Source organism: Phoxinus phoxinus (assembly GCF_949152265.1).
Source record: "Phoxinus phoxinus genome assembly, chromosome: 8".
Lineage (NCBI taxonomy): Eukaryota > Metazoa > Chordata > Actinopteri > Cypriniformes > Leuciscidae > Phoxinus > Phoxinus phoxinus.
This window is the reverse complement of record NC_136883.1, coordinates 5,112,694-5,184,782: the sequence shown is the minus strand read 5'-3', so window position 1 is coordinate 5,184,782 and position 72,089 is coordinate 5,112,694. Positions and strand designations below refer to the sequence as shown.

At 38.5% G+C, this 72,089-nt stretch overlaps 2 protein-coding genes and 1 long non-coding RNA gene across 18 annotated transcripts in view; 2 read left to right on the top strand and 1 right to left on the bottom strand.

The window, feature by feature from the left end:
* The window catches only part of LOC307002987, a 165,915-nt gene extending 157,562 nt beyond the window's left edge, over nt 1-8,353 (bottom strand). Inside the window, exons 1-4 of one of the 2 annotated variants that reach the window (XR_013798594.1) lie at nt 8,207-8,353; nt 6,595-6,758; nt 5,999-6,100; nt 5,664-5,800 (exon numbers count right to left, since the gene is read on the bottom strand). This is a non-coding gene — a long non-coding RNA (uncharacterized lncRNA). Of the gene's footprint in view, nt 1-5,663; nt 5,801-5,998; nt 6,101-6,594; nt 6,759-8,206 lie in introns of those variants that run through there. The other variant, XR_013798593.1, reaches the window with a different exon arrangement.
* Nucleotides 8,354-21,985: 13,632 nt separating this feature from the next.
* cngb1a (cyclic nucleotide gated channel subunit beta 1a) lies at nt 21,986-69,694 on the top strand. 2 transcript variants are annotated; one of them, XM_079620977.1, is made up of 38 exons: nt 21,986-22,104; nt 30,488-30,581; nt 30,671-30,701; nt 30,807-30,852; nt 31,172-31,268; nt 33,317-33,342; nt 33,521-33,535; nt 33,993-34,092; nt 34,844-34,876; nt 35,212-35,247; nt 37,057-37,081; nt 37,219-37,303; nt 37,392-37,528; nt 37,613-37,718; nt 39,662-39,728; nt 39,825-39,849; nt 44,061-44,328; nt 45,584-45,730; nt 45,978-46,019; nt 47,946-48,002; nt 50,334-50,493; nt 51,347-51,377; nt 54,109-54,316; nt 54,444-54,598; nt 54,687-54,914; nt 56,347-56,555; nt 57,657-57,707; nt 57,815-57,901; nt 57,990-58,054; nt 58,167-58,289; nt 58,379-58,520; nt 59,640-59,799; nt 59,880-59,977; nt 61,800-61,883; nt 62,104-62,222; nt 63,594-63,740; nt 64,208-64,376; nt 67,591-69,694. In XM_079620977.1, the coding sequence occupies exons 2-38, from the start codon at nt 30,489-30,491 to the stop codon at nt 67,837-67,839; spliced, it is 3,921 nt and encodes a 1,306-aa protein (XP_079477103.1). In that variant the 5' UTR covers nt 21,986-22,104; nt 30,488; the 3' UTR covers nt 67,840-69,694. The 2 variants fall into 2 exon arrangements, with proteins under 2 accessions (XP_079477103.1, XP_079477102.1); XM_079620976.1 differs by lacking the exon at nt 34,844-34,876 and adding an exon at nt 48,817-48,831 and having other exon boundaries at nt 37,392-37,718.
* Nucleotides 69,695-70,934: 1,240 nt separating this feature from the next.
* Nucleotides 70,935-72,089, top strand: part of kifc3 (kinesin family member C3) — a 51,345-nt gene continuing 50,190 nt past the window's right edge. For 7 of the 14 annotated variants that reach the window (XM_079621288.1, XM_079621295.1, XM_079621297.1 and 4 more), the window contains exon 1: nt 71,096-71,228. The gene's annotated coding sequence lies outside the window, so the exon portion shown is untranslated. Of the gene's footprint in view, nt 71,308-72,089 lie in introns of all 14 variants that reach the window. The other 7 variants (XM_079621292.1, XM_079621286.1, XM_079621283.1 and 4 more) reach the window with 3 other exon arrangements.

Genomic DNA, 72,089 nt, shown 5'->3' with positions numbered 1-72,089 from the left:
AGTATAAGAAAACATTTCATAAACAATATGACAATTTTAAATACTTCATATTTTATAGTTTGTCCTCCTTTGAGGTGTTAAATGAAGTTTTCAGGCTGATTTTCTTCTTTCACATTTCCTCTGTAAAATTAGTATTCACACTAGTATGTGTATGAATTAGCAGTATATGCTATAGATGTTTAATCTAAAATATTTTTTTACGAAATCTTCCACTAAACATGCATGAACTAAACTTTGCACACAAAAAAAATAAATTACTCACCCGTCCTCATGCCATTCCAAAGCAGTTTGCTCTTATTTTTATTTTTTGTCAAACACACAAAAAAAATTTTACCCAGCTCTTAGCACTTTATACAATAGATTTCTTTAAAGCAAGCAACTTTACAGTATTAAACATTGAAACAATGTCTCTTTCAGAAGAATTACAACTTCAATTTTTACTAAAGCAGCTCTTCAGTGTGTTCACGATTTTACTTGCATCTAACCTCGACGGACTAAACAGAAGAAATGAACCGGAGAAGATTTCCTCATCTAAGAAGGCGGAGCCCCAGAACCCATTACGTAATCGCCATGGGCCAATGGTAGTACGAAGATGTTTACCAGCTGGAATTAACTTTTCCAGAAAGTTCGCTATGACACGCTGTTTCAAACTCCCAACGAATTTAGTCATGAACAGATTATTTCGAATTTAGTGCAACAGATTACTTAAACAAAACAAAAAAGTAGGGTGGGACTTGGTTCTATGCATCAGTTCTTGATTGGATGTTGAGATGTGGGCGTGGCAATCAAAGGTAGAGGCATATGAATGCAAACTTGAAGGGGTGGGTTTATCAGATCAAATGAAAGTCCTGGAGAAGTCCTGCGTCACTAGAAAGGAGATGATTAAACATTACACGGTCAAACTTTAAAATTAAACATATGCACGGATGAATTTTTCACAATAAGATCCATAACGTAAATTTAGAAAATAGATAGGGTGAATTTTCCTTTCATGCTGACTTTAAACTGCACGTATGAACTCAAATGAAAATTTCCCTGCAAAGTGAATGCCTTCAACAGAGGATAAAAATGAATTGCTGGGTTTCAAGAGGTTAATGAAATATCGGTGAGCTGAAAGCCACTGCTTCAAACTATCACTTACCCTTTTCTTAATGGTTTCTTCTCCTTACACTCATCTTTTCCTCTCAATTCTCCGGTCTTTGATGTGCTCGTTTCCTTGCATCTCCTCCTCAATGTCAGATATGCCCAGGACATGCTGATTGATGTCAGACAGTTATAAAGGGTGCCTGCATTCGAACCAGTACATGTCAATCAATAAATCACCACAGAACATGAGATTTTGAGGCTGTGGCGAGAGACGCGCAGTCGCACACACACAGCATTGAAGTTCTTGGAATTTTTGGAAGGTGGATTGTGTCATTTCTGCACCACTAGTCACCAAAAAATGCTAAAATAATAGCGTATTCAATGCTCTCAATCCATTTTTCCATCTTTAAAATCAAATAAAAATTATAATCTTTTTTGCTTTCTTTATAAATGTCCCTATTGTACTCACTTCATATCACTGTTAAACCTGTATCACTGTATTAGCAATTTAATAATTTTTTTTAGCAATTTAATATGCGTGTTAGTCCAACAAATCAAAAGGAGAACTCAACTAATTTTCTTTCATTTTAATACATTTTAATTGTCAGTGTAACTCACTTAATTTTTTCAATTAGGTGTGAAGTTTATTTACCTCTTTTTTTTAAAGCGGCACTCGGTAACTCTAGCCACCGCTTTGCTGATTTTCTCAACGATCTCCCCCTACAGCTGCGGTGCGTATATTTTTCACATCACTGTCGTAAAGTCACTTGCGGCGCGCCGGCGCACTCCTCCCCCTTTCTACCGCTGCTCATGTGCTTTTGTTATGGTCGGAGCCGGTGTGGTGAACAAATGAGTCCCAGACGCACCAACTTTATCGTGTGGAGCATGTATACCGAGGTGGGTAATACATCATACACAGTATCATTTAACATTGACATGTACATTTTGTATTCCGTAAAGCAGTTTGTGTTTCTCGCTCGTTCTCGCTTCTCACGAGACTTCCTATTTTCAACTTACCGGGACGTTAGTCCCAATGTTGCAAGGCTGGTTTTCCGCCTGGAAAGTAACTATTCTCACCAGAACAGATTATTTAACCATTATTTATGATGGTTAAATGATAGATTATTTAACTAAATTTAACTAAATTCAGATTGTTTAACAGATTTATTTAACCAAATGATTTCTAAACGGATTTATTAAGTTGAAAAAGTTACCAAGTGCACCTTTAAGGCAATGAATTTCCTCACTTTTTTTCAAGTAAAGTCAACTAATCATATTTCACAGTACATAAACCAAGGATACCAGAGACCATAAGTTATAGAGATCTCACTTTGTGTGGAATGGTCCCTCTAATCTTTTAGCATCAACATGATTGATTAAATATTTCCAGATGTCCTTTTTAAGGTCAGTTGTCTCCTTTGGAATAGTACTTACAGTGTTTTTGTAACCTGTTGCATCAAACCTTAATTTACAGAATCAGTAGAGATTCAAGATTGTTAACTTTTCAGTAAAAACAATTTATATTTAGAAAGATGGCTATTCAATCACCAAATTGTCTACATGAACTATCAGAGCTTGGACCCTGATAACTGGCGATTTATTATTTGCTGTTGTTAAGGATAAAGGATGTTGGGGCATCTGGAAAAATGATGCAGATTTGCACTTAATAATTGCAGTTGGGATCCATGACCCTGTTGATATATGTTTAACTGCACAGCTAATAAACAGGGACCGCCGTGAGATTAGTGTTAATCTCACACTGCATGCGGTGATATCAGCGTTTATCTGGGAATTATTCTTTATCTATACGACCCAGCCCTCATCAGAGTCGGCTTTTCTCTTGAGTGTGCAACTGTGCATTAACCAGGATAATTAAATTCAATTCAATTAGCAGAAGCTCAGTAATGAACTGCTGGACAGGAGACAATGGGGTATTTCATTTTTGTAGTGTGTCTGTACTTAACAGCTCATATATTGGATTTTTTTTTATGTCAAAGGTGCACTCAGTAATTTTCTGTAGTGTGCTGTAGGGGTGATGTCTTTTTGTAGGCCAAAACAAAGAAATGAGCAAATCCAGTTCCATTGTCCCAAAGTCAATGGGTTTTTTGAAAATAAGGTAAGGTCTGTAAAATAAGCTCTGAGGTTAACACAAGCTCAAGATTTTTATTTTATTCCACAACATAAAATACATCAGTAATACAGCTTTTACTTTAAAGTGCGGCTGCTAACAAGTGTCTAAATGAGACTACAGACGTTGCCGGGTACATTAAACGTCTACTCATTTACTCACTGCTTTTACAGCATTATTATCTTTATAATTGGCTCTTGCAAACTATTCTAACTCAAACTTTCAGGAAATGTGTTTTTTGGTTAAGATTATTGTTATATGTTCATGTCTTGTTTGGTCTTTTTTATGTTACTTTAGCCCCTTTCACACAGCGCGTTGATCCCGGGAAATTGCCGTAAAATTGCTAGAGTGCCTTCTGTGTGAACGCAAACACGTCCCGGGATTGATGCCAGGATCGATGACGGGATGGGGACCTAGTAACAATGCCGGGATCAGTCCTGGAACGCGCCCTGTCTGAACAAAACCCAGGACCAATGCCGGATTAGGGGTATTTTGTTGCTCTTAGAAGAAAGTTTGTGTTTGTCATCAACAAATAAAGAATGAAAAAATGTCTGCAAACTAGAATGAAGCAGAGACCAGGAGCTCCTTCCTATCCGCGCTGAAGCTGAGAGCGTTCTCGCCAGCTTTGTGGAACGGTACGCGATGCGTTAGTACGGACTGAATCCGGAAAAAAATTATCGAGCATGGTTTCTCGAGATCGAAAGCACAGATCATTAGTAAACTTAAGACGCTGCGCAAAAAAATCCACCAAGTGCAGGACTACAGCGGAAAGAGCGGTAGCGGAAGATTGGACTGTCCTTTCTAACACATCCTGATGTCACATGTCTTTACGGGATGTGTGTGAACGAACTCACAGATTCCGGAAAATCACTGGCAGTGTGATTGAACCAAAATCAAACAATCCGTTCCGGGTTTTTTTTAGAACAAGCAAAACAACAAACGCAAGAACCAGGAACAAGGGGAGCAAAGACACGGACCAACTACACTAGGGGTCCTGGAGGACCACTGTCCTGCAGAGTTCTGCTTCAACCTCAATTAAACACACTTAAACCAGCCAATCAAGGTCTTCCTAGAAACAGTAACCCTCCAGAAACTCCCAGGCAGGTGTGTTGAGGGACGTAGCTAAACTCTGCAGGACAGTGGCCCTCCAGGACAGAGTTAGGACACCTCTGATCTTCAAAGAACAAGGGAAGCACAAGGGTTACACAGGAACCTAATTGGCTAACAAGACACATCTGCAAACAATGAGACTAATCAACGAGAAAACTACAAAGAACTACAAACATAGCATAAGACAGGAAGTAACATAAAAGTCCATTCAAGACATGGGGAACATTTAACATTTATCATGATGAACAAAATGTGTGAGAATAATAAACTTTTGTTAGTCACAGAGTTAATTTGCTGGCTGTTTTGTTGGATTCCTACTGACACCAGTGATGTGGATGTATTATCATTCATGTACTGCAACAGTCCGTCTAAAGTAGCATGACATTACTATCTGATTCCATCGATGTATACTGCCACAGACAGTGTGTGTTTGTAATGGGATATTTACACCTTGTCACTGGATATATTGTAATTGGCCTCTGTTAGGAGACCCTCCCTGTGATTTATGGGCACCACAGAGCCGTCCTCCGGAGGGTGCCAGCCACTCGCTGTGTAATGGATGGCGATTGATGGAGTTCATTATCACCACAAGAGAGAGTCTAACCTGCCACCATAATGGCCAAATAACTGCTCTGCGTTCCCTCCTCAAGTCCACACTTGTTTGTCAGTAGTTCGGGAGCAATATTACGTATTGACTTTGTGTTATGGTGACGAGGGAGGCAGTGTTTCCTCAAATAGGCTTTGATTTGTTGTGCTCCTCGTTTTTATTTGCTAAATCTCCTGACGATTAGAGTTGATAGTGTTTAGCATCTGGAAGATTTGAGAGCCAGCAATAATACTCCGCCTCTCCTCCGTCTCTCCATATGGGCATGAGATACACACACTCTCTCTCACTTTCTGTCTTCCTCTGCGTCTATATCCACCATCTCTCTGGAGGACTTTCTATCTTTCTTTAGCCTCAGGCTGTTCTGGCTCAAGGTTTCATGGTCATCCTGTTAGTTAGACCAGATCATCTCATTTTAAAACATAAGGATCTTTTTAAGATATATTACATAGATAGGCTATTCTTTGAAAATGTTTTTAATGCCTTATGTCACGGTTAATTAGACATATGCAAATTGTTTTCCAGGATCAATATCTTGTATGGATTCTGGAACAACATGAGTTTTGGAAAGTATTCTAATGAAAAGGCATTGCCATAATCAATGCGGTTCATGGAAGCTTGCTCAAGAGTTCTACCAGAAAGACTCGGGAGAATAATACTGAGCAATTAACCATTTATTAACAGCAATATTATGACATAAAGTTATTTGGCGTAGGTCCCGTCCATAGCTCGCAATCCTAGGGTCCGGACTCTGCATTCCCTGCCTGAAGACGAAGGCAGGGGCGCAGCCGACCCCCTGTGAGGTTTGGGAAGGGACCATCCTGGTGGTGGTGGGGAGGATGGAGGTGAGTGAAAGCGTCAGCATCTGCGAACTAAGACATGTGTAAGTACCGATCTTTTATACCACAAGTATTAGAACACGATTGGATAGATGAGAAGGTATTGAGTGACGTAACAATTGAGTCTTCCCGGCAGAACTTATGCTAAAGCTTTCATTTCCAGCATCTCTATGGTTTCATGTTAAAGGGATAATTCACTTTGAAATTAAAATTTGGTATGTTTTATCTTACCTCAAGGGCATCCAAGATGTAGGTGTCTTTGTTTCAGCAGTAGTTTCAATTTTGATATTTTTAGGTCAAACCGTTCTTGTCTGTCAGTCATATAATGCAGGTCTGGTCACCACCTCAAAGAGATACACAGAGAAGTCCAAATTAAACAATTCCCCATCGTAAGTACACATTGATGGCCTAAAACACGAAACGAGCGGTTTATGTGAGAAAACGAACAGTATTTATACTTCTTGTTCACAACCACGTCCAAGTGATCTGAGGGCGCGCGTGCTTCCTGGTGTGTGACATGTGCGCACGTTCTGGCTTAGTCTGCGGACTAATACATATATACATATGTATAAATACTGTTCGTTTTCTCACACAAACCGCTCGTTTCGTGTGGGGGAAAAAACAGGATCCAGACAAATTAAAACGAAGAAACGGAATTTGAAACGGATTTCATATGGCCTTATTAAAGTGAAGTCAGATCTGACAGTGGAGCTGATGTGGACTTCAGATGTGAAGGAAGGTTCAAATGTAACATCAAGGTTATGCAGCCAATAACACAATTAATAAAACACTCATGGGCTTGGTAACTTCAATGAATAGTATCCCACCATATTTCTGTACCATTCTCTTTCCTCGCTGTCATGCTGCTCTGATTAAACTCTGCTCTTATCCAAACAGTCCAGTCTCCCAGAAAGCTCCTCTCACACCCGCCATTGTTATTTCTTTAAACACACGTAGTCCCTGAAACCGACAGGTGAAGCACTAATTGAAACTGCAGAGAGATGGACAGAATGAGGAGAGAGAAAGAGAGCGAGAGAAATCAAAGAGAATTAGTGAGTCATTCATCAATGATAGTGTGATCGATGACTCCCTTTAATCTGATCTTTCTGTTGCTCTGGATGCTCAATTATGCATCTGACAAATGTTAAAATAGAAAACAATACAGTGAAACTGCACAGGAAGGCAGAAGTGAGAATCCTCCAAAGCCCTGAGCTAGACGGAAATACAGTAATCATCACGCACGACGCTCGCTGAGAAATGATTTATACCAAAATGATGAAAGCAATGTTACGGTTTCAGAACAGCTTGAGCTCCATCGACAGCATCAGTGACATATACTGTTGATTAGATTGGAAAATAATTTCACCTCAGTTTGTAAAAGCAAAAAAAAATTTTACATTAATGAACTAACAGTGCGGACGTCTATGAAGTAAGGCACTAGAAAGAGTTTAAAAGCACAAATGTGCAGCTTTTTTCTGGTAATGTACTTGCCAATATTAATTCTTCTGTGCCAGTTTTTTTTTTTTTTTTTTTTTTTTTAAGCTGTAATGTATAGTCTAAAGCAGGGTTATTATAGTTAACTTAATCTAAAACCATTAAATATATATATATGTATGTATTACAAATGAACAAATTGTAAATGACAGCACAAATAAATAGCCTACAATTGAATAAATAGACAAATGAAATTTAAGTTTTACAGGTGGGTCAAACAGTTGTAATTCAGGTAAGAAATGCTACAGAAATTAAAGTAATCAGATGTAAAACAACACTGGATATTTGTCATTGTAAAAATGAAATACAGATTAATGCTTACAATTAAAGTTGCAAAAGTTATTTAGTCAAGAGCAGAGAGTGATTTGTTTCTTTGTCTTTTGTTCTGTGAATAACATGACAGACAGCAGCAGGTTTATTAGGCTACTGTCACTTTAAGAGAGTTAATGCACAGATCCAGTGTACTGTTACACAACATGTGTTTTCTCTCAACTATTCACGTTCCAAAACTGACTGTATTTACCTGAATACTCACAAGACGGAAGTCATATGACAACTCGTGAGCTGTTTGAGAGGCGGCTTTATGAGAGCGCCACTTATGTAGATCAGCTTCTGGTCTGAGTGTGAAACCTGCGGGAATGACTCCCAGAGCCAATGAGACGAGTGAGTGACAGGTGGCGGGTTTGTGTCAATCTGTAAATTTGCCGTCGGAGAGAAGAGAGATTGAGAACGCAGAAAATTAGTATTGCAATCGTTTCAGATATTTCAGTATCGATACATATCGAAATATCAATATTTTTGACAACACCACAATTAATTTAATAGAAAAAAAGCTGCATGAAGATTCTTCAAAACATTAACTGGAGACAGGAAGAACATTAGCCAGACTAAATAATGATAGAATTTGTATTAAAACCAAAAGTCAATGACAAAGGATTAGCTCACCCGTCATTTTCTCAAAATGTTCCTTTCCTTTTTCCGTTCACTTGCCTCTTTTTCTAATGCTTATCTCTCGGTAGTGTATTGCCAGTTTGCTCTGTGCTGGGAAGGACTGTGTGAGTTAACGCAGCTCTGTGTTGACAGACAGGCAGTTTTTACATTGTTTGATGCTTTATCTCTCTCGTGACAGTGTTTGGCAGTGTTGACTGACGGTGAAACTGCAGAGGCGAGCGGTTTGGTCTGAGCTCCATTCCCTGGCCGCTGGTGCCCCCTGTGTACAGACTCTGCATTAAACACACACGCCGTCCGTCACACTCACTCATGCAGAAAGCTCTCGCCGCTGCTCGCCTGGATGAACCGCAACTTTTAATAATTCATCTGATTTGGTGAGGAGAGTGCAGAATGAGAGGAAGATTACGGTCTGGTGCCCGCAGGTGCTTTCTGTCAAAATAGCTGCAAAGTGGACTTTAGTGAGAACAGAATGGTTGTTTTTCTGGTTTTGTTTCAACACCACAAAATGCTGCCTTTATTAGTTTTTGTCCACAGTTACTTACAGACCCCAGGCACTACAAACGAAGAGTTCATGAAATCAAAATGTGGCTTTTAGTCCATGTTTGTTTGCTTTAAGTTCATCTAATAGACCAGTGGTCTTCTAAAAGTTGAGAAAAGGTCACTTTTAGCAGATACGCAATAAATATTGATAACTCATCCTCCTGCACAACACAGACTTTTGCAACCTCATTGGAAAACCGTGCTTCTTCCTACACTTTTCTCCACAACTCCAAAAACAAATTCTTCACTGGCGTTTCCGTCTGAAATGAACATAAGTGGCAGTATTTTATAGCCTGGCTCCGACCCTCCTACGTACTTCCGCTCAATTTTCATTTTCCTTCAGAACTACGTCTGGGGTTGTGGTATATTCATAGGTTTTCTACAGTCAATTTCTACAGAAATTGCGAACAGAGGGAGTGGATGAGAACGAAGACGTTGAGGTCGTACACTAGTTTGAGTCGTCATACGTCACGACCAAACATTAGCGATTGGTTATGGCAGATCCAGAGTGGCTCTGGGCAGATCCGATAGTTTTAAACTTCAACAGAGAATCCGCCTTCGAGGAAGTTAACGCTTGTCAATGGAAAGAGGTCAGACTCCCTGAACAAATGAAATGTACTGTACGAGAGTCTGGTCGAACCAGGCTAAGTATTTTATTCCTTTCTACAAAAATTATGATAACACTGGTAGATTATCTATTAATAAAGACTTATTTTCAAATGGTTCCTTGCACAATATTATGTTATGACATCAAAACACTTTTACCGTAGTGCATTATTTCTAAGGTAATACATTTTGATGTTTGCATCACATAACCAGCTCCATATTTTTGGCCTTTCTGACGGGCTTACGATGCTTTGGGGAAACACAGCCATGGTTGCTTCAACAAGTGCAAACGTATGCACATTTTCTTTTGTTAACACTATCAGGGTAGGGTTTAGTCTAGGTGCAAGACTCTATTACATTTGAATAATGTACTGTAGAATCTACACTAACCCGATCCTAAATCTAACCGATAGAGCATAGTGCCACTTACCAGACATTTCATTTCCGAATTGCATACGTAAAACAACAAACATAATACAACATTGCCAGATTCACATTTATCTATTTCAGATTACACTTAATGTGCTTTTAGCACCACTCACTGAACATTTAATTTAAAAGTGTAGCAAAACATGCAAGAAGTGTAATATAATCGAAATCGAATCGAATCGGAAGCTTGTGAATCGAAATCAAATTAAATTGGGAAATTTGTGTCAATACCCAGCCCTAATATATAGTATGGAAGTATGCAATTTTGGGGAAGACCTAGGACGTGCTGGAGAGACTATGTCTCCCGGCTGGCCTGGGAACGCCTCGGTGTCCCCCCGGAAGAGCTGGAGGAAGTGTCTAGGGAGAGGGAAGTCTGGGCATCTCTGCTTAGACTGCTGCCCCCGCGACCCGGCCCCGGATAAGCGGAAGAAGATGGATGGATGGATGGATGGAGTATGCAATTTTGGATGCAGGGACAAAACTAAAGCCTATTCCTAAGGAACATCTTTCCACATGCACCACCCGATCTTCCTGTTTCAATTGAAAATTGGTTAACACGGGAAAGGAAACGGCTTATCAAGCCGTTCTCTCTGTAGGAGTATGAATGAATTACCTTATTCAAATTTTTAAATTAAGAAAAATGTACCATGGTACAATTTTATCATATTCAGGGTTGTAAGAATTTAAAGGGGTGGTAAAATGCCCCTTTCTCAAGATGAAAAATACATTTTTGATTTAGTGTGTATGTAAAGGTTTAGCTCAAAATACCTCACAGATATTTTTATATAGCATGTTAAAGTTGTCACTTTTTGGGGGTGAGCAAAAACGCATAATTTTGTGCCTGGCCCTTTAAATGCAAATGAGCTGCTGCTCCAGACACAGAGGGCGGGGTTTCAAGAGCTTGTGTGTTAGCAGCGATTACCTCACACACACTAAAATGACAGAAACTGTTCTGCCTTTTATGTTTAAACGAAGTCAGACAAAGATGGAGAGACTCAAGAAGAAGTGACAACATGTAGAAGCAACAGGACGTCTCTGAAAGGTTGGTTGATGAATTTATGTTGCTGGAGTTAACTATCTTCAATTAGGATATTCTGTCATGGTAATCCATAAATCGCTCGTATAGGAACTGTTGTGAGATGCACACAGAGTGACTTTCTATTGCATGTGAAAAGATGGATGCTAAAGTTTGAGCCGACTCACAGATGTGCTTGCGGGGTTTATGTACATTTTAGGGTTAGTGATGTCACTAACCCGCGAGGAATCTCGTGTAGTCCATACCAGCTTTAAAAAAAATGGAGATGGTATAAAAAAATGTAAAAGGAAAAAATAACATACTTCTTGTCAAGGCTGTGTTTTGGTGTTAGAGAGATAGCGAGGATGAACAGTTGAAGCAACGTGACAGCATTCCCATGACAGGATAAATGCTGTGTTCAAGAGGAGTCAAAACGATTAAGACAGACAAAATAAAAATAAAAACATCTGAGCAGACCTGGAGCACGGCCTTTACCCGAGTACAGAACTTGTGTGAGTGTGTGTGCGACCGTGTGTGTGTGTGTGTGTGTGTGTGTGTGTGTGTGTGTGTGTGTGTGTGCGTGCGTGCGCGTGTGTGTGCCTTTGAAAAATAAAAACCCAAGTTAATCCACAGAAGTTGACTACAAAGAACTGGCATTTGCTTGTTGGATTAACACACAAGATCTGAGTTTCCACTGCATAAAAATACAAGGCTTTGAAAACCAAGATTCAGAGAGTAAATATTTTAAATGTTTTTCATTAGTGCTAAGAGCAGCACAGGGAGGAGAAGATGTCCACAAGGTAATGTCTAAAAGGGAAAGTCTAAAATTGTATCCTTTGTAAAACACAGGCCTTGATTTACGTTTCTTTCAGTGAATACCCAAATAATCGTCACATCTTTAACTTTTTGTCTTAACAATATAATACAAATTATTATAATAGCCTATAATATAGCAACCTGCATTGTTCTCAATCATATGCATTGTGTGTTTGCTTTGCGATGACACAAGTTGCACTGTCCTTAACCATAATCTGAATCCAGAGCAGCGTTGCAAGTGGTGCCAGGAGAAACTGCACTCGGATTCAGACCTCAACAAATGTGCAGTGTGAATTTTTTTTTTTTTTTAAGGCGGCATGATTAAGCAGCTTACCTGTAGGAACAGCTACGGCATCATGCTTCAGAATGCTGTCTACACCGGCCGCTCACTAGGTTTCTGGAACAAAGCCATAGTTGGCTATAGTGTCATCAGCACATAAATTGATGTGAGTTTATTAACATCATGTTTTCTAGTATTCGGCTTTTCCCATAGGTGCACATGCTCAGGAACAATTTCAATTTCAGTGTGAATGATGAAAAAACTAAAGTTTTGTAAATGCTAAGTCAATAACAGGGTCCAGAGAAGAATGGAATTACTATGTTTATATACTGTTATTAGAAGTGGAATTGAATCCCATACTAATCTCAACTAATCAAAAGAGATATATCTTAAATTTGAAAGCTCATTAAGATCAAACTCCCTCTATCACCAATACGCACACATGCACCTCCAGCACTTGGGCAATTGTGAACAAATTAATTTCTATGTTAATTGGATTATATAAAGCTCTCATTAAAATCCCACCCATGTAATAGGAAGATGTTTCCAGTTGATTCTGAACGTTTCTGCCATCTAATTTTAGTTCATTAACACTCAGAAAAAGCAGCATTAGTACCGCATGTTAATTAGAAATGTGCGAGTGTTTCACAGCCTTAGTCGCTCATTAGCATTACATACAGATCATGTGAAAACAGCCAAGACAGGCGTTTCTGATTTATAGACTGAGGCTACGTTCATAAACGGACATTTCACCCCTCTCCGTTTTCAAAAATAACATCGCGCTCACCTGTCAGTTTTCAGAAAAGTGTTTGTTTACACGAACCCGTGTATATGCCGTCAAGAGAATGCCAAACCTGTAGGTGGCAGTGTAACGAGAAGCTCAAGGCCACGTCAGCCAATCAGAATCCCGAAAATAGTCACATACTGTGACGTCGGCTGCCTAAAACTCAGTTTTTCTCAGTTTACAGGCAAACGTGCAAACAAAGTTTTCCAAAATCTCCACTCTGGCCGGAGTTTTCAGAAATAATCGTTTCAGAGGCGAATTCTCCGTTTGCGTGTAAACGAAGCGCACAAACGAAGGGAAATGTCTCCGTTTTTTTAAAATAACCATGTACAACGTAGACCTCAGGGTACATTTACATGACAACAAATGCTTAAAACGGATAATTTTTTCCTTTGAGTTTTCCGCGTTCAGACGACACCATTGTCAAAACAATCCCCATTCACACGGATAAAACCGCTGTATTCTGCTGCCAGGCCATTAGATGGCGATGAAATACTATAGACTGAACACGTAATTAACATGTGCATGACGTCATCATCCTCAGATTTTTGTTGTTTACACAGAGACCGTTTTCAAAAACAAAACAAAAAACCTGCGTGTTTACAACTAAAAACGTAAAACATTTTATGCATTTTTGTCGTTCCTTTACACGACAACTGCGTTTTGGGTGCCTGAAAACGTATTTTTATTCTGTGGCGGAAACAAGCTTTCATAGTTCTCAGAGGAATTAGCCAAAATTAATTTACTCTCACTCATGTTTTTCTAAAAACCTGTGACTTTTTTCTTTTTTGGAAAGCACAAGGAGTCGTTTGGCAGGATGTTCACACTGCTACATACTTAGCCTACATTCAACACAATGAAAGTTATACGAGTAATTCAGTGGTTCTCAAAATGTTGGGGATGTGAGAGATTCCTAGTTCTAATGGTGCATTCAAGTCATGTCAGAAAGATTTACGAGTTGAACGCACATGAATGCCACCACACAGTCGTAATTACAAGTGAGGAACTTGGATGTTATTTTAAGCCCAGAGTTTCAGAGTTGGAGTCGTGTCAGAGAGAAAATATGGCGGACGCAAGAGATACAGCGTCTGTTTTGATGGTAACTTTGTTGAAAAGGTTTTTTTTTTTTTTTTTTTATGTACCATGAAATTAGCTAAGTGACAATCCTCTCTTGTGTTTCACAAATGAAAAAGTCATAAAGCTTGGGGATATTGTAAAAGCCATATATACTGTGTCACATCTAATAAATGTAAATGATTAAAAAAAACATCATTATTCAATATTGATTATGGAATATCCCGAACCGAATAGCGTGAGGAACACCAGCAGGTTCATGCCACTCATAACGTTAAAAAGTACTGTTGAAGACTAGTAAGTGCTCCTGCCAAATTATTATTCTCCACACATTTCTATCTTCCTACCGCCTGAAGTGTCCTTGCAAAGGAAGAACGTAGCATATATAAAGTATTAATGTTTGAGGGAGCTCTAAAGGCATTCAAGTAAAGGTTATAAAACATAGTCATTTTGTAGCCATTACAAATCACATTCCAACTGCTGTAACAAGAGGTCATATATAGCATAACTTCACCTAACCATCTCTCATTACAGCCAAACCACAAGCCTAATGGCAACTTAACACACTGAATTCACCCTGAGATGGAGAATATGGGTGGAAACTGCACATGGAGAGTAGATTAATAAAAAAAAAATTGAGGTTGCACAAGGCTATTTACACTGTGAGCTACACAGGTAATGAGAAATACGACTGGAAAGCAGCAGCTGATGATCTGATTTAGAGTGAGTGTGAATGATGGAGAGATGAAGGAAAACAGGCTGCAGGAATTTATGGCATAGAACATTGATAAACTCACAGTAATAAATGTCATGATTCAAAACTACATGTTGTTTTTCATGTTTTTTAAAGGGACAGTATATAAGATTGACAGCTAGCGGTTTGAAATGGGTACTGCAGTTCAAATTCAAATATTGGAGAGGTTTGTACTCTGATTGGTCGGATGGCCCAGTCTGTTGTGATTGCGATTGGCCTACTTTGCTCTGATTGATTAGATGGCACAGTCTGTTGTGATTGGTCTACTCTGCTCTGATTGGTCGGATGGCCCAGTCTGTTGTGATTGGTCTACTCAACTCTGATTGGTCAGATGGCCCAGTCTGTTGTGATTGGTCTACTCTACCCTGATTGGTCGGATGACCAAGTCCTGTTGTGATTGGTCTACTCTGCTCTGATTGGTCGAATGGCCAAGTCTGTTGTGATTGGTCTACTCTACTCTGATTGGTCGGATGACCAAGTCCTGTTGTGATTGGTCTACTCTACCCTGATTGGTCGGATGACCAAGTCCTGTTGTGATTGGTCTACTCTGCTCTGATTGGTCAGATGGCCCAGTCTGTTGTGATTGGTCTACTCTACTCTGATTGGTCGGATGGCCAAGTATGTTATGATTGGTCTACTCTGCTCTTATTGGTCAGATGGCCCAATCTGTTGTGATTGGTCTACTCTACTCTGATTGGTCAAATGGCTAAGTCTGTTGTGATTGGTCTACTCTACTCTACTCTGATTGGTCAGATGGCCCAGTCTGTTGTGATTGGCCTACTCTACTCTGATTGGTCGGATGACCAAGTCCTGTTGTGATTGGTCTGCTCTGCTCTGATTGGTCGATTGGCCAAGTCTGTTGTGATTGGTCTACTCTGCTCTGATTGGTCAGATGGCCCAGTCTGTTGTGATTGGTCTACTCTACTCTGATTGGTCGGATGGCCAAGTATGTTATGATTGGTCTACTCTGCTCTTATTGGTCGCATGGCCAAGTCTATTGTGATTGGTCTACTCTACTCTGCTCTGATTGGTCAGATGGCCCAGTCTGTTGTGATTGGTCTACTCTACTCTGATTGGTCGGATGGCCAAGTCTGTTGTGATTGGTCTACTCTACTCTACTCTGATTGGTCAGATGGCCCAGTCTGTTGTGATTGGTGTACCTCTTACAACACACTCTTTACAAACCAAACACCTATTATTATATCGGAATTTAAGCTCCTGATCTTCCTCAGCGCTTGTATATACAGTACAAACAGTAACGATGGGGTCAGTTTTACCGTTTTTCTGTTTTACCGTACAGTTTTACAGAGTCCTCATCCTTTGGAAGTGAAGCTAAATGGATTTGCTTTCACTGCACAGAAAACAGCATCTTCTCAACATGTTGACAACACAAACCAAACTCTTGACTCTAGTCTCAGCTCCAACTGTTTAATGGCAGGACAAAGTAGACGATGTTCGTGGGCAGCCAATGAAGACCATAGGCTGGCATTATGCAAATTTGTTACAAACCTACGTAGGTTTGAGCTGGAAGTAAATCTGGAATTACTGACGACTCGTTTTAGGCAGTTAAGAATAGTTTCCTTCTTTTAGGAGACAGTAACTCCATTTGATCTCTGACCTTTTACATTCACAAACAGCTATATTCGCCTACACACAACATAAAAGGTAATATTCAGAAAAGCGTAATTGGGGCACTTTAAAGGATCATGTTTAATAAATATTTAAAAAACACAACATTGTAGACAAAAAGAAACAGCTGCACAATGGCAGTGTCTTCACGTTCCTTTGACAGATGCTGTCAGAAAGCTCACACCTTTAAATCTATGGTGATGTGATTTTCCTATTCAGGGATCCAGTGCAAAAAAAATAAAAAATTCTTCAAAGCTCTCTCAATTTTCATTTTGTCAAGACCTGAAACACTAATGATTACACTTCAGCTGCACCGTTTTGTATCACAGACTTGAATGACACCTTATAATTGTTGCTACATTTAATGGCTTGCTATGTGTTATCATAAAGATTATTAGCTTAAACTTGTGAAGTCAAAATAACAGCCTTCGTTTTGGGGCTGTCTAAACGTTTATCTCTATCACCCAATACCGTTGGCTGTGATTAAGAAGGGAAGTGTTGCTCAGTATCTCCCATTGCTGTGGTCTAGCTTGCTAAAAAGTAGACCTTCTGTTTCATTAATGGTGTGTTTTGGCCTTCGAAGAGAGTTCATCACTGATTTCCTTGAGGAATATGTATTAGTGCAGGATTACATGATCAGAGCCTCTTAATTCCAGGACTTCGAGTCATTGGGAGATTTGGTTTGTTTGTTAGTTTTAATTTCAGGAGGTGATTTTGAGGAATTTGAGGAAAGTCTATGGACACTATGTGTTTGGCTAACTGCGTTCAAATGGCATTGATGATACTTATGGCCCTCTAACAGGGAATAATCATGGCAGCTGTGTGTCAGAAACTTCAAAGGCCCTTCAAAATAAAGGTTTTCATATGGTTCAAATGGTTAACTCTTCAATATGTTGTTATTTTATACTTTTAGTATAATTGTACAAATGTCCATCGTCGTGGTACACGTCTTTTTGTCTGTGAAATCTTTACTGATTTTTATAATGTAAACGTAATAACTTTTATTTTGTTAATAATATTTTGGACACAGTATTAAGAATCAAGGGTATAGCCAACGTAAACTTTTAAACTGGTTATTTTTATATATAAAACAAATATTTTTTTGTCTTGTGTCTTGTATATTTAAGCATTTTTTATGCACAATATCTTATTCAGGACAGTACTAAATAAAAAATAACATGCATTTTGCATGATTCCTCTTATTTTATTCTTATTTTATTCTACAAGTGGTGTGTAGTACCAATGTATGCATTTATAATGATATGTGCCATAAAAGCCTGATGTATCAAATATGATACCCTACTCAACAAAAACATACGCAAACTTTTATATTTTGTCTAAAAGTTCTATAAACTATTCCATTAAAAAAAAAATCCTTCTCACAGGCTGATACATTTCGTTACATTATCCTGTTAGTGTTGCAAGGGTCATGAGACCCATCTCACTATATGTGGCATATCTATTCCCCTAATCTGTGTGGATTACAGCCTCTGATCACTTAAGGAGATTGTGCATGTGTTCATTTGTTGTGGACTATAAGAAACTCTTCTCAGAGTTTCACATGAGGGAAAACTTGATTTAAAGTACAGATGCCAGAGAGTCAATCTGAATTTGACAAAACTGTAGGCATTTAGGCAATTCGGCAATTTGGCAATTTTCCATTTAGTTCTGTAATTTTCTTATAAAGGTACATCATAATTTACTAACTAACCATCATGTTGTTCCAACCCTAAATGGCTTTCTTTTTTCTAGTAGAACACAAAGCAAAATGTCCCAGCTGCTGTTTTTCCATACAGTGGAATAGAAAAATAGCTGGAAAAGAATGGAGAAAAGTAATTTAGGTTCTGAAAAACATGAGGGTGAGTAAATGACACAGTTTTCATTTCTGGGTGAGCTATCGTTTTAAACTGACAGCGTGAAACTGTTTGTTTAAATGAGTTATGTTAGCTTTACAGTTAAGAAATGTTGTGCTACGAATCCTCTGAGGGATCTGAAACACACCGAGACCGAGAGACAGCAGAGAATACTGAGAACACTGTGTCAGATCTGTCAGTACACAGGGATGATCCATCCTCTGTTTTGCTGACGCTGAATTTCAATGCGGTTTGCCCTGCTAGCCAAACTAACACATAATCCCTCAGGCCACAGAGACGGCTACTGTTTACCCTGCCAATCAAACACACCTGTACTTGTACTGTCAGACACCTGTATGGCTACATATGGCATCAAAACACCCTGTCATGGCTTAAAGATCAAGGGCCAGATTTACTAAACAAGGCAAATTAGCATGAGAGCGCAATTCGAAAACAAGTGGAAAGTTCTGTGCGTGATCTTCTAACAACGTGCAAATTAAAGAACACAGCCGGATCATTTCCATAATGACCAACACAATCTACCAAGAGCAGCGCAAATTAGCATCTGGTTTAAGGGTACGGTTACATGACAACTATATGCTTAAAAAGTTTTTCCTTTGAGTTTTTCGCGTACAGACGACACCATTATCAAAACGATCCCCATTCACACCGATCCACAAAAACCCCTGAAAACGCTGTATTCTGCAGCCAGGCCATTAGATGGCGATGAATCACTATAGACTGAACACGTAATACGCATGTGCATGACGTCATCGTCTTCAGAGATTCACGTTTTTGTTTTTTACACGGAGACCGTTTTCAAAAACTTGCACTTTGAAACCCGTTTTCAAAAGTTTGCATTTTCAGGCACTCAAAACGGCGTCGTCGTGTAAACCAACGGCCAAAACTCATACAAAGTTTTACCTTTTTAGTTGAAAGCGGTGTCGTGTAAACAGCCACTAAGACATGCCTTTTTGGGCGGTAAATAAATATTGCTGCAAATACCAGTAAATTGACTAGCGCAAACCTAATAAATCACCCTGCATGATTCATTTAAATATTTTCCTCCTTTTAATTTTGTGCGTAAACTCCTACAAATGCATATGCAATCAGTCGTTAAAATAACCCTGTCCACACCTTTTCAGCGCTAATTTTTCACTGCGTATCTTAAGTAAATCCTCCTGACAGTAGTTTTTTTTTTGCGCTGAGAGGGTTTGCGCTGGTGCAAGCTGTTAGTAAATCTGGCCCCAAGTGTGTGCTGTAGTTTCAAAAGTGCAAAAATGTATAGTTTTCAAATACAATTTTAAATACCCCTCTGTCATTGGTCAGAGGCACAGATTACATGTTGCCTGCTAATAGATGGTACTGTATGCATTGACATCACTTTCCCGCCAGAACACGCTCCCCTCAACCAAAAAGTGGCAGAAGAGCTGCTGCGTGACTGGATTTAATGGGGGAAACTGTGAAAACGCGTGTAAAACAAACCATTATCAGTTTAAACTAAAGATTGGACTCGATATAGTGTACCTTACAACTTACCAAACATCCAGTGATCCATGGATATTGACATGCAGCCAGGAATCGTGTTTCCTGACATTTATGTGCCTGATTTCGTTGCCGGGAAAATACATAAAGCAAATTTGCCTATATGAACGCTTTATATCAATACAATATAGGTTGGTCTAAATCCACGTGATCACTTATATCAATGTTATATATATCGTCATATCGTCCAGCCTTAAGGGTTTTTTTTGTCAGTGATTATTTCTAAAATTTCCAATTATGCAGAATATACAATGGTGAATTTTTAATTGATGACTTGTCAATACAATATGTAACAACACAATATATATGGTGTGATTTTACCTCTAAATTCAGCATATTGACACCAAATGATAACTGCAAATCTTTTTCAAAATCCACCTTTTGCTGCCTGGATGCAGTTGTTTCTATGAATTGCAGCGATCCATTTGCTTCTCTGTTCTTTAGCATTCAGCTGTCTGTAAAAATATACCTCAGATTTCTTGTCAAATCTAGTTGTACAGTCAATCGCAAAACTCTTTCCCGTTTTAGATGTGTTTTGTGTGTTTTCGCAGCATTCACGCTGAAAACCAATGCTGCCACTCAGTCTTTTTCTCACTTAGTGGGCGAAACCGCAGTCACGGCCGACGGTGACGTCACGCACACACTATTGCTATATTTTGGTTCCTACTGAATCATTAATTAATGAAAGTTGTGATAATGTGTTACCAAAATATATATATTTTTAATTCTTGACAGATAATCAGACGTTGTGTGCAGTTTCCTCCGCTCAGGGATGTGATGTGGCGTCTGTAATAAGTGGCAGGGTGGGTGACATATGGGGAGGAGGGATGAAGTAGACTCCAGAGAGTTGTGAGCAGAGGTGAAAGTGACTCATCTCAGGCTTTGAGAATTTTTAAACATGAGCCGAGAGACAGCATCTTATCTCACTGATGAATATGTGCCAGATGGCAAACTGGGAGGCGATGGCAACAGACTGAGATAGTCACCATGTCTGAAGGGCAGCGGCAAACACTGCCAGAATCGCTCGTAACATCAGATCTTGTTTGTGAAGGTTTGAGGGACCCCTAAAGACCGGTTAAATTAGGACATTAGTATTTGTGTCTTATGACCGTAGGATGTCTTCCCGGAGCAATAATATCTGACTGAATCTTGCTCAGAAACTCACCTGCAGCTTTAACCTTTCAAATACATTAAACCATAACCCTAGCAATGGAATTAATCTCATCGGGGAGACTCGGATCCAATGAGTCAAGGAGAAATGAGATTGAGGCAAGGTTATTATCGTTAACTAAATCTAAAACCATAAAAAAAATCTTTTCATTTTCATTAGGTGAGGTAAAGTAAACTTTAACTGAAATAAAAATGTAAATATATATATATATATTTTTTTAATTTCACCTCATTTCCAAGGCAACATTTCTCATTTTCGTTTAAAGAGATAGTTCACCAAAAAATTTTTTATTTGCTGTTAATTTACTCGTAGGCCATCTAAGACTTGTTTTTTCTTCCGTATAAAACTAAAGAAGATTTTTAGCTGAATCTGTGGTCCTTGGTGATTCATATAATGCTAGTCAACAGCTACGTCACTTTGAGAGTAAAAAAAACCACACATATAAAGGCAAAACAAAATGGATACCCGTGGCTCCTTGCGATACATTGAGGTCTTATGGAGCGAAACGATTGGTCTGTGCAAGAAACTGAACATTATTTACAACATTATTACCTGTAATTCACAGCCTCAGCAAACAGTGCTGAGCACAGTCCTGACAGTCACGAGCGCGAGCTTCCTGTCGCATAATGACGTATATGTCAACGTAAAAGTCAATCTTCCCAAATGAGATCATACAAGTGAGTCTAATCTTATTTTTTTTAATAGGTTGCTGCATCCAGGATAAGCACTTAAGTACCATTTTGATGAACGATAACACGTCTTCCCTCTCTGTTATAAGCAAACACAGCGTCATACGGGTATCATTTGCTCTCCCTTTTGAGTGTCATGGCAAAGCATACTGGGAAATAGAAATCCCAGCCCAGTTTCAGTTAAATTTAAGTTTGTCTTAATTAAAAGAAACAAGTTCATAAAACTCAGTGAAACAATAAAACAATTCCGATTACTTAAAATGTGTCAGTTTTGGTGACTAAGATAAAAAAAAGAAAGTTGTAAATACTCATAAAAGTTTATTTATTTAACTAATTTTTTTTATTTAAGTTTACCCTACTCAAACCAATAAATTGATTTGAGCATTAGGGTTTAAAGTATGAGAATACCAAAGCAGCCCAGGAAAAATATATATTTAGATTGGATACTATTTGAGGAGTTTGGGCGATGTATTGTGACTCCAGTCTTTGTCCTGGACGCCTCTGTTGTCCTACACGGGCTGAGCGCCAAGAAGGATTCTGTGAAGCTAATGAGGTCCAAGTCCAGGTCCTCCCTGTCCATCCCTCCCAGAGAAGGCCTAATCCCGTTAGCTGAGCTTTCTCACGGATAATCCCTCCACTTCCCCACCTGCCCGTCCTTGAGCCCTCAGCCTCTCTCTGGGATGATTGTCTTCTGCTGAACACAACAGGTAAATATTGCATCTGCCAACACAAACAAGCAAGACTCTGAAATATTAATATCAATGACCATTTGATGCGCATAGTGTTTTATTGTTGTTGTTTATTTTGTTCTGTAACTATTTTAAAATTGTGTGGATTGTAACAACCAGGTCAATTAGATAACGTTAGTTAATGCATCAACAGATTAGCTAGCAATGAGCAATATAGGATTTATTATAAATTTGTATTTATTATAAGTATTTATTCATCTTTGTTATAGTTAGTTCATTGTTAGTTCATGTTATCTCAAGTTAATAAATAATATTAACAGACAACAATAATGTATTAGTAATGTTAAAATTAACATGAACTATTCAGATTAAGAAACGATTTAAGACACTTTATTTTAAGGTGCCCTTGTTACAGTAATTATACTGAGTAATTAAATACTGAGTATTAATTAACAACATGTACTTACTATAAAATTGGGGTTAGTGTTTGGATCAGTTGCATGGTACAGTAACTACGCTTTTACTGTTATTACTATAGTAACTATGTAACGGACACTAAAATAAAGGTTACACTTTATTTTAAGGTGACATTGTTACAGTGTAATAACATATTGAAGTACTAAGTAATAATAAGCAACTACTGTACATGGACTTACTATACGGTTAGGGTAGGATTAGAGTTTGGTTTAGGGTTAGTTGCATGCAATTATGTATCATTTACTGTTATTACTATGGCAAGTACATGTAACATATGTAACAAGGACACTGTAAAATAAAGTGTTACCATACTTTTCATTGCAGTTCACGTTAACTGTGTAATTAACTAATGTTGTTAACAAATGGAACATTATTGTAAAGTGTTACCAGCATTTTGTATAAGATCGAATTTCATTTTCTGGCACCATAATATTTACCAGGATCAACTGAAATTTCATGCAGTAAATATACAGAAATTAAATTTTCTGTCTTTAGAGAATGAAGACTTGATTTGAAGTGGGTCACAGCTCATTTCTTCACATGTCAACGCATATGAACCTCCTGACAGCTGGTTTGACTAGCAGTAAATCACCAGTCCATGAAGCTTCCCTGGCTCAGTGTTTTCACCCATCTGCTCAGAGGCTGTTCTGCATTGTGCAGCTCACTCATAATCACTGTTGTTATTCGTTTGGCTCAGTGTATTTGGGAAGTAGTGTTTCTATTGGTTGCAGCGTATCTGATCTGGTATTAAAACAGGCCGATCAATTGACCAAACAGAGTTTTAAGTGTTTAATGATTTAAAATCTGCAGTATTGGGAGTGTAGTAGTTGTTTGAATGCATGTCGGGCCTGACATGGAGAGTTTAGAGTGAGCAGATTGAGTTAACAGTAAGACCACCGCGGCCTCGGCCTACATCTTTCTCTGCTCGGGTGTAAAGTGGAACGGTGTGGGCAGACAGGTACAGCCGGCTCGGGCTGTTTTCCGCAGGTGTTCGAGCCAGGAGAGATTAGGGTCAGATGCATTTATCAGTGATTAACAGTGACAGGAGCCCACACACAAACAGCCATGATCCCTTTGGAGCAGAACCCCTGTGACCAAGAGCAAGAAAAAGTTAGATTTATTACAATCATGTCAGTTGGTTTCAAACTAGGAGCAGTTTCAGCTGCTGTGTTAACTTTAACTCTACAATTTGCACCTCAAAGGCATATCAGCAAACTCAAATGTGCAAAATGATTGACATTCTATTAAATGATTTCAAGTACATAAGCATGCAATGATTGCTGGTCACTTCTTCTTGCAGTATTGCATTTACTTGGAATTATCTCTAAACGACAGCTTTCCAGTCTGGCAGAACCATGATTATAAAATGTAAATTATACTTCAGTATTATTTATGTGACACCCCTTTAAGTGTGTATACACTTATTTTGCCACATTGGTCACTGCAGCTGCTGTGCATGAATAAATATGCATAAACACACAGGCTTTTAATAAAAACGAATGCTTAAGTGGTGATACTCTAATGCCTAAAAGCAAGACTTACTGTATTAAAAGGCTGATTATTAATACAATTAATTAATTATCTTAATTATTATTTACTGATACAAAAACAATGATGGTTTTAAATCAATGAACAATCTCAGTTAAAGTGACGGTATCAAATTGAGCAGGTAAATCTATAATAAATAGGCAGAAATAGCTTATATAACGTATAGGCCTATGTTATGTAGGCCTATAACTGAGTTTGAAAATACAGGCACTCAAATCGGTCATATTTTAATCATATTTTAATCTGTTCATTTACAGGTGAAACTCGAAAATTCTGTATATTAACCAAAGATCATTTATTTCAGTAATTCTACTGCAAAGGTGAAACTAATATATCATATGTACTCATAACACTTTACAATACGGGTGCAATAATATGCATTAATTCATGCTTAACTAATGCACAGATAATCATGTGTTAATGTATGACTCATGAACAACTAAACCATTAATTAATGATTACTGCATCAGCAACTACTAAAGATTCTATATGGTTAATATATTAAGTAATATATTAATTGTTATTAATTACATGTGTCATAATGTATTAATTTCTTAATAACATATTTTATTAACTAAAAGTGTAAATTAATGCGTTAATTACCACAATTGGTCAAAGCAATATACTTCAACTTCCAGTTGTCTGCTTTAATTAATCATCAACTAATGATTTGCAAATGTATCATTATGTTATGACTTTACTTGTTGAGGCACATGACTATGAACTAATTGTTAAGTAATATGCCATTTATGGGTTTGGACAGTTTGTAAATGCAGTGAATATAATGTCAGAGAATGTGTTTGAAGGAGTAAGTTGGGCTGCACACAGATATCAGCGCACCAGAATCTGAACTCCTGACGCTGTCACACTGTGTTTAAATGGACGAGACCAGCTGTCTACTACACTGGACATGACAGACCATTGCAAGTCCAGTTGTCCATCGTAACAGAACTAGCGCAGGAGCTCGGAGAACGTCAGGAATAGAGTGTGGCATCAGTTTACTGTCGGGGTTTTGTCATGTACAGTAGCGTCGCACCGCATCCAGTGTAGTATCACTGATTATAATGGGTACTATTGTCTTTGACACAGTGTTATGAAATAGTTTGGCCGCATGTTCTCAGTGTACCACGACCTCAAGCTTAAAGGACAAGTTCGGTATTTTAGACTTAAAGCCCTGTTTTCAGATCGTTTCTGATGAAATAGAACGGTTAAGATTGAAATTTGGACACATGCTGCTGGCCCGAGAATTTTCGGTTTCTGTGGTAGCCTCCCCCTTCCTTAAGGCAAGGTTTAATTTTGGAAGGAATAATCCTTCCTAAAATGCATTAAACTTTAGTTTACAAAGACGTGAAACTCACCGAGTGGTCAGGGGTGTTCACTGATATGCTCACACAAAAATCGCTGCAAAAGATTCTTTCCAACAGGTTTTATCGTAGTTGCAGTCGTATTGCAGCGATTTTTGTGTGAGCATATCAGTGAACACCCCTGACCACTCGGTGAGTTTCACGTCTTTGTAAACTAAAGTTTAATGCGTTTTAGGAAGGATTATTCCAGTGCACCTATGTAGCCATTGTGGAGGTGGGGGGGGTTCTACCAGGAAAACAGGGCTTTAAGTGTAAAATACCGAACTTGTCCTTTAACCTGACATTCCTGTGCATGAACAACCAGGTACTGGATGCGGCAGTTCAAAGTGAGATATTCCAAGCCTTTATTTGCTATAATTTTGATGATTATGGCTTACAGTCATTTCACAACATTCTCAACTCAACTGTATTCTAATTTTGAATTTGGGGTTTTCATAAGCTGTAAGCCATAATCATCAAAATTATAACAAATAAAGGCTTGAAATATCTCACTTTGCATGTAATGAGTCTATATAATATATTAGTTTCACCTTTTAAGATGAATTACTGAAATAAATGAACTTTTGCACGATATAAAAATTTTTCGAGTTTCAACGCTTTCGAACTTCGAGTTGCGATGTAGCCTAACAGATGCGATATAACATAACGGTTGTGATGTAGCCTAACGGTTCCGATGTAACCTAACGGATGCGATGTAGCCTAACGGATGCAATGTAACCTAACGGATGCGATGTAACCTAACGGATGCGATGTAACCTAACGGATGCGATGTAGCCTAACGGATGCGATGTAGCCTAATGGATGCGATGTAGCCTAACGGATGCGATGTAGCCTAACGGATGCGATGTAACCTAACGGATGCAATGTAACCTAACGGATGCGATGTAGCCTAAGGGATGCGATGTAGCCTAACGGATGCGATGTAGCCTAACGGATGCGATGTAGCCTAACGGATGCGATGTAACCTAACAGATGAAGCGATGTAGCCTAACGGATGCGATGTAACCTGACGGTTGCGATATAGCCTAACGGATGCGATGTAACCTAACGGATGCGATGTAACCTAACGGATGCGATGTAACCTAACGGATGCGATGTAGCCTAACGGATGCGATGTAGCCTAACGGATGCGATGTAACCTAACGGATGCAATGTAACCTAACGGATGCGATGTAACCTAACGGATTGATGTAGCCTAACGGATGCGATGTAACCTAACGGATGCAATGTAGCCTAACGGATGCGATGTAGCCTAACGGATGCGATGTAGCCTAACGGATGCGATGTAGCCTAACGGATGCGATGTAACCTAACGGATGCAATGTAACCTAACGGATGCGATGTAGCCTAACGGATGCGATGTAGCCTAACGGATGCGATGTAACCTAACGGATGCGATGTAGCCTAACGGATGCGATGTAACCTAACGGATGCGATGTAGCCTAACGGATGCGATGTAGCCTAACGGATGCGATGTAACCTAACGGATGCGATGTAGCCTAACGGATGCGATGTAGCCTAACGGATGCGATGTAGCCTAACGGATGCGATGTAACCTAACGGATGCGATGTAGCCTAACGGATGCGATGTAGCCTAACGGATGCGATGTAGCCTAACGGATGCGATGTAGCCTAACGGATGCGATGTAGCCTAACGGATGCGATGTAGCCTAACGGATGCGATGTAACCTAACGGATGCGATGTAGCCTAACGGATGCGATGTAGCCTAACGGATGCAATGTAACCTAACGGATGCGATGTAGCCTAACGGATGCGATGTAACCTAACAGATGAAGCGATGTAGCCTAACGGATGCGATGTAACCTAACGGATGCGATGTAACCTGACGGTTGCGATATAGCCTAACGGATGCAATGTAACCTAACGGATGCAATGTAACCTAACGGATGCAATGTAACCTAACGGATGCAATGTAACCTAACGGATGCAATGTAACCTAACGGATGCAATGTAACCTAACGGATGCGATGTAACCTAACAGATGAAGCGATGTAGCCTAACGGATGCGATGTAACCTAACGGATGCGATGTAACCTGACGGTTGCGATATAGCCTAACGGATGCGATGTAACCTGACGGTTGCGATATAGCCTAACGGATGCGATGTAACCTTTAACGGTTGCGATGTAGCCTAACGGTTGCGATGTAGCCTAACGGATGCAATGTAACCTAACGGATGCGATGTAACCTAACGGATGCAATGTAACCTTTAACGGTTGCGATGTAGCCTAACGGATGCAATGTAACCTAACAGATGAAGCGATGTAGCCTAACGGATGCGATGTAACCTAACGGATGCAATGTAACCTAACGGATGCGATGTAACCTAACGGATGCAATGTAACCTAACGGATGCAATGTAACCTAACGGATGCAATGTAACCTAACGGATGCGATGTAACCTAACAGATGAAGCGATGTAGCCTAACGGATGCGATGTAACCTGACGGTTGCGATATAGCCTAACGGATGCAATGTAACCTAACGGATGCGATGTAACCTAACGGATGCAATGTAACCTTTAACGGTTGCGATGTAGCCTAACGGTTGCGATGTAGCCTAACGGATGCAATGTAACCTAACGGATGCGATGTAACCTAACGGATGCAATGTAACCTTTAACGGTTGCGATGTAGCCTAACGGATGCAATGTAACCTAACAGATGAAGCGATGTAGCCTAACGGATGCGATGTAACCTAACGGATGCAATGTAACCTTTAACGGTTGCGATGTAGCCTAACGGATGCGATGTAGCCTAAAGGTTGCGATGTAGCGGTTGCGATGTAGCCTAACGGTTGCGATGTAACGGTTGCGATGTAGCCTAACGGTTGCGATGTAACGGTTGCGATGTAGCGGTTGCGATGTAGCCTAACGGATGTGATGTAGCGGTTGCGATGTAGCCTAACGGTTGCGATGTAGCCTAACGGTTGCGATGTAGCCTATCGTTTGCGATGTAGCCTAATGGTTGCGATGTAGCCTAACGGTTGCGATGTAGCCTATCGTTTGCGATGTAGCCTAATGGTTGCGATGTAGACTAATGGTTGCGATATAGCCCTAACGGTTGCGATGTAGCCTAACGGTTGCGATGTAGCCTAACGGATGCGATGTAACCTAACGGATGCAATGTAACCTAACGGATGCAATGTAACCTAACGGATGCGATGTAGCCTAACGGATGCAATGTAACCTAACGGATGCAATGTAACCTAACGGATGCAATGTAACCTTTAACGGTTGCGATGTAGCCTAACGGATGCGATGTAGCCTAAAGGTTGCGATGTAGCGGTTGCGATGTAGCCTAACGGTTGCGCTGTAACGGTTGCGATGTAGCCTAACGGTTGCGATGTAACGGTTGCGATGTAGCGGTTGCGATGTAGCCTAACGGATGTGATGTAGCGGTTTCGATGTAGCCTAACGGTTGCGATGTAGCCTAACGGTTGCGATGTAGCCTATCGTTTGCGATGTAGCCTAATGGTTGCGATGTAGCCTAACGGTTGCGATGTAGCCTAACGGTTGCGATGTAGCCTATCGTTTGCGATGTAGCCTAATGGTTGCGATGTAGACTAATGGTTGCGATATAGCCCTAACGGTTGTGATGTAGCCTAACGGTTGCGATGTAGCCTAACGGATGCGATGTAACCTAACGGATGCAATGTAACCTAACGGATGCGATGTAGCCTAACGGATGCAATGTAACCTAACGGATGCAATGTAACCTAACGGATGCGATGTAGCCTAACGGATGCGATGTAGCCTAACGGATGCGATGTAGCCTAACGGATGCAATGTAACCTAACGGATGCGATGTAGCCTAACGGATGCAATGTAACCTAACGGATGTGATGTAACCTAACGGATGCAATGTAACCTAACGGATGCGATGTAGCCTAACGGATGCAATGTAACCTAACGGATGCGATGTAACCTAACGGATGCAATGTAACCTAACGGATGCGATGTAACCTAACGGATGCGATGTAACCTAACGGATGCGATGTAACCTAACGGATGCGATGTAACCTAACGGATGCGATGTAGCCTAACGGATGCGATGTAACCTAACAGATGAAGCGATGTAGCCTAACGGATGCGATGTAACCTAACGGATGCGATGTAACCTGACGGTTGCGATATAGCCTAACGGATGCAATGTAACCTAACGGATGCAATGTAACCTAACGGATGCAATGTAACCTAACGGATGCAATGTAACCTAACGGATGCGATGTAGCCTAACGGATGCAATGTAACCTAACGGATGCGATGTAGCCTAACGGATGCGATGTAGCCTAACGGATGCGATGTAACCTAACGGATGCAATGTAACCTAACGGATGCGATGTAACCTAACGGATGCGATGTAACCTAACGGATGCAATGTAACCTTTAACGGTTGCGATGTAGCCTAACGGATGCGATGTAGCCTAAAGGTTGCGATGTAGCGGTTGCGATGTAGCCTAACGGTTGCGATGTAACGGTTGCGATGTAGCCTAACGGTTGCGATGTAACGGTTGCGATGTAGCCTAACGGTTGCGATGTAGCCTAACGGATGTGATGTAGCGGTTGCGATGTAGCCTAACGGTTGCAATGTTACGGTTGCGATGTAGCCTAACGGTTGCGATGTAATGGTTGCGATGTAGCCTAACTGTTGCGATGTAGCCTAACGGTTGCGATGTAGCCTATCGTTTGCGATGTAGCCTAACGGTTGCGATGTAGCCTAACGGTTGCGATGTAGCCTATCGTTTGCGATGTAGCCTAATGGTTGCGATGTAGCCTAATGGTTGCGATATAGCCCTAACGGTTGCGATGTAGCCTAACGGTTGCGATGTAGCCTAACGGATGTAGGCTAATACTTTTTGGGTTTGAACTGGAAACTACTGAAGTGTTGCTGTTTTAAGTTACTCCCCAAGTATCTTTTTGGACGATTCTTTTTCATTATAGTAAACATTCTTATTTGACATTGACGGTGTTAATCTGTATTTCCGACAGCATGTTTAGCTGGGTGATAAAAGTTGTTCCCCAGCCTCCAGCGTCTCCTGGGAAACTGGGAGAGGAGGACCAAACCAATGCATCCACAGCAGCAGTGAGTGTGTGTTTGTGTAAATGTGTTTCTACACTGAGTCGTCTGTCACATTTTAAGCATGTCTTCTCTCTCTCCATACTATTCTTTAGGATGTGACGAAAAAAGAGGACGTAAAACAAGGTAAACTATATGCACTCTATTAAATTTGACAGCAGTTACGATCAATGACCAACATTCACAGAAAAAGGCTATTGTTCATAAATTTTTCATGATGTTATTTCACAGAAGCCAACCCTTCCAAGTCAAAGGAGGAGGTCTCAGAGGAAAGCAGGTGACGTTTTGTGTTTGTGTGTGTGTTTGTGTGTGTGTGTGTGTGTGTGTGTGTGTGTGTGTGTGTGTGTGTGTGTGTGTGTGTGTGTGTGTGTGTGTGTGTGTGTGTGTGTGTGTGTGTGTGTGTGTGTGTGTGTGTGTGTGTGTGTGTGTGTGTGTGTGTGTGTGTGTGTGTTTGGAACACATAATGTGCGTTCAGTGTCTCTAGACGCTGTAATCCTGCTAGACCTAATTACCTCTCTCTCTCTCTCTCTCTCTCTCTCTCTCTCTCTCTCTCTCTCTCTCTCTCTCTCTCTCTCTCTCTCTCTCTCTCTCTCTAGCTCTCAGAATGGGGTTTTGAGTTGGCTTTCTAATGGTTTCAGCAGTGCTCTCCCTCAGCCAGTGAACGCCTCTAAACTGGGCAACGCTGAACTTAAGGTATTTTCATGACCCCTGTTGATACTCACATAATAAAGCTAAATAAATTATTTAAATAATCAAATTAATAATAATATTTATTATTAAATATTATTATTAAATATATAAAAAAGCGATAATATGCTTTTTATCTTACAGTTCTTGAGTAATTGTACTTAGACTTTATGCTTAAAGGTCCCATGACATGGGGTTATTATTTTATGTTTCCTGGGTTGCCCTTAGAATGTTAGTATGTTTTTTAGATCAAAAATAGTCATAATTTAGAAATAAAAGGCATTTTTCCTAGCCCGATTTTAGCCTCTGATTTGAACGCTCTGTTTGAAGGGGCGTGTCTGTGTGAGACTTCAGTGTAACCGGTCACTGCTGTGATTGGCTGACATGCTTGCATATGAAAAAGCTGCTTATTACATGTGAAAATCTCTCGAATACTTTAACTACAGCTATTATAAGTTTTTACTGTTACAGCTATCGAGATTAACGAATCGTGAGAAGTTTTTTTTAGATCTATTCCCATCACATAAAATGTTGCCGTGATGAGCATTGAGCAAGCAGATGACAGTCTGTTGTTGATCAGGAGAATGAAGATCTTATCATTGCAACACAGTTTCTGCACTCTCTCTGCTTTCACCAATGCAAACACGATGATGTAAATACAGTAAGAGCACAGTAAAGTACATTAAAATACAGTAAAATACAGTTAGGCTACAAACTTTGGGGAATTGTGTCGGCGCATTTCCAGAGAAAATTAAATGGATCCACTGGTTCTGGGGCTTGGATGAAGGAACTAAAAAAAGGCTTCGGTGTTCAGTTGTACATCCAATTATTGAGAAATGATTATGCTTCGCTCGCTCGAAAGCCATGATATCTCTCGTGGACAAACTTAAATCGCGCGCACGCGTTCCTAATTCCTAGCACATTTTCTCATGGGCGGGAAATATTCTCTGGCTGGGCAAAGCAGAGAAAGGGGAGGTAACATTTCTCCTTATGACGTCATAAGGTGGAGATTCAAGATCAGCCCGTTTGAGCTTCCACTTTCTCAAAGGCAGAGAACGATTGCAAAAGCTCGATTTACACCGATTGAAATTTCTAGAAACCTGGGGACCATATACAGGCTATGGGAACTCATATTCATGTTTTTAAAAAAACAGAAAGTGAAAATTTCATGTCATGGGACCTTGAAACTGAATACCTGCACTATTACAGTTCTTGAGTGTTCATAATTAATTACTAAACTTGAGTATGTATGCTGTACTTAAGTACCATTGAAAGTGCATACTTACTTCCTCGGTTACATTAACATTTTTATTTAGATTGCCAATGTGCAAAGTACATATTTAATTCATATTTTAATGTTTGCTCTCATTATTTGTTTCATCAATTTTAATGAGGTTAGAAGCCAATCAAATTTCAGTCCCAGCTGAACCTTTATAGTCATTGAGATCTTTTTTGGTGTAAACCATGACAAAAAATGTGATTATTTGTCATTATGAAGAGTCGCCTTCTTCAGTCACTATAACTTTAAGATAAAACAATAAATATTATCTCTGGACATTGCTGAAGGTGGAGCATGAACTGAACTCGTGGCGGTCTTCAGTTTATAAATAAATATTTTAATAATTGTTGTGTTGTGTCCTCAAGTTTTACAAGATGCAAAAAATGAAAGGTCGCCATAAGTGCTTCTAATAAACAAACAAAAAAGGTACTTTAATGGTAAAATCATATTAATTTCTTGATTTAATCAGGCAATTTCTGAAGTCAATAAAATAATTTACCTTTTCAAATACTTGAGTACAATTAAATTAGATTTAAACTTTTTTTCTTCTTCTTTTTTTGAGCAATTTTGAAACAGAATCCAAATATATATATAAATACTAATTATAGTATATATATATATATATATATATATAATTAGTATTTGCTTTCAAACATTTAAACATCTGTTTAAAAAAAAAGAAAAAAAAAGGCTGACATGCAGGCCTATAGGACAAATGAGTTTGTCTGTTTTATTGTTGAACATGTTTTCTTTTTGTTTACCACGGATTGAACAGCAAGAGGGAAATGCAGTGAGCAACAGGTACAGTTTCAAACTATGGATTTTTAGTTTTATTCTGTATGTTTATGTATGGCTTGTGGCATGTAGTTACATGGGAATACTTGTGTGTTTTACATCTGTATCTGTGTGTATGCCTGTTAAATGGATGTTGTGTTGAGTTTTACTCATATTTTCATCACTGTATCACCGCGGATGGCAGTAACACATCGGACCAGTGAGTAACGTTAGGCTTATAGTGGATATAACTCATGAACAAAACGCTTTGCTGCAAACCTGCAGATTTTTTTTGCATGCTACACACGCAAGAGACTTTATTGCACTGAGCTGTATTTCCATATTAACAGCTCGAGGCAAAAGATCCATGCTGAACAGACATAAACTTTAGCATTCTAATATGCAGACTGGCTTCCATAGAACATAAAATTTTATATAGGCTATATATATATATTCGTCTACAAGAACACAACTGGAATGAAACTTTTTTTATTTATTAGCAATAGCATAGGCTACTGCTTCACGGACGCGGACTCCTATGGGGAGACCTGTTTGTTTTTACTGTCCCCTGCTGCCATCTAGAGTTGACTTAGAGCAAATCCACTTATTTTCATGCTTTCACGTCCTCACTTCAAGTGCCCAGAGCAGCTGATGGACTGTATCTCTTCTTCCATCAGGGCTGGGATGATAGGATGGATTGTGCAGGGACTGGGGAAAGTGGTTCCACAGCCGGATGAGAAATACAAGGGTCAAACAGAGCCAGAGGAGGTCACTGAGGTATAGACACACATATTTCACTAATCCAATAAGACGGTGAGGCTTTGTGCGGTGTGATTACTTATTTGGTTATTTACCAAGTTTACTGGATTTACTGCAGTTTACTGCACAAGCTTATTAGTGGAATAATGGAATTTGTGGAGCATATTGAGTTGTTTTTAATGCAGTTCATGGACATTTGTATTTATGAAGAATGATCTTTGGTTACACTTTATTTTAATGTGACGTAGTTACACTGTACTTACTCAAATAAGTAATGAGTAACATTAACCAACTACATGTACTTATAGAGTTACAGTTAGGGTTTGGTTTAGGGTTAGTTATTTGTACTTATGCATAGCCTACTGTTATTACTAGTAAATGTCATCTTAAAATTAAGTGTTACCTGATCATTTGTTTGCTTAATACAATAATTTCATATGAATTTAAATTCAGAATTCTGTTTTTCTTCATTTGAGGTATCTTTAACTATTATGTACTTACATCAAAAAATGTAATTGTTAGGTACGGTTAGGAACCGGTTTGATGGTCAAGTTTAAGGGGTATTCGTACATGTAATTACAGATGTAGTTACATAATATGTAATTAAATGAGTGAACACAATCAGTGCATTGTATGAAATTGATAATTTAAATGTTAGTACATAGTAGTTAAAGACACTTCAAAAAGTGGGACAGAGATTTTAAATAACACATTATGAACTATGAAAACAAAAAACTTTACCAAGTTTTTTTCTTTTTTTAAATGGAAGCTTGTTTCCACCACAGAAAAAATAATAAAAAAGGTAATTGTGACTTCTTCATCTTTTTGTATTTATTCCATGGCGAAAATATGCTTTCATAAATATTTTTTTTACCATTTTTACTGAAAACATTTCTATTTGTTATTAGATAAAAACTGAGGAATGATATTTTGAAACATTTTATTTTTTATTTATTTACATTAGATTTTTACATTTTTGTTTTAGATCTTAAAAATGTGACTTGAACATTTAGTGACACTAACAGAGTTAATGGAGTTAGTCCTACCAGAGCATTTCCGGCCCACGGGCTCCAGTCTCAAAGCTGTCTTTAGCTTTTCTAGGAGCTTCTGTGAGAGTTTTGTTTCATTTCCAATTAGCCTGCCGTTGTTCCAGTGGTTAAAGTGGATCCTCCAGTAAGTACATAGTTTTTGGAGTAAGCTATGTCAGGATCACGCTCGCTGTTCCCATCCCACAAATCAGCATTAAAGGCGCCATATTCTAGACCTTTCATCATCACATCATCAGGGCGGGACAAGATCCGGAATAGGAGCTGATGTTTAAATCTCATGTTAACAAGTTAAATCCGAATTAACCATTTTTGCAGCTCAGTTTCAGTAAATGATCTGTGAATGTTAATTTTGAATATTGAAAGAAGTCTACTTACGGTTTCATTTCAAAGATTGCACAATCATATGTCCCCTTTAAATATGAGGTGATGTACAGAGACATTCATTTAAATTACTTGGTCTACAAACTCCAACACAAGAGTGGATCCAGAATCAGCCCAAATACTTTATCAGACTTTATATATAGTTTTACTTGATCCCTCACAGCTACAGTTACTTAGCATCACATAATATAGTGTTACAACAAATTACAGTTGTAAACCCAAGCTGATTGCTTTGGGCGGTTATAGATTGAGTCTTTAATACTCTTAATTTGAGCCTCATTGCATTTCAAATATCCTGCTATATTCGCACATCACTAATATGGTATGACCCTGCAGTATCGGACATCTCAAATGCTTGCATGGCTACTCTAGCAGCTTAAAAGGCGCATACTTGCTTACATATGTTACATATGGGTGTTTCTTCAACCTTAGTCTTTTATTCCCTTGTGTGACGTATATCCGAGTGAAACTGCTTTCTGAACAAGATAAAATGTTGGGCGGGACTTGATTTTGTCCATATATAATTGATTGGATGGTTGTGGTTTGCTATTGGTGAATCTCATGTGAGTGACAGGTTGACCCGCCCCCACACCAGTAAACACATCATCAGAGAAGAGAGTTATTTGGATTTAAGATTACGAGGACACATGAATTTTAATAAATAATAATGAGCATGGCTAATTCATTTATAATAAACTCTGCAATATTCATTAAAATATAAAAATGGTACGTTTTGATTTCATGGTGACCTTATTACTATTTTTTTAACTAACACTTTGTTACATGATCACATTAAAACTAAATGTTTTTTTTATTTATTGCTTTTATTACATTTTTTTATTGTTTTACACTATTCAAAGACCCAGACTTTCAATCTTAAAATATATTTCAAGTGTGAAAACGATTGCAGTGTTTTTTTTTCACAATCTACATCTCTCCAGCGTGAGATGACATATGAGATACATGATGTGTTAAAGGAACACTCCGACTTTTTGGGACTTTAGCCTATTCACCTTATCCCCCAGAGTTAGATAAGTCCATACATACCTTTTTCATCTCCGTGCGCGCTATAAGTCTGTTTGACGCACCCACCGCTAGCCTAGCTTAGCACAAAGACTGGATGTAAATGGTTGCAGCTAGCATACTAATCCAAATAAGTGACAAAATAACGCAAACATTTTCCTATTTACATGTTGTGATTTGTATAGTCACAGATTGTACAAAAAACAAAGTCACATGAGACACAGACATATTTTAACCGTATACATACTGGGAACTATATTCTCTGAAGGCGAAGCACTGCTACTTGGGCGGAGTGATAACCGCAGTTTTTAAGTTTGCTGAATCAAAAGTCCACAAAGTTGAAGAAACACTGATATATTCCAAAAAACCTTCTCGCAAACACTTTTACATATGAATGATTGGCTGCTTGACAGAAGATAACAACAGAGATGCGAGCCAATATAGAGCACTTGGCCTCTCAACTTAAACACCAATATTAAATCAAAGGCCACACACAGTAAGAGTTCTTTGTGTTTCCGTCTCTTCGCAGGTACAAGAGGCCAAAGACATCCGTGGTAAGCGCAGCCTCTTGATAACCACTTGATCTAGAACTGCATACACTTTGGCAATGATTATTTTTGGAAGGATTTGCATTGTGAAGGGCTGATGAGAACGGAAAGGACACATGTGACATGATTCTCACTCCCTCCAGATGCTGAGCCGCTGCCTCATATTCCTGTGGTGGAGGTTGTGTCTGATGAGGAGCCAGACGCTGCTAACGTTCCCTTCTCTCCCAGGTATATGCTAATGAGCTGTCAGAAGCGAATCAGAATTCTCATTCCGGCTGAGCTCTTCCTTTAATGTGCCTGTCTCTTTCTCTTTCAGGGTAATAGAATGGATTAAGCATGGTTTCGAGAAGGTAGTCCCTCAGTCTCCCATGCATCTTCATCCTCCCTCTGGTTCGGAAACACCTGCTCAGAGGGCGGCTTCTGCTCCTGTCACACCCTGCAAACAAGAGCCAGGTAGAATTTTAGAAATCAAAAATGCTCGGTTGGGCGTCCTTAGACAGTGTTCTGCATTTGACTCTACATTTTTTTTGTATTCAGCACCTGAACCAACACCTGCTCCTGCACCTCCACCTGCACCTGTACCCTCACCTGTACCCGCAGCTCCTGAGCAACCTAAACTAGCTGAGGATCCCAAAGGCACAAAGTAAGTGTCCGTCCCCTTTCCTTATAAGGTCTACGGATATGTAAAACAACCAAACATCGACACCCTGGTTTAATGTAAAAAATGTATATACAGTTGTAATCAAAATGATTCAATCCCCATTGCAAATCAGGTTTATTGGCCAAATGTACAGACTTTCAGCTGTTTGCATTTGAATAAATCAAACAAAAGTAATTAAACTAGCTCAACACAACAAATGTCTCAAGTGCTTTCTCCTAAATTCAACTGAAAATGCAACTTTTAATGACTTCTGCCGTCTCAAAATTATTCAACCCCTTCATGGCAAGCATCTTTAGTACTCCGCAGAACACCCTTCTGCTGTTATGACCTTCTGCAAACGAGATGTATAACCAGACACCAGCTTCTGGAAGCGTTTCTGAGGAATCGGAGCCCGTTCCTCATGAGCAATGGCCTCCAGTTCAGTGATATTCATGGGTTTGTGTGCTGCAACCGCCACCTTCAAATCCCACCAGAGATTTTCTATGGGGTTCAAGTCAGGTGACTGTGATGGCCACTGTAAAGTCTTCCAGGACGACTTCTGCGACCAAGTCTTGGTGGAATCTGAGGTATGCTTGGGATTGTTGTCCTGTTGGAAGGTCCAATGATGCCCGAGCTTCAGCTTCCTCACTGACGGCATGACGGTTTCTCCCAGGTTTTGTTTCATCGCTCCACAGAACAGAATCCCTAAACTTCTGTGGCTTATTTATATGATTTTGAGCAAATCGGAGCCGACTTTTCTTGTGCTTTCGGGTCAGTAGAGGTGTACGTCTTGAAGTCCAGCATGCGTTTGGTACGTGTCTTACTGTGCAGCTGAAACCTCAGTGTCTGTTCCCAAGTCTTGCTGCAGGTCTTTTGCAGTCACTCGAGGGTTTTTCTGAACCGGCCTTCTCAGAAATCTGGTTGCCGCCGCTGATCGCTTCCTTTTTCTGTCCCGTCCAGGAAGTGTAACCACTGTTCCTTTAACTTTGAACTTGCAAACTATGCTTCCAACGGTGTCTCTAGAAACATTTTGTGCCTTCGCTATCTTTTGTATCCTGTTCCTTGTTTTTGGAGGGCGATGATATCTTCTCTTAACTTTTTGGACCATTCTTTTGCCATATTTCTAGCATGCAGTCAAACGTGACACTCAACAAACCTAGCCAGTTCAGATATTTCATGTGTCGTGTACTAGCTCAAGCACACCTGGTGCAACTAATGAAGCCCTTTGAGACAACACCTGTTTTGCAGATTGTAAGGGATTCTATTCAAGGGGTTGAATAATTTTGAGACTGCAGAATTCATTAAAAGTTGCACTTGCAGTTGAATTTGGGGAAAAACACTTGAAACATTTGTTGTGTTGAGCTACAGTTTTTCAATTACTTTTGTTGGATTTATTCATTGCAAACAGCTGAAAGTCTGTAAATGATGCCAATAAACCAGATTTGCGATGTGTTTGCGGGTTGAATCATCATAGACTGTGTGTGCGTGCGTGCGTGCGTGCACACTTTTTATGTACTTTTGTTTGGTATTTGGTTATCATTATGCTAGTATTTCATTCTGAACATAATGTACTGTATACACACGTTTTGTTTTTGGTTTAATTTCATTACGTTTTGTTTTGGGTCCGTGTACTTCTGCGTCCATATATTCGTTTCCTTTTGTTAACCATGGCAAGAAAAATAACAGATGTCACAAATATTATGCGCACAAAATAAAATATTGACCTCTTTTCAGATAATAGTTTGTATCTGCTTATTCTATTCATTAGTGTTATAATCAATAAAGAAGTTTGTTGTTGTTGTTGTGTTTGTTGTTGGTGGTAGCATCAGTATACTAGTATTCCATTCCAACACATATTTTAGGCCTTTTATTGTTTGGATACATTTGAATTATTTTTACATGTAGATAAGTCTAATGACATGCGCTATATTTCATTTGTTTTCAAGTATGGTTGGCTGGATTGTACAGGGGTTTGGACGCATGATGCCACAACCAGTACTGAAACCAAAAGAGGTAAATTATGAGCACAAAGTAGTGGAATTTAAGTGAAAATAAAGATAGAAATTTCACCTACATTTCCATTTACACGTTTCCTTTGTTTATTTGCAGGACGGTTCTGATATCGTTCAAAACGGTAAGTTGTTTTAACACATCTTCACACACACACACATAATAGGTATAATGACGTCAGACAGTTTTGCAGGACAGGTTTTTTTTTTTTTTTTTTGTCCTCCAAGATTATCAGAGGCATTGCTATTCTCTCAAAATGCTTATTTGTAGGGTGGAGGTGTTAACTCAGCTCCTCTTCTCCTTCTGTTTCAGGGGAGAAGATGGTTAAAGCCCCCTAAACATAAGGAGAAGACGACTGCGAGAGTCATTACATCCACACAGAGACAGCGAGAGATGTTCAGACAGAAACACATCAAAATCCTCTAGTTCAATAGAGCTACAACACCAATCAATGTGCTTTTTCATGTACTTCATTGGTGATTTCTGTTAACTATATTACAGGGATTCTTTGCTTGCTGGCTTTTAATTACTTAGTGCATTGGTTTCCTCAGAGAGACACACGGTAAACATACAGGTGCCCAGTCAAGAGTTTACAATGCCATTTGCTGCTTTAGATGTAAAGTGTCTGTTTTTGCTCCATCATTCTCACATCATTCAATATTTCTACCTTTGATTGATCAGATATTCCAGTCCCAAAAAGCACTACAGATCCAAAATGTTCACACTTTTTTTTTAAAGAAATAAACTTAAATAAACTCCGGTCAATTTTAACATTGAGCTCAATTTTTTGTAAATTTGGAGTGCTGTCAATACAGAGAACAACAACAAAAATCGGTGTTGCCTACACCGTGTTATCCTCTTTTTAAAATGTGCAACCTATTGACTTGAATGGGGCAAGTTTTAAACCTGCTTTTATCCTCTTAACATCCTTGATGTGTCATTACAAGTGCCCAGCCATGTTGAGTGATTCCTTCAGAGTGAACACGAGTGAATCTGACTGCAGTAGATGTGAAAGATATTAATAAAAATTATGTTAATTCAACAAGCGCACATACCTGTATTTACTTCCTGTTTTCGGTCGAAGTCCACAGTAGTCGACTGTCGAGTTCACGCACGTGATCATAGGTAACTAAGCAACAGGCAACACCGATTTATTTTGTCGTTGTTCTCTGTATTGACAGCACTCCAAATTTACTAAGAATTGAGCTCAATGTTAAAATTGACTGGAGTTCTCCTTTAAACCATTAAACTTAACATTAAAAACCTTTTAAGGAGCACAATTATACCCAATATTGTTGCCATAAAGCAAAAATAAAATAATAAATCCCCATGCCATAAATGCGTTTGCCAATATCTACATTGCCTGCTTTAAAAGCAACAGTTAGTCTAAATGCTTTGAATAACAACCCATTGCCTGTTTTTTTATCATGCTAAGCATGTTAGCAAAGCCAGTGTGCGTGATTCATCAACACCAGGCTTCACTACCACCGGGTGGAATATTAGTATGCTGTATATTGGTGCTTAATTATGTTTTATTGTGAAAGGCTATTGCTAACACAGCACAGGCAGCTACCTTACTTTGTGCGCTGTATGAAATCATTAATAAATAAATGATTTATAAAAGCAAATTGTTTGTTGTGTGGTCAGAGCAGAAATGCTTGCAAAACTGAAATATTGTTCTGTGTAATTGTTCTGTAGTATTTGCAACTGCAGGAGCTTTGATTAGTTAAAATAGCTCAAATGTGTTGATGCATTTTTCAAATGCATTTCTGTATCAGTAAATTTGAGCACTTATATGCAGTGTTGGGGAAAGTCACTGTTAAAAGTAATGCATTACAATATTGCGTTACTCCCTAAAAAAGTAACTGATTGCATTGGGTACTTTTTCTCACCTGGGCTGAGCTTGCTTGTTTTTAATATAAAAAATAAATTATAAATGAAGTAATAAAATTAATATTTTTGGCAAATGTAAAGGCCCTTTCACAGCAAAAGTGACATGAATGAGCCTTAGGCTGAAGGAAATGCAAATTCACGCCTGCAACTCAAACAAACCTCTCAGGCTGTGCCGCCATTCTGGACTGCAGAAGAATAGGACGCAGGAGAATAAAGTTCAACTCTCTTCAGCAATAAAAACTAAAAATTAAATTAGTAATTTTTGCTATTAGCATGGTTGAATTGGATCATCGAAGGTCAACAGCAAAGACTTGGTTAATAAAGTGTGATGAAATATAAAGTACATAAACAAAGCATTTTTTGTGTAATTTAACATATTTCTTTATTGCAAGTTTGTGTAATATTTTGAGTTTGCATTTGACTGTGTTTGTTCATTTTGAGGAATACTGAATCTGTTTTTGTGCGAGTGAGATGAGTAAACGCCAGCTCACATTTAGTCTAGAACTACAATAAGCATCATGTTCACACACAGCACACACACACCTCTGCACTTACGGTTCCTCTCAACATGAGGACAGGAGAGCTGTCAGTCAATAAATGGGAAAACAAAGTAACTCAGATATTTTGTTGTACATTTAAAAGTATGGCATTACTTTGCTAGTTACTTAAAAAGTAATCTGACTACGTAACTCATGTTCCTTGTAATGCGTTACATATACTGTACGCAGGGCTTGACGTTACCTTTTTTGCTCACCAGCCACTGTGGCTATAGTGGTTTTCCAAAGTTACTAGCCATTCAGCATGTTCATTGGCCACAATTATGACATCGATACCATGGGGGAAAACTGCCATATTGATATTTTTAATATGATCTCATATTTTGGCAGAAGATATATTAGGCTGCTGTCACTTTAAGACTGAATGCACTGATCCATTATACTGCTACACATGCTTTTACTTTCTCGACTGTTTACGTTAATTTAAAACATAACTGACTGTGTTAACGTGATTTTTTTGGCGGGTTGGTGGGTGTTAATGTCAAGCCCTGGTTATATGTACAGGAAGTTTTCTGTTTCATCAATTTGATTTTTAAAACGTTGCAAAATGTGCAAATTTAGCCATTGGGGTCTAAAATGTGTTGCTTTTCAATACAATATACAGACAGTCAATGCAACTAACATTAATACATGATTTAAATAAAACAAAACGATAAAACCAAACAGTTAAACAGACTAAACTGGTTTATTAATTGGCCTAGCCTGGTCAAGGTTTTGTTTAGCCCAGAGTTATTCGACCCTGCTCCTGGGGACCCACTGTCCTACAGTTTATTACAGGCCCGGTTCTACGGGGGTGCTTGAGGGTGCTAAGCACCCTTAAACAAAAGTGAAAGCACCCTCAGATGAAATTATTAATAGCACACATGTAAACGAGATTTTGCCGACAATAGAAACACAGACGGATTCACACTCATACATATGCTAATACACAAAATAAATCCATTAACACGATTTTTCAAATCAGAAATTATTTAATTATGCTTTCATGTTTAATGCATTTGATTGGTTGTGTCCTTTCGCGATACGCATAGGTGAAGACGTCTCTTTAATTGCCCACTTTGTTTGCGTGTGTGCGTCCCGCTCAGGAAATTAGTTTATGCTAACAAAATGATACCTTATTATAAAGTGTTAACATTTCATTGGCGTTCTGTTCTGACATGATGCACTTTTTCTGAGCGTGTACCCGCGCGCGCACTATCAAACGATTTTTGTTGGGTCAGACCCATCTGCTGGCGATGGGGGGCTGAGACTGAGAGAGCTACATGTCGCTACATGGAAAAATATGCACCAAACAAGCCACTTTGAAATTTTTCTATTTTCATGAATACAAAAAAACGGTAGGCTACAATATGAAATTTGGGTGACCCTCCTCCTAGACTAAAAAAATTTGGATGACCCTACGTTTATGTAAGCACCCTCACTATTTTCAGAAGCACCCTCAGTGATTTGGTTCTAGAACCGGGCCTGGTTTATTATCAACCTCCTTCAGCACACCTGCCTGAGTATTTCAAGAGATCCTGAAGAGCTTGGTTAGATGCTTCAGGTGTGCTTGGTTAGGGTTGAACTCTGCAGGACAGTGGGTCCCAAGGAGCAGGGTTGAAGACCTCTGGTTTAGCTGGTCTGCCAGGTAAACAATTAACCAAAAAAAAACTAAACCCCCATTACAACAAACCACTCTGCGTTCAAATGGGATCAATGTTTCTCATCATTTTTTAACACTGAAAGTAACTCCACACGCTTTCAGTTCAGAGGATGCCATGTCAATTGTAAAACATTGACACAACAACACTAAGATACTCGGCAGAAATGTAATTCAAAAGCATTTATTTAATCTTTGGGCCTAATCGCTGCTATGACCTGTGGTCTGTCCTGTTTGTGGGTGCAGTCTGCATCCTGCAGGACCCGTGTGAGATGGTGCTGGAGGAGGTGGACACCGACTGGGATGCCCAGCAGGAGGAGCAGGGCTCGGGGCAGGACGTCCTGGTGCCGCAGGAGAACCCATCTCTGCTGCAGGTGATACCCAACATCCTTCCACACGTGCTGGCCATGCAGGACCAGGAGGACGCGGAGACGCAGACTGAGCGCTGGACGCCTCTTATTGAGAGCATCAAGAAGGAAGCGGAGGAGGCTGCCATAGCAAACATGGAGGAGAGGTGAGAGTGAATTGTTTGGACCCCAGTGAACTTGTGTTGGATTTAACACTGTAAAGCCTGACATATGAAATATTAGTCAGGAATATTTCAAATCTCATGGAGCAGTTTTTTTAACCTTTAGAAATCTAGAAAGAATGTCTGCATATGTGTGTGTTTTTTGTTGTTGAGTATAATCTTTTCTAGTTTAAAAGTCTTATAAGTTGGCCAAAACAGGTTTTTATCTAGTGTTTTGTGCATGTTTCTGTGATATGTAGGTTTAGGGGTAGGGGTTGAGCTAGGACATACAGTACACTGTAAAAAAGTATCTTGATTTTAACGGTAAAAGACGGTGCTACCATGAAAAAAACATTACACCGTAGTTTTACACCGTAGGAAACAACAGGAGAGTTTCCTTACATGCAGTAAATAACTGTGATAGATCTAACCATACATTTAATGTAATTTTACAGTAAATTACCATTACATTTACAGTTTTTGGAAATTTAAAAGAACAAGTCATTGTATAATTTACAGTAAAAACCCGTAAGTTGAAATCCCCACAATTCCCTGCATGCGTGAGTCGTGACACTTCACATTTGATGTATTTTAGTTGAAATAGCTGTTTAATAGTTTTTCTTAGTTTTTTTCTAATCAGTTATGTACATTAGGGTTTTCTGTTACATTTAATATTGCTAAATTAATGTTTTAATGTATTTTTTTTAGATTTCATGTGTGTTACCATGATGGTGTTTAAGTGTTTTTGTGAATTATACTGTGCAGCTTTTATTAATATTTACTTTCTTAGATTGTGGAAAAGCTGCTTGTGATGAGCATTGATTCATCATGTGACTCTCATCACCACTGTGATTGGTTGTCAGATTATTACAATGTTACAAAACAGATATTAGTACTTCAGTAGATCAGTAAATGAACATTATATCAGATAATTAAATATGTTTTTTTTTTTTTTTACTGTAAATTTAAGTTAAGTCTGTAAAACCTAAAATGTTGCTTCCGTATTTTTTACGGTAAATTTCTTGAAACCTCACCTGCCAGTTTTTAACCGTAAATTTAACAGATTTTTTTTTTACAGTGTAGAAAATATCTGGTATAAAATCAGTGGAAGCCTATGCAATGTCCTCACTTATATAGTGAAACAAACGTGTGTGTGTGTGTGTGTGTGTGTGTGTGTGTGTGTGTGTGTGTGTGTGTGTGTGTGTGTGTGTGTGTGTGTGTGTGTGTGTGTGTGTGTGTGTGTGTGTGTGTGTGTGTGTAGACTGCAGCAGGAACGCGTGGAGGCAGCTCGCATGGCCGAGGATCTGGCCCTACAGGCTGCAGAAATGGCCGTCCGACAGCTGGCGGAAGAGCACACCACACAGATCATCATTAATACGACTAACGAAGAACCAGACAATGAGGATCAGTAAGTGACAAACACACCACAAACTCAGTAAGGAATTCAGTGACTCTGTGCTACACCCTTCCTACCCTGTTCTGTGTTTGTTAAGACTGAGATCTGGGGTGTGATAAACCACAAAGTGGCTACAAAACTTTTTTGCGACCAATGCGCTGTCTCTCTCCATCTTTCAAACTATTCCTTTATCTCTCTCACACACACAAACACACTTGCAGTGTTCAGAATTCACCTGTTCACTGTTTGTTTTACAAAGACTGCCAAATATCCAGGAGGAAGAGAATGAAGAAGACCCAGAGTAAGTGTCACTCTCCCCTTTTCGCTGTTGCTCCTTGCTTTCTGTCAGCGTCCAAAATGAACATTGGCCAAACAACAAAAACGAATAACAGTCTTTGGCCTGGAATTATAGTTTTATAGTGTAGCTTTTAGTCTATTTCTATTAGCTTTGTGGTCATTTATAGTTATTACATTCAAAACGTCTACTACAGGAAACATCTCTTTTACGTCAATGCAAAACAAACATGTGCATATTCCTTGCATTAAACCAACCAAATATACACTACACGACTGATAAAGTTTGGCAAAAAAAAAAAAAAAAGGTTATTGTGCTCAACAAGGCTTCACTTATTTGATCAAAAATACTGTACAGTAAAAACGGTAATATTGTTATTTATACTACAGGGCCGTTGAATGATTGAATCTGATTGGTTGACGAACGTTCTGAGGTGTGCAATTATTTTCAGGGAACCGCACGGCTAATGTAGTTCCGGCAGGTCTTGAGCGCATTACAGTTCCATATCACTTCGCGTAGTCAACTGTAATAACGGACAATACGATACAATTCATAACAAGAAAAAGCTGCAGCCCCATGCGCTTGATCTGCAATTTTCAATGTCTAACTTCACAATCAATGAAAACATGCAGTTTAATTTTAATAAATAAAGTAAACAGTCCTATTCATAATCAATAGAAAATTAAACTGAATATTTAAATAAATTGATAGTCCTGTTGCACGGGTTTTCGTAATTATTGAAGATAATATAACAAATAAATAAAATTGATAGGCCTATACTTGTTAAAAGGGCTTTGTGTTTCATTTAGTATTCTAGTCTACTGTCACTAATAGAAAAAAAGAATGAACGAATTAATTAAAACGAATTGAATTAATAAATAAATAATAATATTGACGCACATGCTTCTCTCTAAGGCCGGTTATGAATGTAATTTGATACTTATGTTATGACTGATCATGCACGCGTTTTCAGCGCGTTCAGTCTGTGTTCACAGCGGTGTTTAAAATCTGCTGCATTCACAGAGAATGTTTCTAGTCGTTACGTGTGTGTCCAGCATTACTCTGCTATCAGCGGCTCAAACCTCCGTTACTAACTCTAAAATGACGTTTTGGAATTAGCAACGGAGCATGGGTTTAGATGCGCAAGGAATTAGTCCTACATACAAGAGCGTTTTAATGACAAAAACTTTACAAACGCCTTGAAATACATCATCTGAACAATATTTCGAGGTGTGGTAACGGTAGTATAAGCGGAATAATTGACTCCAGGCCGTTGAATTATTATAAAAATAATGCACACCCGAGGTGTAACGGCCATTCCGCTTCGCGTCGTGACCGCATTACCACCTCGGGTGTGCATTATTTTTATAATAATTCCACGGCCTGTCGTCAATTATTCCTTACATATTATTACTATTTTAAATAACTGTTTTCTGTAATATATTTTAAAATGTAATTTATTCCTGTGATCAAAGCTGAATCATTCCTCCAGTCAGATGACTTCCTTCAGTGTCACATGATCCTTCAGAAATCATTCTAATATGATGATTTGCTGCTGCTCAAGAAACATTTTTTATGTTTCATGTTTGCTCTAGCAGTCTCCTCCACTTCTTATATGATATGATCACTATATGTGGTATAATCCCAAATCTAATACTATATAGATTTTTCACTTTAATACTCTGTAAAAAAAAAAAAAAAAAATGCATGGCTAGTAATTCACTTGCCATTCACAGGTGTGACAAAAACATAATTTTGGACCTCGCTTCCAACCCTTCAGTGCTGCAACTTTCCTCACAGCAAAGTGAATGTCACAACTCACGATTTGATTGGATGCGAGTTCTTGCTTGCTTCTCTTTACTGCTGTGCCGTTACTTTATTATCCTGCGTGTCAGCTGAAGTGCTGTTTGTCCTCTCCGGCTCGCCATACAGGTTACAGCCGTTTCATGAAGAGAGTGAGGAGGAGAGTGAGGATAGTAAGATCACAGAGTAAGACCTTCATCCTCAGAGCTGAGCAAAGCACTAGCAGCTTTGGCATTACTTGTAACACTTGCACTGATGGCAAGCTCCTTCAGTGTGACTCATTATATTTCCTCAAAGCTGCAGCTCATGCTTTCGCTGCTGTTTGCATCCTCACACTGCCTCTGCAGTTCCTGAAAAAAATAGGCCTGAAAAAGTGTGAAGCTTTCATACATTTGTGCAATGCTTTATATTGTTTTAGGGCTTGGTAATATTATATATTGATTATATATTGAGAAGATAAACATAAAATATCTTGAAGTCAAGATAGGAAAATGTAACTGGCCAAAAAATAAAGATCACTGTAGTGTCTTGTGAAAGTCGGCAAGATATTTGGAAGTATATGCTAAATATTTGGTTTATCACCCAGCCCTGTTTAGACTAGAATTAAAAAAGGATTAAAAAAATAATAATTAGAGCAATTTACCCATATAGATATATTTCTGTACACTAAAGCAAACCTCTTCTGTATTCTGCTTCTAAAAAGACAGAAGTGTCCCACTTTTGAGCACTTTGTGTTATTTTGGGTATGATGTCAGGTGCTTAATTTAGGCTTCATCCTGCTTAACCACGTCACAATAAACCATTCTGTCTGAAAACCAGAACAGCTGATGCCAAAAAAGCTTTTAGGCCGAAGCACTTCAGTAGAAGTAGAACAGTTTCAGACCCGCTGCTGCTGCATTTTTTGCAGTGCTGAATTCAGTAAGCCATAAAGTCATTGAATAAAACTGAAATGTGCACTTTTTATCAACATTTTGCAACCAACTTGACATCCCCTAAACAGGGTCGACATAAAAAGGTATGTTAGACTGGCCTACATTAGTTTGTGTAAACAGATTTTACCTGTATGCTTCTATTCTTCTACAACACCATGTTTGTACATTAATGCTGTGTAGACCATGCTGGTAGAGCTTTGTTTTGCTAAAGAGTGTGTGCATTGACGTCACTTTCCCGCCGGGACACGCCCCCTCAGCTGGACTGAGTGTATAGTTGCCAAGTGCAAATTGGGCTACTTTTACATTGTTGTGACATTGTAACATTATAACTAAGAATTGCGAGATATAAACTCACAATTGACCCTTCGCAGGGAGCTTGATTGACAGGTAATCTGACCAATCATACTTCGCCATCTGCCATTTTGTCCGACAATGCAGTCAGGAGAGATAGTAGAATAACATGGGAGGATTTGAATGAGTGTGTTGACGTCTTTCCGCGGTTAAAACAACATTCTTTCTTAAATTTGGTCATTTTTTAAAAGAAATTTAATCAATAAATACAGTATTGTGGCTGTTTAATGTGTCTGACAGATCGCTGTGTCGCCTCAGTTAAAGCCGCTCGTGAACAGATCATCTCTTCCTTTTAGTTCATTTATAGCATCAAATAAACATGAATGAACATCAGAAGGAATGTTGTTTTAACCGTGGAAAGGCGTCAGTACACTCCGTTTCTCAAGTTCAAATCCTCCCATGTTAATCTACTAACTCTCCTGACTGCTTTGTCGGACAAAATGGCGGATGTCGAAGTATGATTGGTCAGATCACCTGTCAATCAAGCTCCCTGCGAAGGGTCAAATGCAAGGAAAATCGTCGGAATTGTGAGTTATAAACTCAATTGCGAGAACACAGACAGCAACATAGTGTCGGCCCAGATCCGGCCCACATCTGGTACGCGTTGAATCCACATGTACCAGATGTGGCCCGGATCTGGCCCGACACTATGTTGCTGTCTGCGAAATAAAGTCAGATTTGTGAGATAGGCTATAAACTCGCAAATGTGAGAAAAATAGTCAGAATCGAGAGTTTGTTTATAAAGTCCGAATAAAATAAAATAAAGTCCGAATTGTGAGATAAGAAGTCCCATTACCTTTTTAATTTTGTATTCCTTGAAGGAAACAAGCTTACAGTATATAACACACTTAACACTGAACCAGCACAATCTGGCATGGAATAGCATTGAAATGAGTTTGAGCTTGATCAGCTTCATATTTTTCTTGTTGTTGTTGAAATTCAACGTACATGCAGTAGTCCAAATGGATAGCTGCATCTAAAATAGGATTGATAGTAATGTTGCTATTCCATAACCTTAATCTGTTTGAAAGACCTGAAATAACATCATGAATTCACTTTCACAGCAGCTAGACCTAAAAAGCATTCTGGTACAAATCTGATTAGAGTGGTTGATTTCCATAATCCAATCAAACGTTTGAGTTTGATCTGGTCAACAGCTACAGATGTGACTCTGAGTGTTTGTGATGGACCGGTTGTGTTGTCATGGCTAGACTCCTGCTCATACCCTTTTCAGGAGCCTGGTGGACATCTGTCCGGCGGAGCCCTCGCCGCACGAGTCTGAGGTTTCAGATCAGGCACCTCAAAGCCCACCGCCGCTACAAGCAGATCCGGTCTCTCCAGCTGTGACCACGCAGCCTGAGCGCGCCACATCTGCACCTCCCGACGCGGACCAGGTAACCCGGCCCGTTAAACATATCAGCGCACTGCCATTCAGAAGTTTGGGAAGACATTTTTATGTTTTTGAATTGATGTTTAATATTTTATTGATCAAAAACAGCCATTACCATACTCTCTTTAATATAAGCCTTGTTTTTCTTTGTGATTAATATTCCATAGCAATTTCTATAATGCAATAATTGGCAAGTGTTTTCATTCCTGGTCTGAATACCGTTCAATTTAAAGGTTTTGTTGTGGAGTAAGTGATGTTTGTGGAAGTTTTGGTTTATTTACCAGCATTTACATTTTTATTGAATATTATAATAAATGTGACTTATACACAAGATGCAATGTATCTGGGTTTTTTTTCCCTCTCTCTCAATTATGCCATTTTGACCCAGTTACTTATGCAACTTATTTTCTGGAAAATATGGTAATTTACTGTTTGAAATTAATGTAATTTTTACATACAATGGCAAAAAAAAAAAAAACATTTACATGTAATGCATTTTGCAGACTTAAATTGAATCAATGCATTCAAGGAACAGTATTTCCTGGGAATCGAGCCATGCTTGAGCTACGGGAATGCAAACTCGCAGGAATGTCAGAAATGTAAACTCACAATTGCGCAATCAAGTTGTCATTGCTGCAAGTAGAGGATTCTTTTAACAGATATTTTGGAAAAAGTAATTTTTACAGTTATAAATATTTACTGCATTTTTTTAAATCAATTAAATACAACCTTTTAGAAACATTGTGCTTCTTTTGAATGGCAGCTGTATATACTGTACATTTAGACGTGTGGATTTGGTCATATTTTTCTTTGCTGACTTATGCATGTTTGCTTTTATTAATCTTCTGTTGCTACAGGAAGAGGAACCTCCTGAAGAAGGATGTGGAGGTCAGTGTACAAACAGTGTGTGTAATGCATTTCTAAGGAATTGATTGCAGTTATTCAATTAATTTTCCCTTGAAAAAGTTAAGTGATTGCTCTTAATTTTTCTGTAATTTAATTACGGTTACTTATCATGTAATTACATTAAATAGTGTTTGGACTATAGAACAATTATATATGAAACAATAGTGGATTTAACATCAACATTTTACATCTATTGATAAAATGTATGTTTTTAATGTAACCTTCTCCCTTTAAATACTTTGCTTAGTTCAAGAATAATTTATTTATTTTCATATTATTTATTTGAGAGAATTAAAAGGGCAGTTTCATCTCATTTCTTGTATTGTTTAATTGGTCAATGTTATGGGATTTAGAAAGTTATAAGTAAAGCAATACTTTTTAGAGAGCATGATTAGTACAATAATCTAATTAGTGTAATTAGTACTATTAATTAATAACTTTTATTTTAGTGAATAATTTTTATTTAAGTTACACTAACTTTTAAGTTAGTGTAACTTACCCAACACTGTATCCAAGCATGTATAAACCCAACATATTGGTCTAGCTACAAACATGATAAGATAGATAAAGCAAGTCCTGTTGATTTCATGAATCTTTAGTCCTGCAGATCTAATCAAATGAACTGTATCTGTTGAGATCCAGTTTGTACATAACCAATGAAAGATAACATGAACATCCAGTAATTGAACCGGTCTACCTATCTGCAGTGCCCGCTAGCTGTTCTGGCATAAAGAGCTGGTTTCTTCGCATCCCGCATGCTTCCACATGTCTGAGCAACTTCCATCTGCTGAAAAACAATAATGTTCCCTTGCCCAAGATGCCCTCTGATCTCCTGCTGCTGTACCAGGAGATATCCCAGCTTCCAAAACAAGCCAACCAGTGCTTCCAGAACGTTCTCCACCGCCTCAACATCCTCAAGCCCATGTAGAACGCCTCCGCAGCAGCATGTAGTCTTTGAGTTAGAATCTGTAGCTAGTGGATTTACTTCTTAAAATACCCATGAGTCTCACTGTCATCCCGTACAAAAGTGCCCTAAAACCCAGATCATCCCATACTTGACACCCATAGACACGGTTTCGAAGTGCCCTACAGTTACAGAGAGACACCAAACCTTCAACAATCTCTCAGGTGAACTGACTGTGCTAGATAGCGCTGTGCTGTCTGTTCTGTGCCAGTGATTTTTGATAATGTTATTGTTACCACTGTTATTGTTTGCGATTGACATCGAATATTACCTCACATCTTGCAGCCAATTGAGGAGACGTGCGCTGTTACTTGCATTTTGCCTGGTGGATAATAAAATGGGTGAAAAAAACCTTAGATTATATTGGCAGTGTTCAGACTCTGACTGTGTTGGGCCCCTGGGTATATGCTATATAGGCACCAAAATATTATAGATCAGGTGTCGACAGCGCAAGCGTTTCACTCGCATTTGTGACTCGCATAGATGTGTCCAAGCTGTAAAATGTTTTTTCGGAGCACATGTGCGAATAAAAAAGTCCCCATGCAAGAGTCCTTAAAAAGTCTAAAAGTATCAGTGTTATGAAATTTAAGGTCCCTTATCTTTTTGAATATACATTTCACAATAAGAGTCCTGATTTAAGTCCCACATATGCTTAAAGTTTTTTATTATTATTATTATAAATAGTAATTTTACACAATAAACTGTATCTGACATAATTGAGCATAAACTTGTAACTTCTGTCTGGCAAGCCCACGGTCACAGGAAGAAAAGACTAAAAACATTATATAACACTTTATTTAATATTTAGATATTTTTACACAATAATGTGTGTGTGTACATATATATATATATATATATATATATATATATATATATATATATATATATATATATATATATATATATATTTATTAAGCCATCAAAATATGAGAAAAATACTTACCAAACTACAGTTACAAGTTTTATTTTACTATCCAAAAAACAAATTTATAAGCTCAGAGGAAAAAGCAAACTTTGACTAGAACTTAATCAGTTATTAATAATTTGTTTGTTGGTTCTCTCTTGTTTTTGCATGTGTTCATCATTTCTTTGGATGCCAGCCTGCCCAAAAATTATGTCCATATAATTTGGCATGTTTCATTGCATTATAACAAATAAAACAATTGACTCCAAGAACAACCTCAATATGCTTACAAACTCTTTAATACATTTTTGTAATAAAATTTTAATAAAGGGTGAAAATGTCAATTTTTCTAGGTGAACATAACTTTTGGCCACTACTGTATATTGTCTATAGTTTAAATCAGGCATCTAAATATTTATATAATTATTAAATATTCTATAAATATATTTTGTATAACAATAAATTAAGTCATTTTGCTTTTAAATGTCTCTTTATATCCCTTTATTAAGGAAAAACATATTATTTGATAAATTTTCATTGTGCCCCTAAAGTTTTTTAATGCATTCTTACATTTTTCAACGTAGGAGCAAATGTAAAGATATAGAAAGAACTGTCAACTGCAAATTCAGATGCAAAAAAATAGTTTGTTCTGTATTCAGTTTACTATTTTAAAGAATGTGAATGTTCCACTCAGTGATTCAATGCTGTGATTATTTAGATAATTTTATGTGTTTCTTTCTGGAGTATCTGGTCATAGTTTGTTCATCTCTAAATTTCCATTTCACGTGCACAAATAATGTTTTTTTAAGATTTCAACGCTAAAATGTCATTGTGTGTGCTCTCAGAAAGCAGCCATGTGAAGCCAGCAGTGATGGTAGAGGAAGTGAAGAGTGGAGAAATGACCGTTCCCACAATCATTGTCGCACCGGAGTCAGACTCAATGACCAGCACTGTCCCTGAAATAAATCTGACAGAGGAGACGACGGCTCCTGGTGAGGAAGAGGAAGACAGTCGAATGGATCCGAACATGACTAATCTACTCAATGTGGGCGAGTGAGTCTTTAAAAACTTAAAGCCAAATATATGATTTTTGTGCGGGGGTTTCTGTCTCAAATCCGTTGCTTAGACTCAAAAAAACTATGTGACATGACTTTCTCCAATATGTTGTCATTTCCTGTAGAGGCCTTGAGCGGCCCATGTCTGCGGCCAGTCAAACAAGTATGGTTGTGAATGAGCGACTGCAGGAGCTGGTCAAGCTGTTTAAGGGACGAACAGTTCGTGTTAGAGAGAAACTGACTGATCCAGACGACTCTGATGAGGACAGCCCTACAGCATGTGAGTCGACTCTTTACTTTACTGTATTAGTTCAGTAATGTAAGGCCAAAGATAGATACTTCCTTCACCTTTGATATTTGAACCCTAGCTCCTGCCAAAAAGCCTGCCGAAGCCCCGCCTCCTCCTCCACCCCCTCCTCCAGAGGAAAAGAAAGAGGCTGATGAGGAGGCTGAAGAGGAGGCTGAAGAGGAGGTGCAAATCTATGAGTTTATGGGATACAAGTTCCCAGTTCCTCAGTTGAAAATACCCGAGATCCCTGATTGGCTGAGAGTTATACTGGAGTACCGTTTCCCGTCCAGCATTGATCCCTTCACAGGTGAGATCTACAACCAGCTGATAGCTCTATGGATCACAATGGGCCATTGTTATAATAATTATTTTAGCAATACACTACTACCTTATTTACATGTCATATCATGAGAATTATTTATTTTTTTGTATATTAAAAACAAAGAATCAAACACTACTAATCCACTGTGAAAAAGAAGTACCGGTACACTATCATACTTTTAAAAATATTACTTATTATGGAAATAATATACTTCAAAAGAATATTTGTGTAAATTGGATGTAATGTTTTTGGACACTTACAGTAATTGTATGTTCTTTACATTTAAATGAAAATATATTATAGTTTAAATTTATATTAAGTGCAGTTAGTTGAACTTGAGCAGGGCTTAAGTACATCTTTATTTGTAATTTCTTACATATAATTACTTCTACTGTCTTCAAAATATTGTTATTGTGTACTGCCGAATGTACTGAAAAGCATTTATGGTAAACTAATATATAATTTAAGAATAAGTGTTCTTCAAAATGACCAAAGATTAAAACATAATTATTTAAAATGTACTTATAAGTAAAACTTTTAATTTGAAGTGCAGTTTTAAAAGTGAAACATTAAAAAAAACTGTACTCTTCTTAAGTTTCCTTTTATTTCAATAATACTATATTATCTGCAAGTACATGTATTTCAAGTATTTCACATTGAATATTAAAAATGAAGCACACTTTCTTCCTCAAGGGATATTAATTATTAAGTGGGCTTAATAAAAAAAATATTAGAAACAGTTACTGTATGATACGACCTCTTTAAAGGTACACTGTGTAGTATTTTATTAGCTAAAATCAATGTCTTTATTCATAAATATGTCCTCATTGGCGTAAAATTACCTCTGCCAATTATCTGACTTATCCTCGTAAGCGAAGAATTTATTATATTTATTTACATGGGACGGGTAAATCCAAAGAGGCTTCCATGTCGTTCCGCCATTTTTAAAAACTATAATAGCAGAGAGGGACAAAAAGCACTAGCCTACCTCAACGCTTTCCACAAAACGTTTTCGTTCAGAGCCAACGTCACGTGACTGAAACCAGCTGAGACGGACAAGGAGATCAGTGAGAGGCGCTTGTCACTGTCCCGGCTACACTGCACAGTACTTCATAATGCAGGATCATACTTATGCTGTACATACTGTAACATTCGTTTGTTCGTTGTGTCAAGTTGCAGTTTGTTTGAAATAACGATCCTCATCACCCGAAAGAAAACTCGATGAAGTGCTTATTGGAAGACATGTTGTCATTGCTTCTTGGTACATAACGGCTACCATAGTTGCAACACGCGCTAGGGAGCACTATTAGTTTGAATGCAAAACACAATTTCACCGCTAGATGGAAGAAATTCCTACATAGTGTACCTTTAAAACGACATACTGAAGATGCAACTATGCTGATTGATTCTTTCACAGATTTGATCTACGTGGTGTGGCTGTTCTTTGTGACGTTTGCGTGGAACTGGAATGTTTGGCTGATCCCTGTGCGCTGCACTTTCCCGTATCAGACCTCTGAGAACATTCACTGGTGGCTGCTGATGGACTACCTCTGTGACGCCATTTACATTCTTGACATCGTGGTCTTTCAGCCCAGACTGCAGTTTGTGAGAGGAGGGGACATTGTGGTGAGCAAAAGTTTTAAACACCATATCTATTATTTTATATGAAAGAAATAAAAGAAAAAGAAAAAAGGTTATTGCGACTTTTATCTCACAGTTCTGCCTTTTTTTTCCTCGCAATTGCGAGTTTACAATATATCTCACAATTCTTAAAAATGTTCTCAGAGTTGCAAGTTTTTATCTCGCAATTCAAACTTTATAGCTTGCAATTGTGAGTTTAAACCTTACATCTGAATATCTGGGGAAAAAATTACTGTATATAAACTGCAATTTCAAGTTATACCATTTTAAAGTTATATAAAAAAAAAGTGTTTAAGTGTTTTGCTTAAAAATTAAAAAAAAAAAATCTGTGGTGCACCTCAAGGATCCGTTCTTGGTCCACTTCTATTACCACTTCTATTTCTAATCTAAATGCTTCCTCTTGGTCAGATCATCCAGCGTCATGGTCTTAATTTCCATGGTTACTCTGATGATACACAAATCTATCTATCGTTCAGCCTAATACTGATTTCCCTTCCCCTTCCATCACTTCTTGTCTACTAGATCTCAAAGTGTGGATGGGTCGAAACTTCTTACAACTGAATACTGAAGGCCCTAAATCCCTAAATACCACTGACCGTATTTTATTCATAAAAAAATAAAATAAAAGCATTATTAAAACCCATAGGAAAATCTTGAGGGAACCTCTGGCGAATTCTGAGAAATAAAGTCAGAATTATACGATATAAAAGTCAGAATCGTGAGGGGGGTTTTTTTTCTCAGATGTTACATGCAATTGCACGTTATAGCTCACAATTCTGAGAAATAAAGTCAGAATTGCTGGATATAAACTCAAAATTCTGAGGAAATAGTCAGTATTGCGAGATATAAACTCACAATTGCAAGAAATGATCGTCTTTATTTTATTCAGTGGCGGAAGCTTCCATAGTTTAATGATTTCAACCTAACTAATTTCTTTTTGTGATTTTGTTTTGCTTGAAATTGTGCTTGCTCTGTTTTTTTTTTTTAATAAACGTCACTAGGTTTAATATTTTGCAATGACATTCATAGACCACTGTTTCTTTTACTCTGTTGATGTTTGCCTGTTTTATGTTTTGTCTTTCTAAGTGTGACAAAAAAGACATGAGAGAGAACTACATGCAAACAGAGCGATTTAAGGTAAAACTCTTTATTTTCTACTAAATCTACGCATTGACACTGAACAAATAACTTCAGTGTGTTATTAAAACAGCATCCTAACCTTCAGTGCATGCTGGATGTTTCAGATGGATGTGATCAGTCTCTTTCCACTGGATGTCCTGTACGTCTTCACAGGTGTCAAATCACTCTTGCGGTTTCCTCGACTTCTAAAGGTATAAAAAAACATGCCGTCCCTAATCTCTTCCCACTGTCACACACAAATATCCCTACACTCACACTTATTCTGTGTCCATTCTGCAGTACAATGCATTCTTTGAGTTTAATGATCGTCTGGAGGCTGTGATGAGCAAAGCGTACATTTACAGGTAAGACCAGAGGCCACAGCTAGAGGTCACCAGAACGCAAAGCGAATACCTTTTAAAGGGACAGTTCACCCAAATAATGAAGATTTTATTACTCACTGTTGTGTGATTCCAGGGTGATCCGTACGAGTGCGTACCTGCTGTACTCTCTGCACTGTAATGCCTGCATTTTCTATTGGGGATCTGACTATGAAGGACTGGGTTCTACTAAATGGGTCTATAATGGCAAAGGAAACAGGTGACCTTATCTATCTCAATGCTTTACTGAGCGGTGTGTTGTGCACAGTGTAGATAATGTGGAATAACGAGTGTGTTTGTGTCCCACAGTTATATTCGCTGCTACTACTTTGCTGTGAAGACTCTGATCACCATCGGAGGTTTGCCTGATCCCACCACTGTCTTTGAAATCGTCTTCCAACTGGTCAACTACTTCGTGGGAGTCTTTGCTTTCTCCATCATGATCGGTCAGGTGGGGGACATACATGACAGAACTTCTGGCTGAATCTCACTTGTTGTCAAAAACACGTCATATTTGTCACAGCGGCTGTAAAGATGCTCACGAGTAGTAGAGAAAGTCTTTTATCAATAAATCAATAAATCCACAACCAAAAAAACTCAGGAGATAGCTGGAAACGGAGGGCTTAAATACACAGAGGATGATTGACTGAAAGACAACAGGAGTTAACTAGTCAAGGACCAATGAGATTAACAGAGAACTACGGAAAACTGGAACAAAAGAAACTAAACAAAAAAGAGCATACGTGACAATATTTCACTCTAAAGTAAAAAGAAAGAACAAAAAACATTTTTTTTTATTCTGCATAAAGTATATAAGACTGGTTTTAAGACCATGAAGTCAAAATATTTTCATTATTTTCACAAATCTTAAAAAAAAATCTCAATAAATGCATTTTTATGCAATTTACACTTCCTGTACGATTGTAGATTATTGTATTATCTAATCAGTGTTATTATAGTCACCTAAAACTAAAACATACCATAAAACCATAAAAACCATAAAAAACTGAAATAAAACCATTAATATTACATTTCAGACAGTTGCCAAGGCAGCATTTCTCATTTTCATTTAGTTAAACTGATGTACTAAAATATCTAAAACTGAAATAAAAATTAATAAAAACTATATAAGTATTACAAAAAACTAATTAAAATGACAGAAACATACAACAAAATGTATAAAACTTAATACAACTAAAATGAAAACCGTGAATATAAATACAAAAAAATAATTAAAAATATGAAGAAAATAACTGTAATAGCATCTCAGTGATACTAAAATAACTATACACTGTATCTAAGGAGAGAAAAAATCGTCCAGTAATATTTGACCAGATATATATTACTGGACTAACTATTATTTCTCTTCATGCAAATTGTAATTTCTTATTTTTGCCCTTTTTTTAAAGCTGAAATACATATAGACAGTTTTTGTGAAATTCACCTTCTATGGCTGTTTTTCATATCATCAACAGAAAACTTTAAAAACGTATGCCACTTTAAAAAAGATCAACTCGTAAAGCTCCATGCAGTGTAATGTTTTCCCTCTGTGTTGTGTGTGTATTCATAGATGAGAGATGTAGTTGGAGCCGCCACTGCGGGAGAGGCGTACTACAGACACTGTGTGGACAGCACCGTCAAATACATGAGCTGCTACAAGATCCCCCGCAAGGTCCAGAACCGAGTGAAGACCTGGTACGACTACACCTGGAAGTCGCAAGGCATGCTGGGTAAGCAGAATCCGATTGCACTAGACCTTTACATGTGTCAAGTATGTCTTGGCTGTGTTTTATGATCCGTTTGTCTTCAGATGAACAGGAGTTACTTGTACAGCTTCCAGATAAGATGCGTCTGGACATCGCAGCTGACGTAAACTACACCATTGTCAGTAAAGTGGCGCTCTTTCAGGTGAGTATCTATTACCTCATTCACTCTAATCTTTCTTTCATGAACACACACACAGAGAATGACAAAGTCTGATTTAGTACCGCTAGAAAAACAGATAATTCCAGTTTAAAGTGGTCAAGCTGGTTTGTTGCTGATCCATAGTGGTCTACTAGCTCTTGACCAAGATGACTACTAGGTTGAAACAAGCTACACCGACTGGTTGTCCAGCTGACCAACTACTGTATGTACTGCAGCTAATGACCATAAATGAACTAAATACAAATGTACCAGATTTTAGCTGGATTTTCAAGCAGGGTCCAAATCAGGTGTTTCATCTCAATACAATCTGACATTGATTCTCTTAGCCAGCCATACAATATTTAATCAAAACATGCTTTAATACGATTCGATTATATTCAGGGGCCTGCGTCTGCGATCAGTATTACAATAGTATGTGCCTATTTTAAACAACTGGTTACAAATTTAATGAACTCACAAATGCATCCAAAATAACATGAACATTTAATTAAATTCTGTATCCAAATTGGGACATCCACAACAAAAAATACACTATTGTTTTTTTAATTATATAAAATAATATCGAAAAATAATTTTAAAATAAATTACTATATATATTGATTTTTAATGCATTGCATCGATTTATCATATCGTTAGTCATTTGATTGCTGCAACGCTCCATATCTACATATTGTTAAACCCACTGATCTATATTAATGTATATGGATCAGTGGTTACACCTCTACTGTTTACTTTCTTAATACACACAAGCTAACAATATATGTTCTAGGAACATTTTGTCAACGTTCGCATTAAGTTCTGAAAATGTTATTTCTGAATGTTTTCTGAACGTTCAAAATGCCCAGACTGGTAAATGTTTCAAAAACGCTTTTCTTCAATGTGGGAATATTAAAGGGGCTATGTGGAGTTTTCAGCGGCATCTAGCGGTGATGTTTCAGATTGCAACCAATACATGTGCTTGTGCTTCTTTTATTATTATGTGGGTTTAGTGTTGGAGTCTGTGTTGTGCTGGTCGTTTCTTAGTATTAGCAGACTCCATGTCATAAAGTTGCAGTGTCGTCGCTGTTGAGTGCAAAGTCAGTAGACGAGGTGAGAGGCTCGGGAGCGTGCATTTCGCGGCAAATCCGACCCGGAGCCTTCACATAGAAATAGGAATACTTGCTTTCAGAGGTAATAGCAAAACCCGCCAAGTGGATCATTTTATTGTGAGATTACAATCCCTTCACACACAGGCAATAAAAAATGTATTAATTTTAGTAGAAAAACTCCACATAGCACCTTTAAGGGAATATTCAGTTCCATAATTTTGCAAATATTATAGGAATGACACTTTTGAATGCTCTCAGAACATTCTGAAAAAAGTAGGAACATTTATATGTAAGACGAACATCCAACTAAAGCCATTTCGAAGAAAAAAAGAAAAAAATATATATATGTATTTGAGCTAAAATTTTGAGCACATTATTAAATGCCATATAACTCTAAACAAATGTTCTATTAACGTTACTAGAAGAGCGTTTGTTCATAACCTTATAGTTCTGAGAATGTACCCTGTTAGCTGGGACACTCCAGGTCTGTCCTTGTACACATTTTACCATTAAAAATTGTCTATCTTTGTGATTTTTTTTCTTAAATGTAATAACTTGCTCCACCTCTGAAACTCCTCCTCTCCAAACATCTGTCATCTAGAGATCACTTCTCACCATCCAATCAGTTCCCAATGGACTAACTCATTTTGTTTCTCATTGAACGGGTTGTGAAAGCTGTTGTTAATATTAAAGTCTTCGATTCCTGTTCATTCCAGGGATGTGACAGACAGATGATATTTGACATGCTCAACAGGCTGAAATCTGTGGTGTACCTTCCTGGAGATTATGTTTGTGAAAAAGTAAGCAATACGGCACTTTTAAAAAAATATAATTTACTGTGCTGTATATGTGCTTTGCTACTGGCCTGCAAAAACATTTTAAAACCTAAATAATCTCAGTATATGCCAGTATATTTGAAGGTTGTCTTAGTAAAGGTCACATCAAACAGTCACCATGAAAGAGCCTTTTATCTGTCAGCGTTTTGAACTGACTCTTGTCCCGCTCGGCTCTGCTGGTCAGGGTGAGATCGGTCGAGAGATGTACATCATCAAAGCTGGAGAAGTGCAGGTGGTTGGAGGGCCCGATGGGACCACGGTGTTTGTGACTCTGAGAGCTGGCTCTGTGTTCGGGGAAATTAGGTGAGTAATGATCATTATTGGAGACCATTTACACCTCTTGTGAGACAGTTTGGGCAGAACTTAAATTGCACCGATCAGGTCAGTTTATATTTTTGCCGACTGATTAAAATCATATGTGTAATATCATATTCTACAATGCAATTTGCTCATCCATGTTAAAGGTAGTTCACCCGAAACTGCCGTATGTGTCATTTAAATGTTTACAGCTGTGTTGGATTATTATATCTAAAGATTAATAGCAATTGAATTTGTTTTATCAACAAATTCAACAAAATCTGTGAAAATGTGGAATTTTGTTATTTTGTTGAATTTGAATTGACTCTGTTGTTAACTTTAAAGGGATAGTTCCCCCAACAATGGAAATTCTGTCATTAATTACTCATCATCACGTTGTTCCAAACCCGTAAGACTTTTATTCATCTTCAGAACACAAATGAAGATATTTTTGATGAAATCTGAGAGCTTTCTGTCCCTCTGTTGACAGCTACACAACTGAAAAGTTCATAAAGAGATTGTAAAACTAATCCATATGAATTGAGCAGTTTAGTCCAAATTGTCTTAATTGCTTTATATATTGAACAGATTGAATTTAGGCATTTTTTCACATATAAACATTCATCAACTCACACCTCAGTCATGGTAAACGAAAGTTCAAGCATGTTCGAACCAATGAGCTTTACCTTTGAGCTTCTGCAAGAACCAATGAGGTTCATTCTCATGTTGCGCATCACGTTTGAGCTTCTGCAAGAACCAATAAGGTTTGTTCTCGTGCGTCATGCAGGTTCGGTTGAGCTTCTGTTTATGTTCGCTGATCAAACTTTAAATTTGAATAAAAGCCTGAATTAAATCTGTTCATCATATAAAGTGATCGAGTCTCTTCAGAAAATTTTGACTAAACCGCTCAATTCATATGGATTAGTTTTACAATCTCTTTATGAACTTTTTGAAGCGTCAAAGTGTCAGTTGTGTAGCTGTCAACGGAGGGACAGAACGCCTTCAGATTTCATAAAAAAATATCTTCATTTGTGTTCTGAAGATGAACGAAAGTCTCGGGTTTGGAACGACATGAGGGTGAGAAATTATTGACAGAATTTAAATTTTTGGGTGAACTATCCCTTTAACCTTTTATATTATAGTAATGTACCAACTGAAAGTGTTCCCTGTACAGTTTACAACTTTACATTAGATTTGAATGAATAGATGTTGAATTAAATCGAAATCCGAATGCAAACAAATCAAGAGCTTGTGATTGGTAATCAAATCATAAAATCTGTATCAATACCCAGCCCTATAATGGAGCCACGCAGTGTAACAATATGTTATGTGTGAAAAGCCAAGCAGACTGTTTTTTGTGTGTGTCCACTCCATCAGTTTGCTGGCGGGCGGTGGTGGGAACCGACGAACCGCTAACGTAAAGGCCCATGGTTTTGCTAACCTCTTCATCTTGGATAAGAAGGACCTGGCAGACATCTTAGTACACTATCCCGAGTCCCAGAAGCTACTGCGCAAGAAGGCCAAGTGAGGGGATCAGAGCTCAAACCTCAACCAAGAGCCCCAGCAATCCTTACACACACACACACACACTTCATCCAGCGCAGTGGTCTGAGCCATGAACACCTCTATCACACTCACAGATCTCCTAGTGCCATGTTTGCTAAACATCGTCTGTTTTTCTCCTCATACTGCTTCTCTTTCTCTCTGCGTCCTTCTCCTACCCTCATTTCTCTTTAATGGAAGGAGGAATTAGTGTTTGATTTTGTTAGTTTGGAGGTTATTGAGATAATGAAAAAGCATGATCCGTTGAGTCACATGATATGTTCACCCGTGGGACCAATTTACTGTGCATGTGTGTTGAATGATGTTATGTAAGTGCTTGAGATCGTCAAACCCTATGCAGCTTCACTTCCTGTTACAGTCTCAGCGATGCACATGCTAGTTTACAACTCAACGTCTGGCCATCCTAATGAGTTTGTCTCCTTCCATAGGAAAATGTTGACCAAAGATAAGAAGCCTGCAGAGGAGAAGGTTAAAGAGACGGGTGAGGTCATCACTCAGCGCCCAGAGACACCCAAACTCTACAAGGCTGCCCTGGAGCTTGCCAAAGGACAAACGTTTGCCAAGCTCAAGGAGTCGTATAAGGGAGCAACTCTAGAGGTATTTACACCCTCTCGTTAGATGCTTTAGACCAAAAACATACTCTGAAGCCAGACAACAGCTGATCGCTAATAACTACAAAAATTGTCCTTCACCATAAACCTAAAATCAAATATGGTGCATTTAGACCCTGTTTACTCCTGGTATTAAGATGTGTTTTGGTCGATCGGCTCACAAGTAGACGAGGGAGACACATTTCCATTTACACCTAGTGTCCTAATCCGTCTCTTTTGTCCACTTTCAACCACTTCTGTCCTGGTTTATTTAAAGGGATAGTTCACTTTGAAATTAAATGTTGGTATGTTTTAGCTTACCTCAAGGGCATCCAAGATGTAGGTGTCTTTTTTTTCCGCAGTAGTTTCAATTTTGATATTTTTAGGTCAAACCGTTCTTGTCTGACAGTCATATCATGCAGGTCTATGGTCACTGTCTCAAAGAGCATGCACAGAGAAGTTCAAATTAAACAATTCCCCATCGTCCAAATGAAACTATTCCCCATCGTAAGTACACATTGATGGCCTAAGACACGAAACGAGCGGTTTGTGTGAGAAAACGAACGGTATTTATATCGTTTTTACCTCTTGTACACAACCACGTCCAAATGATCTGAGGGCGCGAGCGCATCCTGGTGTGTGACGTATGCGCAGACTGGTGCATAGATGTATACACTAGATGTCGCCTTGGCTACGGCAGTTTATTGGAACATTGTCTTTAATGCGAAATCTAGTGTATATATATCTATGCACCAGTCTGCGTACACATCACACAGAAGGAAGCGCCCGCGCCCTCAGATCACTTGGACGTGGTTGTGTATAAGAGGTAAAAACGATATAAATACTGTTCGTTTCGTGTCTTAGGCCATCAATGTGCACTTACGATGGGGAATTGTTTAATTTGGACGATGGGGAATTGTTTTAATTTGGACTCTGTGCATGCTCTTTGAGACAGTGACCATAGACCTGCATGATATGACTGTCAGACAAGAACGGTTTGACCTAAAAATATCAAAATTGAAACTACTGCGGAGACAAAGACACCTACATCTTGGATGCCCTTGAGGTAAGCTAAAACATACCAAAATTTAATTTCAAAGTGAACTATCCCTTTAAGGGGAGGGTCTATGGGCAGGTAAATGTATGGGGGGGGGGGGGGGTTTCAGAAAGAAGCTTGTGCAATTTACATATTAAGCATGTCCGTAGAATACGGAAAAACATGAAAAGCAGCAGCTTTCGTTTCTGCTGTGATAGCCACAAGACCACGCTGAGCACTGTGAGTGTGTGTTAGAAATCAGGAGTGGTGAGAGAACATTGTGCTTTGTATGTTTTTCGTCTTCAAACCAAACTTGGGTCTCCAGCCGACAAAGTTTAAATCCTGTCTGGCTATCGCGCATTAGTTCAGTAGACGGAGAGTTGGTGGTATTTTGCGGCTGTTCAAACGCATTCGATCACATGAGCATCTACACTATGAAAGCAATCTGGTCAAAAGCGTTTTCCACTACCTCTGGAAGTGGTCGAAAGTGGACAAGCTCAAAATGTTTTGGACCCCATTTACAACTGTATTTAGCATCGTCCACTTGTGATCCGATCGACCAAAGCGCTTCCTAATACCAGGTGTAATCAGGGCCGCAGATGCATTGTGATACATCAACAACATCAAACGTCATTGGTCCTCAAGTGTCTGGAGGCCATTTATATCAAGCCTGAAGCGTCTTTACAAAAACCTTTTTTACATTTTCAAAAAAATATATACATTTTCACAAAATGAATAAACTGTATACAGTAATCAATTTTTTACATATTTTTTGTTTGTGCTTTTGGAAATTGATATTTTTCTCTTCTTAATTAGGATTATTATTTTGAATTTTAGGGCTTTTTATAGATTTATTTTTGCCTTAATTGAGATGAGATAATTGACAGGAATCGAAGTGGCCCAAAGCACAATCGTGCAACATGTCGGTGCTCTTCCCACGAGGCTATTCCCTTTGACTTTAGGGACATTTTTAACACAAAGTATGTGCTTTCTGGTCATTTAATTGTTGCATGTGTTGTTTAGTTGATTATTTTTGGTAGTATTTTTCATATCTTTCACCCACGTGTTATAGTTAAGATGTGTGTGTGGGAAAAATACTACATGTAATTTTTACATGTGACGGCTGAACTTTGAAGAACGTTTAAAATTGTGTGCAAATTAAAACAATCCTGCACCCTTTTTCAGGCACTTAATTTAACATGATTAGTTATGTAGCATGTATAACTTCCTTGAAACCAATAACGGTGGCTTTTTACAGTTGATAATAAAAGTGCTCGGCTCTCTTCAAGGTTAAGTTCTTCATCAATGTAGATTGCAGCCCCATCTGTTGTGTAAAAAATAAAAATCTGGAAATCATGCTTTTTTGCACCGTTTTTGTGTTGTTTTGAACGTGCTATAAAATGGGCACATTTCCGTGGAAACTCTAGTCTGGGGCAGGACGCCAAAAACCAGGGCTGTGTCCGAAATCGCATACTCTCTTGATTAGGTACTTATTTTCAAGAAGTAATTACTTCACGGTCGCTAAAAAGTACGCTCTATATAGTATGAATGTGTGTAGTATGAATGTAATCTGGACGTACTACATTCACAATGTTGCCCTTATCATGTGACCTACCAGGGTCAGTGGATTCACAAATCCTGTCCCTTGGCCTCATGGGATAGTAAAGTGTCCATCATATGCACACTTCAGAATCTCACCGGAAGAAGTAGGGCATCTGGGTACTTTTTGCCTAGACTCTTTTAAAAGTACTCTGATTTCAGACATATTTCTTTTGTAACATACTTTTTTTTTCGCCTACTATAGCAGGGAAGTATGTGATTTCGGATGCCTGCCAGTACTGTCCCCAGGAAAAATGGGAAAGTCTGGTTACCCTACTGTAGAAGAAGATGTTTTATGCTAATGCACGCTATAGCGCCCCCTTGCAGCAGCACAGAGAAAGCAACAATTTTGTAACGCAATGAATCAAGCTTTTGTTTACAGAAGCCGGAAACGTCCTTAGTCATCTTTGTTTCCCATAACCCTCCACCCCTGGCTCTAAAAAGCCATTTTGAATATTTAATCTAATATATTTTGAATTTAAATCTACTGTCATTACAAAAATAGATTATTGGTACAGCCCAGTTTGTTGATATTTGACCAGTCGTGGCTCTCACTTATTTTGTCTATCCTCTCTTTCCCTCTCAGCCGTCCACTTCTGGCTCGGGCATGACCTCCACAGGTCCAGTGCCCCCTCCCTCCCCAATGCACCGACGTTCGCCCGTTCCCCGGCCTCGCGTGCCAGATGATGATGACATGGTCTCAGAGACCACTGACAGCACCATGATCATCCGCATGACTCCCCGCATTGAGGGAGAGGAGATCCTCTCCGTGGAGGTCGGTCCTCCAGAGGGGGTGGAAGTGGAGGAAGAGCCGAGCAAATCTGAAGACAAGTGAGAAAAAAGAAGAGGACAAGGAAGAAGAGAGTAGGGATAGGGTAGAAAGCCTGAAGCAAAGCCCAGTGCATACAACCCTTGTCATGCTTTGGTGAAATTCCTACACATGCTTTTCAACCAGGTCATGCCAAACATGTTTTCAAGACTCTGGTAGAACCCTTTGGAGAACCTTTTTTAAAAAAAAGGGCGATACATGATATCTGAAGCACGTCCATTTGCGTAGAGGTTCTCGAGAGGTGAAAAATAAACTAAATGTATAACCACACTACTGTATTATATTATTTTAATGAAGGTGAAGTGAGCTTCTGGGGAGTATTCCAGAAAGAAGGGTACATTTATTGTCATATAAACCCAGACCTCTCGATTGATTAACCCTCACCTTTTTTTATTCAGTTATCGGTTCTAAAACCTTGTCCAGGAGTAAGTTCAGTCAAATCAAAGTATGTTCACCAAGGAAATCACAAATAAATGTATCAAAGTCACCAAGGAAATGGATGCTAAGAAGAAGCACGCTTTATGCTGCGTTCACGCCATGTCGTAATTACCGTAGGCATGTGACGTCTATTCGTAGCTGTTCACATCCTTTTGTTACGTATTTTTGTTTCTGTAAACAAGAATTATGTTGTTTAATTGATGCTAAATTTATGAATTTAAAAAGAAAGACTGATTTAACAAAAAACAGTGCTTGCAAAGATAATATTGCAAATTTTGTCCCATATGTATTTTTATATGTATATGTATTTTTTATATTTTTATATTATATAATTACATTAAATAGAAAACCTTTTGAATGCAGATCCATGATGTGTGAGATGAGAATAAAACAGTAAAATTAGAGTAATAAAATAAAATAGAGAATAAAGTTCATAATAAGCATTGCTTTATGATATAATTAAACAAATATATTATTTAATATATGTAATATTGTGTGAAAGCTGTCATGCCAACTGAAGCCTCATCAATTAGGCATGCATGTATTGAATACCTCTGGAGTAAACTAACCCTGAAAGTTACCTTAGAGTTGAGGTTATGTTTACTTATCTGTAAACTTACCCGGGTATGTGACATAACCTGCTTTCTGGAATAACCCCCTCTAGCAAGCAGAGCGGGGCCTAGAGCCGTGGGAACGGAGCAAGGCCGTTGGCACAAGTGCTATTGAGCATCACCTGAGCGCCACACCGGTCGCGATTGACGACAGTGCAAGTTCCCACGGCTCTCGGCCCCGCCCTGCTTGCCACACCCACCAACATTACTTAAACTCTCCTCCTAACTGCCATTGGACAGATAAACGAATAGCCCCGCCTCCAAGTCCCACCATTGGTTGAGGCAGTATTGCTTTAGTAATGTTTGGAAAGCTCCACAGTGTTCACATTTGGCAGTGGAATGAACCTGTTTGCTCACCTGTAGCAGGATTTCAACATGAGGAAATGACACATTTCACCTTTTACTTCCCTTTAAAGACTATGATAGATGTTTAGGACTGAAAGGCCATTAGGGTCAGCTGAACTCCCTGTGTAATGGAAAGTAATCTTGACTATTTTCCACAGTACATGCTGCTCTAACTCCAAGACTGCCTGCTGCTCTGCATTTACTCCAACATCCTGTCTGTTATTGCCTTAGCGGATTCCCTCTGTACACAAGCTCTTGTACACACATTTACACAATGACCTTGTACAGTTGTTTCTAGTCAAAATATATATGTTAAATGTATAATTCACCAAAAAAGAAATTCCTGGCATCATTTACTCAGCCTCATGTCGTTCCAAACGGGTTTGACTTTTTTTCTTCTTCTGTGGAACATTAAAGTAGGCTAGTTTAAAATATTTGAATATATTAAAACATTAAAATATTTTGAGAAATGGAAATCTGTGTTTGTTTGTTTTTTCCTTTTTGTTTTTGTTTTTACATACAATAGAAGTCAATGGTGACCAACACTGTTTGGGTTAGTAAATAATGGCAGAATTGTCACTTTTTATTCGACTATCCCACATTATCCCATTCATTTCTGTCTAGTGATATTAAATATTGTATAAGCTGTGGTGTTACAAAGTAATGTTGCACTACATTGCCAGGTGGGATTTTCATGTTTACCGGTAGGCTACTTGAATTTTCAGAAAGCTGAACAGATTTGTTATGGTGTCTCTCTCAAAAGATGGTGAAAATACCCCGCTGCGATTTCCGTGTGCTTTGAAAATGTACTGTGAGTACTAATCGATTATGAATGATTTTTTAGTGTTTCCAGGTCAGTTCATGCTGAACTAGTGTGAATGGACACCAAAATAATCTATAAATGGAAAGTTACTGCATACTTTTAATTTGTATTTGTTGAGAATCCTTCATTTGCGTCTCAGACAGCCCTCATTTCTTTGTAAGAGGTTAGAAGACGAGTAGGCAGGAATTAGGTTGATTGTATGTAATAGGCTAGCTTGTCTATTTTTATACAGAAGCGAGATTGCCTGAGCCCTGTGATGGGACCCACTAACTACTCTTGCTGTGTAGCTTACTTTTTGGTCCCAGGAGAGGGGGCCAACCCATAAAGATTTTGTCCTGGGAGGATGGTGTGAATTTAAACTGATAAAACTTGGATGTGGGGGGAAAAAATCATAAGTGAACTACTGTAAAACAGCTCTAAATGCTCCTGGAAATCACTTGTCTAAGTCAGATACAGACTGAGACACACACACTGACAGGAAGAGCACAGGAAGAATGAGGAGTTTTTTTCATTGTTCCTTTCTTGCTCTACAAAACCAGAGGCAGGAAATCTGTAAAGGCGGGAATATGAGGGACAATCCTGGGTTTGTTAAGTGACTGCTGAACAACTAGGCCTACACTTTACACCATCATGCATTGTCTATAATCTTATTAAAGCAGATGTAAAAGCACAAGCTGTAGCTACTCCATTAAAAAGGGTGTCCAGCGATATGCTTCTTTAAAATGTATCCACATGTGTAAAATGCTCTTGATAACATATTTGAACACATATTTTACTTATAGCTTCTAAATAAAATGTATACCTACAGTGACAGTTCTTGTAGTAGGCTAGTGTGTAATATTATTGCAAATCTTTTTAGCATCAGGAGGGCTGACTGAGAGTTTGAGTTAATGAGGACTGAACTGAACAGTGGCCTGGGAACGCGTTCATTTTTCCTACATGAACGGGAGGAGCGAGCGTTTGCGTCACTGCAGTCAGCTGTGCGCGCTCGTCTCGTGCTGCATGTTTCACTCAGGCGTGTTTATCTCCACGAGACACTATTAAACTTTCAGTTCTTCTGGCCGCGAGATTGAACTGCTTTTTCAACAAGTGGGTAAAAAGAGTGGAATAAAACTCGAAGGAAACGGTTTGAGGAGGAAACCGGGCGGAGGAAGGAGTTTGGCGTGCTGGCCTGAGACGTAAGCACATTCTTTCACTTATCTACCGCATGCTTCATACTTTAATGTTATGAGCCAGGTATATCAAAGCGCTAAGTTAGTGAAACCATGGCGACTTAATAAAACAAGTGTAAGACAATGCCACTGTCGCGGTTATAGCTAATTCTGTTTTTTTTTTCACCATGCTGTCAGTGTCAGTCCTGCAAACCCATTTAATAAAGTAAATTATTAGTTGCAGAACATCCTGAATCATTAACTAAACATCCCGTTTCTCGGTTCAAAATCAAAATTTCGGTTTGCGTTTTGTCGAAAGAGCGGCTGTAGGCTAGCTTCTCTAGTCTGTTATTATTGTCTGTTCTTATTATTATTATAGCCTACCTCTATACGTGCCTAGCCTTCAATTATAAACTACTCTGTGTTTTCATCAAACAACTGTAAAACTGGTAAATTACGGTTAGTATTTTTTGGGTGTATCAAAGTCCGGGTGTGCCCGGTACAAATACCATCGGATGTTCACTGAACTAGTCATCATGTCAGTTTGGAAAAGTCATAACAGTTGAATCAGTTTAGACTGGCTTATAAAATACGCCGTGAGAGGTTTCCAGTGCTTCTTTCCCTGATAGCACAAGTACATCTTGGAGATGTCTATTTGATGTCTGTTTTTGACATCTGCATGATAGGCCTATATAGTGTTTGCTTTTCTGACTGCAATACGTCTCTAGGACGTTTCCTGTTAGATGTCACATTGACATTTAGAAGATGTCTTTGAGATGTTTAAGATTTAGAGAGAAAAAAACTGCTTTTTCTAAGACTTTATAAGATATTTTTACATAGCAGATGATTTCCAGTTTGACAGATCTTTAGCAGACATCTTGCAGATGT

Bases quoted from the DNA above. Each gene is read 5' to 3' on its own strand.
- cngb1a (XM_079620976.1), top strand. From the start codon at position 30,489: ATGTTTAGCTGGGTGATAAAAGTTGTTCCCCAGCCTCCAGCGTCTCCT. The intron at 30,702-30,806 runs GTAAACTATATG...GTTATTTCACAG, and splicing joins AAAAGAGGACGTAAAACAAG to AAGCCAACCCTTCCAAGTCA. The intron at 31,269-33,316 runs GTATTTTCATGA...CGGATTGAACAG, and splicing joins TGGGCAACGCTGAACTTAAG to CAAGAGGGAAATGCAGTGAG.